Source organism: Apteryx mantelli, chromosome 3 (genome assembly GCF_036417845.1).
Source record: "Apteryx mantelli isolate bAptMan1 chromosome 3, bAptMan1.hap1, whole genome shotgun sequence".
Lineage (NCBI taxonomy): Eukaryota > Metazoa > Chordata > Aves > Apterygiformes > Apterygidae > Apteryx > Apteryx mantelli.
The window spans coordinates 129,584,166-129,656,254 of NC_089980.1; the positions used below are offsets into that span (position 1 = coordinate 129,584,166).

Below are 72,089 nucleotides of genomic sequence, written 5' to 3' on the forward strand. Positions count from 1 at the left end.
CTGCCCATCAGCTTTTTCTGTCTCTCATGGAGGTAACCTGATTTTTGGCAGAGACAACTGAGCAGAGATAGTCCACCTAGGTTCTAGGAGCTGACAGCAATACGCTGATTTCCCCAAGAGATGCATTTGGGTGTCAAAAAATTGGCTCAGCAAACTGAAATTAAAAGGACATAGTATGTGCCTTGGACCACATATTCCCAGTTGGGTTTCTCAGCTTCTGAGTGGTTTTGGGCCACTTAGTTCATTTTCACCTGTTCATGCCTGAGTTTTCTACCTCTAAAATTAAGCTCTATGTGTCTCCTTCATAAAGTGTCTTGAGAGGGATGGAAGAAAACATTATGTGTCATTTTTTATTATAGGGTGTTACATCATCAGAAATTGTGTCAAGCAAGTTTATGTTAATATCTGTTACTGTCCTTAATCTTCTGTCTAGCACTGAATAGTCAAAGAACTTGTGAAGATTTAATTCTAGTCATTGCTTATGCTGACAAGCTAAGGACCTCTCTTTCCCAAATCGGTAAGGAAACAGACACTCTAGTTGCTTCTTCAGCTCCGGTTCATTGCAGCAATTTCAGTATATTTTGCTGGAAAGTGCTTTATCACAGCCAGGTTACCCATGATAACAATATGGAGAGTACACTGTATTCTTTCCCTGCTTCCTCTAGAGCTTAATATATCCTTTGCAGCACTTTCAGCTCTAAATAAAGTGTATGACCTAAAGTCTATAGAATAACATGAATCACTGGACAATATTTATAGGGTCACCTCATAATGACTATTGAGTATAACATAACCCTGTTTCTTGGAACATATATAGAAAGTAAGTTATATTTAATTTTTTTCTTGTTCATCCCAGCCAACATTGCTCTGAAAGGGTTTATTGACAACAGATTAAAAATAATCACTGTCAAAACAACTGGGAAGAAAATTTTTGAAAATGGTAGAATCTTCCTGCTTCTGGAACTTGTATATAGGAAGGGTAAGGAGCCATCGCTAGCTTGTGGCTTTTCTACAAATGGTGATTTTTTTTCATATATAAAGAATGGAGATCTGTTCAGGGATCTGTAATAAGAATGAACTGGACAGATGATAACAAAATATGTTGTATGCTGATGTTCCAGAAAAACATGTTGTATTTGGAAAGAAAGTGGGTTAAAGAAAAGAAGAAGCCAACAACTTAAAGGGAGAAAGTTACGCTTTAGGCTTATTCTGTAAATTCTCAGGTTTCCACATTTACTGCCCTTAAGTTAGAAGTCCCTCGCTCTTCTCAGGAAAGATCAAAGCACTGAACTGTAGAACCATCAGTGTTGTAAAAGCAGTGGTCAAACCAATGCTGGTTTTGGTAGTAAATGTAAAAATCTTTGAGCAAAACATTTCTTCTGCGTTATTTTGATTATTTGGCAAACTTTGAGGATTTGAGGATGAATTTTCTTTTCTGTGATCATACGTGATTTTCAGGGCCACCAAGAGCTCCCTTGAGTCCTGAAAAGACTTAATCCTGGTACTCCCTCCCTCAATACTTCTGGTGTTCAGGCTGGGAAGGAGGAATTTTGATAACCACAAAATTTTCCAGTGCTCAGGACCCTCCCTGGCATGCAATCGAAACTGTCCCCCTCCCACCCTACATCTGACTCAAAGTTCCCAGTTCTGTCACTTGCTGGCAAGGAGGAACATGGGCATGCCACTGGCTCGGGCAGGGAGCATGAGAAACATGCTGGGTGTGGGAGAGGATGTGGGCACCTATTGCTGTTTTTGCCTGGACAACAGCTGCAGTTACAGTAGGGGCTGTGGTGAATATGACCTTGTGTGCTATTAAAGAGCTACGGTAGCTGGCTGAAATGTCTGACTGGTGTCTGAGTAGGACTGTGCGAATACAACCTACTTGGGGAACACATTTTAGGAGGTCTCTAGGAATGACTCTGCATGCAGGCTGGCTGAAGAAAAGACCTCACTTTTCCAGGAGAGGTGTGGTACAAGAAGTCTTTGGTATATATTTGTGGGACCAGAACTACAGACATCGTTACTGAATTCTACCAAGACTTGATGGGTTAAAAGCAACCAGACATCACATCAGAGTAGTGACCACAGAGGACTCTTAAGCAGACAAAATCAAAGCCTGGGCAACAAATATAGTAAGTGTCGTGCTTCAAAAGCCCAACTTGTTGCTCTTCTAGTATTCAGGCTCTCTTTACACCATTGCACATTCCAAATGTGCATTCCAGACTACTCAAGTTCTGAAAGTATGCTTGGCTTGACCAGACGTGGGGGTTTTTATTCCAAGTAGAGATGTATTCATTTGCAGTCATCAAAAAATGTATATTTATGGAGGAAAGCTTGGGTGCAGCATGCCAACACACCGATTAGGAGTGCATATAGTAAAGAGGTACTGTCAGGCTGCATATGTTTTAAATATCTAAATTCAGAGATCCAGATATGCAGGGACAGCAAATAGATTAGCGACACATTCAGAAAATTATGGGTACATCTATCCTAGTAAATTAAACAGTGTCAAGGCATGGGCACAGACACTGGAACTTATTTGTCTACACTATTCAATTGTTAGAACAGTCCTTGGAGTGGTTTTGGCCCAGATCAACTAGTAATCTCCCAAACAATTCCTAGGTATCATTTGTGAGTTAGTACAGGCCAGGGATCATTGCCAGTAGGCAACATGCAGGCAGCTGCCCTGTTCTAGAGGTTAAGAGAGTTTAATATTATGGATGTGATCAGATTGTTCCAGATGGCTTGATGGCCCTGACACTGTTTAGTTTACTAATATACATGTAACCTTTATGTTTTTTTATACTCATCCACTTGGACCTGTGACTCGCATATGCCAAACAAGCAGCTGCAGTGATTTAAGATGTTATTGCACCTGAGCTCTTTGTTACTGGCTCTTGCTGGAGGTTGCTGACCCCACTGTAGAGCTGCCAAAAGTAATGTACTTCAAGTGTTTTAGACCAGTGAAGGTCAAGCCATGATGTGAGGTCTGTGCATTTCCTGAATATGGGGAAAAGACAGGTTTAAGAAAATGCTTCCTCCTCCCATTACATCCATGCATTCATAAGGCCTTAGCTAAGGCTAGGGCATTCACTGGAGCCGTAGCTATCTCTTTCTTTAACATAGAATGTCCTTGATGGTGAGTGACCTTTTGGATAATACTCCTTTCTCAAAGCTACTATTTGGCTTTCATGGACTGCATTGCTTTTTCTTTTATCTGTGCTTTTCTGACTATCTGTATTCCATAAAAGTTTTTCATCCTAAAATCTATATAATGCTAATATTTTCCCTAACTGCAGTCACAGTTGCTTTTAGACACAAGTTAGCTTTAAACAGTTCAGTGTCTGTTCAATTATGCCAGGCAGATTTATTGCTAAAAGAGCCTTAAGGCTAAATACACAAAACAATTCCATGGCACACTCAGTTCTTTAGGTGCCTAAGTCCAAAATTTAACTATCACAGAGATTTAAAGAAAAAAAAAACAAAAAAAATTCTGTTCAGCTGTTGTTTAATGATAGAAGGCATGAAGTCTTAGCAGTATGTCAGGTTCTACTGATAACCTGCCAACATGCCTAATTTTAAGCTCTTATTCCTGTTACCAAAAGAACTCAGGTCATCTACAAGTCTAAATTCCACTGGCTTTCAGTAGATTTCTAAGTCATTCCTGACTGGTCTGAATATTTTAGCCAATTCCAGATATTTATTGTAAAACTATCTTTTTTTGTCTGAACTTTTTGCTGTGGAAACCTACTAGGAACATTCAAAATGTTAAAAAAGTAATTTCTTTTTTCTTCCCAAGTTAACAGCCAAAGGTTGGATGTGCAGACTAAAGTTTGTTCCGGCTGATAAAGCAAGACTGGCTCTCTGTTTCTAGCTCTCCCACTGATCATTGTGCAAACCTGAACTTGTTTCCTCAGCCTCTTTCTCTTCCTGCCTCATTGTCATCCCCAGGTAAAGTTTTGGGGCAGGTTTCACAGTCAGGCTCCAATACAGAATGAACCATTTCTTTCTGAAGGTTAAGTTGTGTGTGCCACTTACAGTGGGCCTTTCTAGTGACAGGAAATCTGTCAGGTGTCACACATGATGTATGAAATGTGCATTTTTTTAACCTGCACCTAATGCCCTCTTGCCCAGCCTCTCTCCCATGCTTGGGAGCCTCATGCAACAGGTACAACCGGTTGGTAGGTTTGTAGGAGGACTTTGGGGGCTGGGAGAGAGACTGCTGGGACACAGTGCACTTAGAAACACTATGGAAACAACTTAGTGTCAAAAGCCTTCTCCTCTGTGGGATAAACCTCCACTTTAAGATGCCTAATTTTTGAAGTTGACTGACTATAGCCCTAATACGACAAGGGCTCCCAGCTTAGGCAAGGTGGATGTAAGACACAGAGATCGCCTAGCGTTAGGGATGTATGGTGGTACTCTAGAAACAGAGTGGAACAAAGGACATACTTTGTTTTATATATATATATATGTATGTATATATATGTGTGTGTGTATATATATATATATATATATATATACATGACCTCTGATAGGAAGGAATGGAAAAAGAAGTCTTAAAAAGGGGGGCTTGCCGTAAGATCAGCCTATGGAATCAATGAAATGTGCATCTCCTAATTGCATCCAACCCAGGGTCACCTAGCAGAGCAGCAGAGTTACATGCCGAAAAGAAGACACTAGACCTGTGAAAACAAAACAAAAAAAACCAAACCACAGCATTCAGAAGAACACACTTGGAGAAAGTATTTAACAAACAAGGGCATGGTTGGACAGTCACTCCCTGCACCTTTTGGCAGCCAGATCAGTGGCCTAGGCAAAGGGTAGAAGATGGAAAAATTCCCACTGGCTTTGTAACAGAGACTTCAAGGGCAGTATCTGGAGGGATGTGGAGAGGACACAGCCAGCTTCAGATGCAAAAGATTCCCAAACAGTGGTATGCGTACTGCAGTAGGGGTGCCTAGTGCAGTTCTATAGACACGCCTTGAAAAAGGTGCAGGAATGCATGAATGCTCTCTTTCTATGTGTTTTTTTCCCAAAGGGCACTATCCAAAGCAAACTTTGTTTCATATCCTGGTCTTAGAAGACAAACTCAGAGATAAAATCGATCGGACATAGGTTGTTTGTCTTGCTCAGAGTTTCTTTGCTTTCTTACAGTGCCTGTTTGGTTGGAGAAACACAAAGCAGTAAATGTAATTTAAAAGGCATTCTCAACATTTCCAACATCCTTAGCATCATAGCACATGCCATTCTTGTCCTTCAGTATATGCGGGGAAAGTGTGGTCATCACAGACAGAGCAAAAGACAGCTGCTGGTTAATGGTTCTGCTAATCACAAGTGCATTCTAATAACAAACAAATTCTACTACTTCTTATTTTAAGCCAAGTTTGTGTGTTTATTTTAAGAACAAAAGCCCAATTGCATAAAGTATCAGTGTTGCTCTAGCCAAAAAAATTGTAGACATCCCAGCCTTCCCTTCCCCAAAAGAAAAAAAGATGCCTTATCTGGTTGACTGCAAGAGCAACATTCTTAGATTAATCTCAAAAAGGCATCTAATGAGTAAGAGGAATGCATTACGTCAAAACAAAAGATCACATTTATTGGCCTATCTTTTCGCGAAAACAGTTTTTACATGTGTTGAAGATAAACAACAGCAGCAAAGCAGCCAGTCTACGACCATAAAATGTCATCTAGGGTCATTTTCTGTGACTTCCGATGTGAGGGGGGAACACACGAGCTTCCTCCACTTCTTTAATGCTAAATAGTTTTAGGAGCACAGGAAGCAGTGAAGCCAGGTTCCATACAGATTTGTGTTGCTTGGTTGATTATGAGTTCCACTAGAAGATTTTTGTGTGTCTGGGGCATTCATATGCTTTCCTTTGGGGAATCTCTTGCATTATGTAAGTGTGAACTCACAGTCTTTCACTTTTTTGGGGGGTGCTTACAGGGTCTAGGTCTTATCACAGACTCAAGAAATTCAGGGAGGAAGGACCTCTGGAGGTCATCTGGTCCAATCGTCTACTCAAAGTAGGGCTGATTTTGAACCTGATCTAACTTCAGCTCTGAAGTTAGATCAGGTTCCTCAGGGCCATGTCCGCTTGGGTTCTGAATATCTCCAAGGAGAGAGATTCCACAACCTCTTTGGGCTCCTGTCCCAGTGTTTGACCACCCACATTGTGATGTTTTTTCTTAATATTGAATTTCTGCAATTTTTATCCAATACTTCTTGTCTTTTCACTGGCAGCCTCTGAGAAGAGTTTGTTTCTGTCCTCTCTATAACCACTAAGTACATAGCAGAAGAGAGCATGTCCCCTCCTCAGTCTTGCCTTCTTAAGACTGAGCAGACCCATTTCCCTCTTGTTCGTACACCCTGTGCTCCAGCCCCCTCACCAGCTTGGTGGCCTCTGCTGCACTCACTCCAGTATGTCCAAATGTCTCTTGTGCCTGGGAGTCCCAGCCTGGACACAAAAAGCAAGATGTGGTCTCACAAATGCCAAATAGAGGGGAAAGATCACTTTGACTTCTAGCTATGACTGCTAACACAGCCTCAGGTGCAGTCTGCCTTCCTGGGCAAAAGAGCACACTGCTGATTCGTGTTCAACTTCTTGTCTGCCAGGACAATAGAGAGAGGTGGATATATAAAAATTATATATTATATATTGCATACTACATATTATATCTATGTATATCCATACTTTTATCTTCCCCAATGGAAAAAGTGTTTTTGAAAAAGTTCTGATGCAACCTTATCCACAACGAAAGAAATGGTGCTATCTGCTAACTACATTATGTGGACATCAGTAATCGCTATGGGAGTACTTGACTTCAGAAATATAGACTGGCTGCACACCACATACAAAACCAAAGTGGAGACAGGGGTGAAGAAGCAGCTGAGTTTAGCATCAGACTTTCCAGTGTATACACACTTTTTGGTGTCAATCATTGCAGGCTATGCTTTTCCACTTTAAACATTTTTTGTTGCAAGCATTTTGTTTTTTAATGGAGAAAAGTAATGTAATTTTATTAAATAAATCATCTTCTCCCTGTAATATCTACTAGTTTGCATGTCTTGCTAAACATTAAACCAGATGAAATGGGGCTTGGTTACATACAGTTAAGTGGTATGCTTTTTGTGAACTGTAAATGAGATAACTATTTGTTATTTTTAAAACAAATGTTCACCCGTAAAAAGAAACATCTCTATTAGACAGAAAAGTGACTTCACAAAGGTGCATTATGTGGCAGCCAAAAACTGAAACGGGTGGCAGATTATTTCCAAAGTTAAAAGTTTATGGCGAAACCACGATATAAATTAACTGCTAGCAGCCGTTGAGTCCATTCCTCGGATCATTTATCTGTATGAGAGTGTTATATGTTTGATGCCTGGTATGTATGATGGTTTTGGGGTGGACTAGAGTGTTTCTGAGTGATTTAGCACATGAAATGTACTCCAAGTTTCTAAAACAATAAACATAATGATGGGAGAAGAAATCAATACATGTTTCTTGATTTCTTGTTGCCTTTATAATGGATCTACCTACTTCATGGCCTTCAGCACCACTGGAGTTATTAGATTATCTACAAGTCATGAACTCATTTTATCCTGACAACTCCATTGAAAAGTAGAGAAGTATAACTCCTGTTTTACTGTTGGGAAACTAATACATGAGAAGTAAAATGATGTGACCAAATCATGCAGTGGATCCAAAGCTGGCCTGAGAACTGACTCCCAATCCAGAATGTTAGCTAATGAAACTAGATCCTGTCTCTGCCCTGGGTAATATGTTGTAAGGGTAGTCAGAGATGGGGTGTGCTTTAAGAAGATTTGCAAAAACCAGAAAGATGGTGACATTCAGTGGAACCTTAAGAGGAAGGACACAGAGATCCAGATGACACATGTACACATGACCACAAAGAAGTCTCTGGCTCCTGAGATCATCCTCTACCAATAAAATATCAGTGCTCATTTTAAAACAAAAGTATGTTTCTAAGAGGGTTGGAAAACTTTCATTTCAAATCTTTTGGAGGAGGAACTGGCAAACATTGAATCAGATCAACCATATCATTTCAAAAAACCGTACATCAAATTCATCAGGTTTGAGCCAAAAGAGGAGAAAAAAATTAAGTCAAGCTGTTTCACTGTAGCATTTTTTAAATGAAACCTCCTGTTTTTTTGTTTAAACAAAAATTGAAGATGATGAACTTGGTGGAACACCATCAATGAAGCTACTGAACTAATGGGAACTGAGTGGGAAGAGTTACCTCAGCTATCTGTTGACAGTCATGTTTGGAAGACTTGGCTGGCTCCGTGTGCTGAAATGAAGGGGATGGCCTAAGGATTAAGGATTAGCTTTAGGCTTTTAATTTGACATTAATGTGCACTCTGCACGTGTGTGTGTGTGTTTGCATGAATGTATACACATATAGACAGAGGTGTCTGAGAGAGACACAAGGTGGGGTTTGTACTGCTGTAACACATTTGATTTCACAGCTCTGTGTAGATGGACTTTGTGTGAGGGATGTGTGTTCTTTCAGACTTGGCTCGTTTTCTGTTCTGCAACCTTAAAACGAAACACTTTTGCATAACTTTCCATATTGTTTGTAAGTAGTCATAAGCCAGTCATTACCACACAGCAAAACAAAAGCTTATTAAAGAAACAAATATAATGAAAACAGAGAAAGAACATTTTGGACAGACAAACAGCCTGTTAACAATGTGAAATGTCTGAAGTGTCGCAGAACACAAATGTGGTAGCTGTTTGTGAGATGATTTTTTTTTTTTATTAATGACTCTTTGAGAACATTCAAAGGTAGTGATCCTGAAGTAAACTAGATGCAGGAAAACATAATTACCACCCATATTCAGCCTCAGAGACCGGGATTACCAAATCGCCACTTTTTTTTCCATTTTTACAACGAGAGTGTTAAGTGCAGGGGGCTGTGAGCATGCATACGAGGAGTGGGAATTTTCAGGCTACATGCAGAAGCTTGATTCAGTTGCCTAAACATAAGGGTCTAATAGCCTCTTGTTACTGGCTTTGGATTTTAACTGCCTTTCAGGCTGGCTGCCAGCTGAAAACTTAAGAGTATTAAAGGCTTCAGAAGATAAAAATGAAATGGCATTTCAGAGTCACTGCTGAGTTCCATGGGGATGATGTTTAGGAGCCTGGTGACAGAACAGCATATTAACAGAGAGAAAAAAAGCAAAGTTGAGGACTAGGAGGGTTTACAGAGGATGTAGTTTATCTAGTTTGACTGAAAACATTCCTTTTCACTGTAGAAAGTTAGGGAGAACATTGATAAGACACTGAACTAGGCAATGGATGAGTGATAATTGCAGCGTGCCCCTTATTTTTTGAATCTCTCCCTTTGCATTGTCTGAGCAGGACAATTAGTCCAAAATCTGAAGCCTAGAGATTTTACTAATCAATGTACCATGGTCTTATACTCCCAAGACTTTTTAACCCTATGATACAGGTGCGATTTGTTTTCTATATCTTATGATTAAGATTTTGAGAGTATGATATCCAATGTGAGTCAGTCCTTTTCTCTGACTTGTCTCCTATTGAACAGACATAACAAGAAGCTCAGGGGATGGAGGGACTTCTGGAAGTCCCAGCATAGAAAACTTTTGTACATTAAAATTGCTGATAGAGCTATAATTACCAGTGCTTTCAGAGCAATGGCATAGTTGAATAGAAGGACATCTGTACAACACTTTCTACAGAAAGTGGTTCAGAATAAAAATTCAAACACTCAAGCATGTTAGAAATAGAGTCCTGTAATCATGGTAAATACTGGAAAAAGGTACTACTGCAAAATAACTAGTAGGTGTATGGAAAGATACTGTATTGAGTGAGAAGATTTAAATTGCTAGAATGCTTCAGGGGCATACAGACAGGATGCTTGCAAAGTGAGTATATGCTAGGTAAAGATTTGAAGATACGGTTGCAGGGAATGATAGGAGTAGCCATGAATAATTTGTCCCACATCATCGCCCATACTACTAGGTTGATTTTTCAAGCTTATCCTGTAGGTAAACATCCAGTTTTACAGGAGTGACTGGTTATGGACACACTTACATATCGACGTACATGGCAAACCTGATATACTTTATGGAAGCTAAAGACAATGGCAGGCCTGGTCCAACCATGTTGTAGACATCTGCTCACCAGGAAGAGAAACATGGAGGCGTTCTCTCTTGCTTCATATGTGAGAGCAGGTGAAAGAAAAGGTTTCCAGCACTGTATGCTAAAGCATGGCTGAAATTACCTGGACTCACAAATTCTGGTGGGCCTCGAACCCAGAAATACTAAAGAAAAAATTAAGGAGCATCTTGGCAAAAGTTGGTCCAGGTTGACACAAGCAAGTATCACAGACACTGAGGGTCAAAGGAGATGACATAGCATACCAAAGAAAAATATTGTCTAGCTCTCAGGTGATACCCTAAGAACTGTGCAGATTCCTAGGAGTTTTGTGTGTTTTACAAAGATGAAGCTATTCCCTGGAGAGAAGACTGTTTGAATAGAAACATGGTGGAAGAGCCATTAAAATAGTTTACTGTCAGTCGAAAAACAGAAGTTCCAGCCTCCTTGGAAACTTGAGATGAAACCCACCTCCAATTTTTTTTAGCCATGACTGGGTAGCAGGTTGTTTGAACTGGAAAAATAAGGATGAATGGACATGAGCCTGTGTGCCTTAATCATACTGTTTCAATAGTTTGGTAGTGAAATATGCCTTAATCGTACTAGTTCAGTCGTCTTCAGAAGTTCTGGCAGTCCTTTGACTTGCTTGGTGAGTGGTGGGTATAAAGATTTTTATCAGAAGTACACTCCTGTGGGTATGTGTGTTGCTGGATGAGGGCAAACAGTGGTATGCTAGTGACAGAAAATGTTCAGATTGGTGGTAGCGTCTAAATGTGGTATTGGGGCCTATGCCTCATAGTTGCATTTAGAATGACAATGCATTTACACATATGGTACAAATTCTCTTTCTTTTTATAACTATATACTAGAATTATGGTGAACTCAATTTCTCATAACCCATTTACCAAAGGGTAAGTATAGTGTTAAGTTTGGTGTTCTAAAGCCATGCCACTTTACTTACATAGAATCACAGAGTAATTCAGGTTGGAAGGGACCTCAGGCGGTCTCTTGTCCCACTTCCTGCCCGAAGCAGGGGCAGCCTTCAACTCAGACCAGGTTGCTCAGGGCTTTGCCCAGTCGGGTCTTACAAACCTCTAACATGCTTACGTAGGCTTTTGTTCTACAAGATCCCAGTTTCATTCAGGGCCTTGGATGGATAGTGAAATGAGGGAGGGGTGGTGAGAGGAATAAGGATGTTTCTGTATTTGAGGCATGGGACCAGAAAGCAGGATTCTTGGCTCTGACACACTTTCTCTGTGATCCTAGGTAAACTGGATAACAGTATGTATGTATAGAGAGGCTCCAGTTAATGCTGCACAGGCAGCCTTCATTCTGGTATTTCTTAAATTTGTTAAGGCTTAATTTTCCAGTCTGTATTTTTTTTTTTATAATAATACATCTTTTTGTCCTACAGGATCCCAAGGTGCTTCTCAAGTTATACATATAACTGGCCAAAGCCTGCTCCTGTTGAGGCCAATAGACATTTTGCCACTGATTTCATCTGGGCTAGGATTCGGCTGTGTAGAAATACAAGCAATTCCGTCCGTCCGTAGGCCTTTAATAAATTCTGGTTTCCCACTTGAGCAATAAATCTGCCAGCAGGAGAGGAGTACAAACTTTGGTGTCACTTACTGAACAACTAAAAGTTTCAATTTAAACTTCATAAGATATCAGTAGGCATAGTGACAGTTGCTGTACAAATATCAATAGCATAATTTAGAGCTGGAGATGGATAACGCACTATATGGTGTGTGGGGGTGTGAATGTGTATGTATAATCCATGTACACACAGCAAATGTATACATATATTTTTAAATCACTTAACAGAAGGTCAGCTCTAGTTAGTTGCATAATCTAAAATTCTGGAACATTTTTGCTGTCCTATGTCTGCAAAAGTTTTTCATTTAGGAACACACACGTTTCTTGTCAATGTTATTTCTACAATCACTTAGCTGAGAGCAGGGCATATTGTTCTCTGAATTTCTTGTTAAAATGTTTCACTTAATTAAACTTTTACAACCAGTTCTGCTCTATGTCTGATACTTGCTGTAAATTATAAAGAAAAGCCCCTCTGGCATTTATGAGAATTCAGATGATGAAGACTATAGCAAAAAAAATGAAGCAATGTCACTGAGTCCCAGATAGCTGCTCATTCCCCATTATCTCCCACACAATTCGATTTAATGAAATATATTATTTCTTATTATATAAACTAGACTGAAAAAGAAGCCAAAATTGAACTACCAATATTTTAAATGATTATGTCTCTAAAGTTTCATAAGTGGCATGAATTGCACTACAATTTGAATAATTGTGGTTTAATCTACATTTCTGTAACACATTACATGGACAAATTGGTTAAAATTTGATGGATTCTTAAAGAAAAATCAGGAGAAAACCATGGAATTTAAAGTTACACTTAGTTGTACACTCTTGTGGCACACACATATGGTACACATGCAAAATACACCCGTTTCTATGTCAAAACATTACAAGAGTTTCTAAAGGGTGCTTGAGATGACATCTCTGGCATGGAGATTTAACAGCAGTTAAGTTACAGCGAATTTAGTTTTTTGAGAGCAATGTTGTGCTTCCAGGCACTCCCAAAACCAACTGCGGAATGACTGCAAATGGCTGTCACAGCGATTACATAATTGTGAGCTTTAATCCAATTGGCGGCAATGCTGCTCTGAGACTTGGAAATCTCCTCTAAACTCTAACCACGGTTCAGCGCATAAACTATTGTGTTCACTCTTGGGCAGCTTCACTTTTGCCAGGGAGAGCCAGTATTTATGCCGTTTGGCACATTTATTATTCAGTTAACCCATTTCTTATAAATCCTTCTTCAGAATTTATAACCCTTCCAAGAGCTAAGGATGATGGACAGAAGTAAATAGCCATGAGGGGGAAAACAAAAGAAAACAAAACTTTAAATCTCTTTCTCTTCTCCCATAACTATAATTTTTTCCATCATCCTTTGTTTCACAGGACTATTTGTCATGATGGAGAGAAGCAAGAGCTGACTGTGTCTGAGAAATCTGGTTATGCTTAAACATTTGTGAAATTCGTGGAAAAGGGTTGTGTAATCTGACATCAAATAAAGATCAGATGACCCATAGGCCTGAGTCTCCTTGTGAATGAAGGTGAAAGGGCTCTGCAGCCAACGTCTTTATCTACTCAGATACTCGGCAGAACATGTAAAAAGGGATTTTTATATCTCTGGTTCCTGGGCAGGGTGACACATGCAGACTAGTTCTATTCAGAATGAAAAAAAAAAACCCTCTCTTTTTTACAGTTCACAGGGGACTAACCCATCTCTTTATCTGAGAACTATTGCTTTACTGAAAGCCCTGAGAACTCTGGATCTAAAGAGAGAACTGATGTTACTATACTTTCTAAGAGATGCCTGCTCCCTCCTGACAGCTAGGTAGGTGTGGGAATATTACTGGGCTTGACCGATTCTGGGTTTTGAGGTTAATTTAGCTCATCAGAAAAAAAAATCACTCATGGTGGACTTTCTCCAGTAATAATACTATCTGACAACAGGCATGTCAAAGTTGCATAGCCCAACTTGTGCCAAGATCTTGCTAGAATCAAACAAGTTAGCTCGGGAACAGGGAGCATTATTGCTGCACAAGCTTAATGCAGCACTGGGGTCTCCTGTTTCCAGGAGCTGAGCTAGCGTCTTTGCATGGTGCTGCTCTGTGCTTGAATAGGTATCTGCTCCCACAAAACTTACTCAGGTATTTGTAAACTCATGCTCCATTGCTTCATGTACTTAGCTAATCATACCATGAGATGAAACTAGACTCCAAAAGATCATGGTTGCACACAAACAGATGAGATAATCACTGTTTTCCCATTAACAAAAAAGCAAAAATCATATTTCAGAGTGCACTGATTGTATCAAAACAAACATGTACAGAAAATTTCTCATTTTGTTTGTTAAAGAGTTTATTGTAAAAGAGGCAACATTATTTCAGCCTCACCAGGCCTTTTTCAATGAATATCTATATTCAGCAGCTGAAAATAAACGTGAACAGCTCCCCAGATTTTCCACTCAAAAGAAGTCCTATTTTGTGAGTGAATTCTGAAACATTATTTAAATTAAGCTTTAAATTTGAGAATTCATTTAAATGAGGTCGAGGCTGTAGCCCAGAGGACCGAGGGGAAAACTCTTTTTGACTCCCATCATATTCAATGATGTCAGCGAAACTTTGACAATTAACTAAACCTATGATAATTAAAAGCTAGACAATTTGATGTGAAACCAGAAATACCACTGGAAAACAGTAGAGAAAATCCTGTATTTCAGAATCACAAATTAGCCAGGAGGAAACAAAGAGTCCATCTAAAGTTCTTGGCACAGTATTCTGAAAACAGATACATGTATAGATTTATCTATTTTTAACAGAACATTGGTATTATCTGTAATTTTCCAGGAGTTGGATTTCCATATAGTGATATTCTTTTTCACTTTTTGATATTATTTCCAGAATTCTTTCTTTTTTCTTCCTTTTTTTTTTGCACGTTCTTCTCTTCTTTCTCTCCCAAACTTATCTATGAAGGTACTTCTATCCCGGGAAATAGCTGTGTTTCCAAGTTCTTCACCTGGCTTAGGAATGTGACCTTTATCTTAGAACCTGTTTATACTGTGTATTCCATAGCTTTTGTGACTATTTACAATATGTATTGCACGTTATTCACTTGATCCAACACACACTGAAATCAATGCAAAGACTTCCATTGACCTTAACAATTGTTGGATTAAGCTGTATGGTCCAAGTAAAACTACCTGTAATAAATGACACAAAAATGTAATAAAGAATTCATTTATTGGCTTATTAAGCTTATTAAAATAACCTACTGTAGATTATTCAGTTTTCATTTACAAATTCAGATTCAACAGTATCTACCTGAAGTTCCAGTATGCTGATTGCTGTTATCTTTAAATACATTGTGGTACAAACTCATTATTTTTCCTCTTTTGCATGTCCATTCAGGTCTTCATGTGCTTCTGTATTTTTTCCACAATCTGCTGAAGACTCAGTTGCTCAGTGGCAAGCTGTTCATCAATAAATCTTTGCATTTCTTCCCATTTCCTGGAGCCTTGCTCAATGCCTTGCTGAATCAGTGTGCGTGTTAGTTCCACTTTTTTTCTGAGTTCCTCTTTGCTTTTTTGGGGCACTTGGTAAATGGACTCCAAATCAAATGGTTTTGGCACATCTATTCTAAGCTCTCCTTGACGAACAGCTACATATGGTTTTATGCTGTTGGCTGTTATTTGCTCAAGCCAATGAAGAAGCTCTGAGATATATTGCAGGAATGCAGAATAATTTTCTATAGTTAGATCAATTAATTTTTTGGCCTCACTAATTAGCTTTTCTTGGGAATGACTAAGTTGCCCATAGATCTCCTCAAGTTTTGCCTTGACTTTCCTGTTATGTTCATCAATTTTCCTTTTAGCAGCTGTAGACCAATATCGGATTTTTTCCTGGGCAGCAGATGAGAGCTCCATGACCTTCTGTTTTCCTTTTCCTTCGACATCAGTAATAAAGTCGTAATATTCCTTACTGTAGTTTTCCATTATTTCTCTTACTTGTTCTGTCAGGCGTGTAGCTGAGTCAGCAAGATCTCCAACATACTTCTTGTGCCAGTCTACCACTGTATCTATTAGATTCTTCAGCCATCCTAGTACTTTGTCTTCCACTTCATAGTATTTAACTGACCATCCAAGTGTAGTTGGATCAAAATATTCCTCCCGCAATGCCTTTACGTAGAGGAGCAGCTGGTGCAACTTTTCTGAAAGCTCCTGGAATGTCTTCTGGCTTAAAACTTTCAACTGAGAAATGTACTTTTTAACATCTTCAGCCAGCGATCTCAGTTTTTGTGCATAGTCTGAAGCCATTGCATCTTTGTACAGCTGTTGTGTTTGGACTTTGATGTCTTCAAAATTTTTGGACTGCAAGCTTCTAATCACTTCTTCTGCCTTCTGGAAAATTTGTTGCACTCTTTGTTTCAGTTGCTTAAGCTTTCCTGCAAAGTCAGCTTCCTGGAGAGTAGCAAACGTCTGCCTGATTTTTTCCTGCAGATGTTTCAGCATTTCTTTAATTTGATCAAGTACAATACGGCCTTTGAGAATTGTTTCAGAAGAAGGAACTTTGACTTCCAGCTCATTGATAGCTGCAATCAAAGCATCAAAGTACTCCTGAAGTTTTGAAAGGCATAAATCAGCAGTTTTTGCCACCTTCTCTGTAGTCATAAGGTACAATTCTTCACCAGTATACTTTTCAGACAGCCCAGGGACCTGGAATTTTGTGATTTTCAGGAATTCAATGGCTGAGTCAATTATGTGTTTTATCCTTTTGTGGTATTCTTCTATTATGTCAATTGTAGCATCCAAAAGCTTTGCTTTTATTCTTTGATAGTCAAACTGCTCAGCTTGATCTGCTGCTTTTCGATATAACTGTTTAGCTTTGACCTTCATCTCTTGATATTTGCCAGAGGCCTCATTGGCAGCTGTGCGAAGCTGAGCATCTATTGCATCTATTTGTTTTACAGCAAATGTATATGCTTTGTCAGCATTGTTCTGCATGACATTCTTCATCTTTAAGGTGGCAGCACTGATTTCCAGTCCCATATGCTCCTTATGATACCGATTAACACAGCTATAGACTGCACTTGTCATTCTAGGTACCTTTTCTTTTAGACCCAAGAGCAAATCTTTGGCAGCATCCTCTTTCCAGTTGAATTTCATTTGAATCAGGTCAGGTTTCTTGAAGGATATCTCACTTTTTAATATGTCAATGTCCTTTTGAGGGGCAGACTGAAAATATAAAATGGGATAATCAAATTCAGCATTATTTATAATGAGTGTATTTCAATATTTGCATTTCACACTCCCTTAATTTTATTATACACTCAGACACATACACTATGAATCATTTTTGTCTACTGTATATTTGCTCCCATACTGAAAGTTTATTTTGGAACAAATGCTATTGTATCAAGCTACTTTGTGCCTCTTTGAACAGCAGGATTGGTACCTAACTTAGTCTGGTCTTTTTTTATTTGAATGCAAAGATTTTTTCCTACTTTGCATTAAAGGTCTATGATGTCTGATAAGGCATGTGAATTACTTGGGAAAATGACCCTTCTCCTTTCATTTGTGACATTGTTTAATGTGAATTTAATAAGCATTTCTTAATATGAAAACATTAGAAGATTTCACTTAGTAATAATTTAAATCAATGAGAATTTAGTGTGAGAGTTACAGTAATTAAGGTTCCTCAAATTAGAACCTATTTACATAAATGAATTTTCCAGTTTTCAGTTGTAAACAATGGATTATGAGTTATTTGTGACACCTAAATTAGTATACCATCTTGGAAGTTAAGCTTTTAATTCTGAAGTTATTGTAGTTTGCCAGTAACAATATAGTTGCCAATAATAAGAATAGCAAATCTAATAAAGGTTTTTCCTCTCATAATGTACTGTGATATATTAATGGGTCAAAAAAAGGCACTCTGTAGATGGTCTGATCTCTTCCAGTGGCTTGATTCCTATAAGGGCCATTTTTGCAGTAACTGTAATTATTCTGATGGGTGTTTAGTGGCTTATCTAAAACTAGTTTTGTACTGTTTCTTCACTTTCAGTGGGTGTGTTTTCTTTATCATAGGAGAGGGCAAAATTAACTGTGTAGAGAAGATGAAATAGCCTCTTCACGGAGATGCTACTTTTAGTACTGGCAAGGCCAGTTTAGGAAACAAAAACTGCAGTTACCCATAATATATTTTTTCTTTGGACAATAGGTGCTTAAATTATTTCATAAAATAAACATATACACATTTTAAAAGGGAACCTATCCTCTGCCCACTCCCAACCTTTTTGCTTTTTATTGCTCATATCAAACTCACCCGAGTTCGGTAGTAAAATTTTGCCTTCAGAATGTCAGTGTCCATTTCAATGAGATAGCCCAAGGTCCCAGCAGAGGGTGAAGATACTGAGGAGGATATCCTGCTGTCAGTGCCTTTATAATGCACATGAACATCAGTAAATGTTGGGCTGGTGATGTCTAGTGATGCAGTGTTGTCCACAATTCTAAAGTAACAACGAATAAACAGCTATTAAGGAATGCACAAAGATAGCACAAGTCCTAAAGAAGTATACAATGCAATATGCCTAAATATAAGACAACTTATGGTTTTTAATATATATATGTAAGCAAATAACGCCTTAGTCATCAAAAGAAAATGCAGGGTTTTACTATTCACATTTCTGAAGATCTAGCCTATCACATTCAAAACTTCAGGTCAATCCAATTTTCCTTTTTTAGGTAAAACTATATTGAGACCTATTGAGAATTTGCATTAAATTAGGATATCAAAACAAAGTCTGTAGCTGCATCACTGTCAGCTTTCTATGGATTTCTACAAGCTGACTTCCATTTCTTCCACGAACAGAAGTATGGGCAGTAATTTGTATCTGCATTTGCCCTTCCTTTCACTGACTTCCGTCCCTTGGATATGGTAACGCAACACTTGCAGATCAAAACAGCCAGTTAGATGCCCATCTCTGTAACCCGTAGTACCAGCATCTGTGAAAAAAAATTATTCCTTAATGACCTGTGTTGATAGAGAGCTCCAGTGAAAACTATGTTGATGGTCAAATCTAGAACCACTCTGATTATAAAATTCTTTGTTTATATCTCAGCAGTTTTATGAAATAAGGCTTCTGAGAAAAGTTATTCTGGAAATGATGAGGGTAAATGGTTTTCCAGCTATTTGGGGAGAGAAAAAGTCCCAGCTAATAATGACAGGGTAGCTACATAGGTTCTTTTTAATTACAGCAAAGTAGTCTGGGGCATTAGAGTTCAAATAAACAATACAGCATTTGCAATTTTGTCAGTGATAAATGATATTATAATGACAAATCTTTACCTAATTCCCCGAGCTGTAAGATCTTCCTTGTAGTTTACACTCATGTCACGATGTGAAAAGCTGCCAACTGTCTTCACAACAAACATGCCTCCTTCATATTTGTAGTTTGAAACAACTATAAAAAAAGATTTCAGCTGTGTATATTTACAGAATTTATCAGCAAACAGTATTAAATACATGTCCAGCTTTATGTTAGCTGGCCAGTTGTGAGGTATTTCAGTAGTATATGAAATTATGCATCAAGAAACTAGCTGCCCATAATGCACAAAATAAAAAGACATGGAAATGTTTGCTCAGTCACAGTATTTTAGTATTCAGTTTTGCACTATATTTAGAATAACATGGATATAACATTTTGCATGCAGACCATAAACGGAGATTCTGATTTCTTGAGAGTTTATACTTGACATATACTTTTACTATACTTCTAAAGTCTAGAACTCAATACCATATGCTGGTGTGGGACTCCTGAGTTTTCTGTGTTGAAATAATTTTCAAAATGAAATATACTTAGTTTATACGGAAAAAGATGGGTATTTCTTTACCTCTAAACTGAATCTATTGCCAGTCAGTCTCTTTTCTCTCCCTCACATGTATCATCATAAGTAATGAGGGAATACTATGATTTCTGTGCAATTTAAAGAAAGAAACAGGTAAACAGAAAAGGGATTTCTTCCATTTTTTTTTAAGAGTATGCCATTAACTATACATATATCTCGCTATTAACCTTCAGGGTGACTGACTGAGACTCTGATTATAACTTTCAAAACAATGCTTTTGATGATAAAAGGAGAAGTTCAATCTAATGTCAGTGCTAAATAGGGAGCAGCATCTTCATAAACAAAGTAAGTCCTAGAAAAAAATTCTGAACAAAACCCCATACAGTATTTCCTCTAAAACTGTGTCATACAGAATTTAAGTTGTCTTACCACTCAAGTCATATTCCAGGAACTGTAATGTTGAGCTGCAGGTAGAGTCAATGGACTGCTGAAAGGAGTCCTTTTTATTTGTTAAGTCTGTTCTCCAGGTGGCATTGTACAACGGTGAAGCAACTTTGAAAGATCCACTTAAGGCACCAAATGATGGGATGTAAATTCCAGCAGGCAAGGACATTTTGAGAGGGGGGATCTCAATTTTCTGTTCAGGAATTGTAATTGTAGGCAGATCAAAATCTGCAATCTTATTAGCTACTTCATCCAGATTTATATGTAGATTGCCAAGAGAAATACTCTTTGGAAGAGTGAATTGAGACACAGTTATTTGGTATTCAGGTACTGTCACCTCAAAATATGGGATTTTATATTCTTCTACTGTAATATAATTGGCTCCTACATTCACTTTGGGGAATCTTAGTCTTGGCAGCGTGGGTAAATTCACATCAAATGGCATTGTGTTTAGTGTCTGTGGAATTTTTATGTTGCGCAAGTCAATAGTATATGATGGGACCTGGAGGGTAGTGAAAGGTACTCTGAATTCTGGAGTGCTGAGAACAGGACTTAGTGACTTTAGGTTTAACTCAGGAATACTGAAAACAATGCCATCTGTCAGCTTATTCACAGGTATGGGGATAAAGTAACCATCTTCACTCTTTGTGTACACCAGGGATGCTGAAGCATTTAAGTACTGTTTTCTGTCAGCGCTGGTAGTGACATCCAACTTCAAGATATCCCATAAGCTCTTCTCAGAAATGGGACACTTCAAGTTTTTGAGGAAGTCTATGTATCCTTCCAAAGACCCAGAAACATCAAACTTTGCTTTTGATTTTTCATTTGATAATTGCATATCATGACTGAGAGATAATGACTGAATTTGGCCTTCACCCTTCCAGCCAACTTTCTGGTTTTCAGTATTGATTTTCATTAAGACAACTTGATTAACTGAAGCTGTGTCCAGGAAGGAATTTGGCTGAGTAGCTTGTATCTGAAGATCTGCTGACATACTCCAAGGAGTCAATTCTAAGGTTGCTTTGCATTTCTGAGTCCCTGTAGTTGTGAAAAGAGGTGTATATCGTGCATAGTTTTTCCCACTGTGCTCCCAGACTGCATAAACACGACGGGTAGATGCTTCAACTGCAAGTATTTCTTTCATTTCATTGTTCCAGAGTCCATCTGCTTTGGAGTTGGTCACAAGCTTGAGAAATGACCGAGCTCCATTAGCATTCAGATAGGTGTTTGCTTCATGGTCTACATTTCCAGAAAATGAATTTCCAGTGTAGAATACTCCATCAATATTCCCTTTTGTTGATGTTTCTACTGATATGTAAGATGTAAGGCTTTCTAAAGCAAATTTGTGAGCAATTCCTCCCTTAGCACCAGTGCCATATTTAGGAGTATTAAAATCATACATTAATTTTAGCCCTGATGAAAGAGTCGGTTTGGATTTAGTATTTCCAGAAAGCTCTTGACTAAAATTCATTTTTAAAATGGGTGTGTTGATATCTGCATTTGTTGTCAATGAAGCTTCCATGTTCCTCTTTGTGAGACTAATAGTGCTGTCATGGTTTCCTCCTAGAAATTTGTTATTACTTAGCGACAATGCTGTGGCCAGCTTCAAACCTCTTTTTCTTGTCAAACTTGTTGAACCATCCAGCTTAAATTGCAGTGCATCAATGACAGAAGAAGATGAGACACTGAGTCGCCCAGCAATATCTGACTGATTGAACAGCCCAGCATTTGCAGTCAAAGTGATCACACTGGATTTAAATGAGAAGTCGTAAGTAATGTTCCCCATGGCAGGAATTAATATGTGATTTGATGGGCTGTTGATTCTGAATCTAGGAAGCTTAAGAGTGCGTAGATCCTGTGGGACATGAAGAACTGGAAGCTCCAGAGAAGGTAAGACTAGTGTGTAAGATGGTACTGAAAAGCCAATAAATGGGACTGTGAATCCTGTTGTGCTTATTTCTTTGGGAAGCATGTAACCAAAGGCTGGCATCTCAGCAGTAAAAGGAGAAACCTCAATATTCACAATGGGAATGGTGTATCCTGGAACTCTGAAGACCCGAGGTAGTTTGTTCAGTGATGTCTGTACTTTGTATTTGTCAAATTTTGTTTTGGCTTCGTTATATGATTTTGTGAGAAAATCTAAAGCAGCGTTTCTTCCTTTCTCAAAATACTTGTTGAAGAAAATGATATATTTATTAAGTACTTCATGCACTGTTGCCAAAGGAAGTGGGATCAAGTGCATGTCTTTGTTTTTTTCATACTGAGCATTCAAATTTAAATCAAATGACTGTCTTGTAGTCTTCAATAAATCCTTCAGACCTACCTGTTCCCACAGGGAATAATCTTTTAGTTGAGGAGTACTGATTCCAGTATACGGAACATGAAGCTGAGGAATGCTTAGAGGAATATTTAGGAAGTCTAGGTTGGCATCTCCACTCATTTCAATGTGGGCTTCAATTCTGTCATCATTATTGCCAGCAGACATGTTATGGGAATATCTGTACTGATTGAATCTGCCAGTAGCTTGCCAGCTGACCTGCTGAATAGAGGAACTGAGCACAAGACCATAGTTATTCAGGAAGTCAATTTTGCCGGTCAGTTTCATTGGGAAGCTGATTTTCAAATTTCCATCATTGTTTGTTAATAGACGAACTTCAAAAGGGTGGGCCAAAAAGGAAATCTCATTATTCACAGTTCCAGTAATCTGTCCATTAAGCCGAGCATTGTGAGAGCCTGTTAATTCTACTTTCATGCCTCCAAGCTGACCTGTGCCTTTTATGTTTAGAACGCTACGTCCCACAGGCTGTGACTCAACTTCAGACTGAATCTGAAGTGTTGCATAATTTAGGAAACCACATTCATATTTCATAGCTTGGTTGACTTTCAAGTACTTATCATTTATTCTGTTGTCAGCAGAAAAAATAATAATGGGGCCCTCAACCCTGAAAGTGACATGTGAATCATGAGTTCCTTCATCAGAGAAATTAGGATAAGCCCATTTCCAGTTTCCTTTACCAGTGGAGGTAAATGATATGTGTCCGGCTTCTAGCTCTGTTGTCATGTTATTGATCAGATTAGCTTGACTGGAGAAGGCAGCTTGTGGAATATTCAGTCTGTGGGAATATGTTGTTCCACTCTGCATCCAAATTTTTCTTTGCAGCTTGACTATTAAATTATTCTGTACTTCAATTGAATTTTTTGTTGTATATAAGTTTGCTCTTGTTTCAGCTTCACCTTCTACGGAAGTCCCAAAAAATATCACTTCATTGGTGTGATCAACTTTAAGGAATCTGTGGTTGACCTTCATGGAATTTTTAAGGTTCAGCTGCTTCATTTTAGGGGCTGAGAGACGTGAATCTGCAATAACACTAAAAACTAGGAAATCTAATTTGGATGTTGTTTGAGCTGAAACAGACGTCACAAATTCTGGACTGTTTGCAGAAGTTGTAGTGTTATGAAATTCAGCTTGTGTAGACAGTGTAAAGAATGGAGATGCAACCCTGAAAGCACCAGACAATTTGCCAAATGTAGGGACAGTTGCAGTATGTGGGATACGTGGAAGTTGGAACTCTGGTATCTTCAAGTTAGGAAACTGGAGCTCATTTAGATTTAGCTTAGGAACCAATAATTCTGGTATTTCAAACTGAGGCATTTGTAGTTCTGGGAAAGAAATGTCAGGAAAAGGCATATCTCTCATCTTCAGATCTTTAAAATACACATCAGTTGCTGGCAGCTGAAATTCACCAGACATGAGTTGGTCTATTATTTGCATAATCTGAAGTTTAATCTCATTCATGTCAATTGTATAGGAAGGAACTTCAATGGTATTTAGAACAGTAAATTTTGGGGTAGCAAATTTCATTGGGATTTTTATGTCCTTTAGTTTCTTAATATTGATCTCATAGGAGGGGATATGCAGATCAGTCAGTGGGACAATGAAATCTGGTGTTTGAAATGTTCCCTCCCGCAGAGCTCGGAGACTAACCTCAAAGGCCGGTATAGTGACTATAGCAGTTCTGATTTCAGGGACTTTAAATCCTAATTCAATAAACTGGTTTAAATTTTCAGCCCAATTTTTGATATCATACTCTTCAGCCAAAGCAACAATCTTCTTAAAAGCAATGTTCCACTGGTCAGAAATGTATATGACAACAGAATTGTAGAACTGGCTTATCTTCTGAAGATACCACTGGAATTCCTTGGAAATATCCATTTCAGAAATCCTCTCTCGCAGATCTTCCAGGTGTTCATTTATCTTGGCTTTTAGATTAGCAAATGTTGTTGAGTTTATGAGGTCCTTGAACCAGTTAATTATTGCAGCAAGCTTGGTGTCCCTGAGTTGTTCTACATATTTTGAAATCACAGCACTAACATCTCTCATATACTGTTTCAGTGCTTCGGCTTTCTGTGGAAGTTCTAGATTTCTGAGTTCCTCATTTATTTTCTGGGTTAGTTCTCGGATTTTGTTATTTGTGTCATCGACAAACTGGTTATAGTCAAAAGACTTGAGACTTTTTATAAGCATGTCAAGGATCGTGTTGATTTCATTTATCATCATTTCATAATCAAATGTTTGCACTTTCTTGACAGCATTATCAATGAAAGTAACAATTTTATCAAAGCATGATTTCACATCAATTTTTTTCAGGTAGGAGGTTAGTTTCTGGACAGTTTCTTTTATTTTGTACTGGTTAAACAGTTCTATCATCCTGTCCATTAAAAAATATACTTGCTTATCAATTTCATATTTTACAATCAGTTTGTGCATGTGACCTCGGAAAGCACTGATCTTCTCAGACACTTCATACTCCTCCATCCAGTTTAGAATAAAGTCTTTGATTTGTTCAAGAACTTCATTCAGTTTTTTAATTGGTAATGAACGCTTCAATTTTTGTAAAACTTCTTTAACATCAATCGTTTTAATCTGCTGTTTCAAATTTTCTACACTACGTCTGACATCAATATTCTGAATTTGAATCTTCAGTTGTTCTAGGTTCTCCTGTATCCAAGCGGTGATCTTGTACTTATCATCTACATTCTTAATCCATGTCAGAGTGCTGCTTCCAATTTCACTAGGGTAATACTGGTGAAAAAAAAATTGTAATTTCTGAATAGTATCAACTACAGTCATTCTTATCTTATACTTGTTATCTAGAGCTGTCACTTTTTCAACTATTTGGTCAAGAAGCTGTGCAATAAGTGCTTTAATGTCATACTGCTCATAATTATCTTTGATGTATTGCTCAAGTTGTATCAGATAGGCCTGCAGTTGAGACAGTATTTCTTGAATATTGACCATGGCTTTTTCTAGTGTAATTTGGAGATCATCAGATGTTATGCTATAGTCCCTTGTGAAAGCAATCAAATTATTTTTCATGCTGCTAACTCTGCCCTTCATATCCAGTTTGTCCATGTAGTCATTAATGTGCTGTGGGAGCTTATCCAAAGTTGCCTTGTATTTACTAATATGTTGATCTATGTTAATGTTTTTCAAGTAACTTTGTATGGCCTGCAGTGTGGATAGAATTGTGCCTCTGATATGTTCAAAGTAAACTGGCAAGTGTTCCAAGAACGGCAGGTTGATAACATGCATGTCTTTATTTTTGTCATACTTCACAGAGCCAGAGATACTGAATTCTTGAGGCTCCGACAAACTGCCCCGGAGGCCTAACACATCAACTAAATTAATTGTTTCAGATGTGAATGGTACTGTGATTGATGAATCCATTACAGAGAGATCTGCCAAAGCTCTTCCACTAAGTTCCACACCGGTCTTTTCCGCATTGTTGTAAGCACTGAGATCTTGTGAATATACATTATTGTTCAGCTGACTTTTCAATTTCCAAGCACTTGACTGCTCTGATGGAGTAAAAAGCATATGGACTTTATTATCAAGCAGTGTAGTATACCTTTCTCTAGACTTCAAGGTATGACTGGTAGATCCTCTGTAATCATGGGAGAAAGTGAAAGCAAGAGGCTCTGCTTTGAACAGGAATTTGCTGTAAAGGTCTCCAGTGTGTTCACCCATAGCAGTCAGCTTTCCATTACCATTGGTATGTACATCAGCAGTGATAGTAAATGGGGCCATGGTGGAACGTACAACATTGCTGAAACGGAGAGATTTGGAATCACAGTTTGTGTTGATAGTAATTGAGGAAGCAAGTCCTGCCACATTCAGATTAACTCTGTGACTCACTGCTGCACCTTGAACATTTGCAACCGTATCTGTTTTAAAGTTTGCAGCTAGATCAGCATACGTAATGGTGTAGGTATGCCTTATTTCATCTGCTCCATAGGCTCCCCTCACATTGCCACCCAAATTCAGCTTCAGAGGCTCAAGGAGTAATTCTGCTTTGTTGGTAACTTCAGTTCTAGTGTATTTAATATTATTGCTCAGCTTAGCTGTAAGTGATCTAGGCTGCAGCTGTAGGTCAAAAACATGCTTGTGGAACTTGTCAAAGCTGAAGCTGTTGTCTAATTTTGAAGCAAATGTTAAGGATAAACCAGGAATATTCAAGTCATTTGTGTACTCCAGCTTAATTTCTTTGAATGATCCTTGCAAGTTATTTGAAAACTTGAGTCCTTCTTTATTAACTCTGAAGTTTAAAACATGTTTGTTGTCCATACCCAGAATTGTACTCTGATACTCACTTCCCAGTGTTATTTCCATTAAGCTCACTCTTCCACCTAGATTGAATTTTGCATTGTTTTTACCATAGCGTCCAGAAGAAGATAGTGACATGGAGCCTCCAGAAGTATCAAGTTTGGCATTCATTTCACTCTGCATTGTCAGTGGACTAAATTGTACATTTGTGGTTGCACTGCTGGCTAGACCATACTGATTAACATTCAGTGATGACTTATGGGCAGCTCGATTCCTTTGATCAGTCACAGAAATATCGGTGTTGAAAACAAGATCCTGGGAATTGAGAGAACCTGCAAACAAGGCATAATACTGGGTTTGCTTGTAAGTGGCTTGGTACTCAGAGCGAAGAGCAGCTGTCTTCTTTGACAAAATTAACTCAAGCTTATTGACACCTGCAAGGTGTCGATATCTCCCATTTGTTTCAGATGTCATTTTCAGCTGACTGTTTTCATATCTCAGTGAAGCTGTGTTCTTTAATAGTCCGCTCTGTACATCAGAGACTGAAGTAATGGAAAATACATCATCACTGTATCTGCCAGATATCTGATTGGTAGCCTGAAGGTAAGAAGAATCCAACTTCAGATTTGATTTCCCTTCTAAAACCCGTCTTTTTTCATTGTACGAGCTTGATAGAGTGTAAATACTTCTTGCAAAGACAGAAGCCACTTCCAGTTGGCCTTCCATCTTGACATTATTGATATTCACATTATTTGTCTTCTCAGAAACAATATCAGTGGAAAATGAAAGCTGAGGACCCAGAGTACTGGATGCCATAAGTGATACCGTGTAGTTTGCAGTGGGACTAGGTTCATAACTCTTTGTCCTGGCCAACTTAAAAACTGATGTTAAGAGTCTGTGTTTCAGATGATTTTCATATGCATAGATAAAGCCATTCCTGCTATAAGAAGCTTCTCCAGAACCTGAAATAGGAAAAAGGAGAAAGACGATAAATATATACATTTTGTCTTTAAGACTGTCAGATGCCACTAAGCTTTTATTTTACTGCTTGAATTTTATTACTGTTACTACACCATTTTGCTTTAAGGGTGAAAAATATCTTGGTAAATCCAGAATATTTCTATAAAAACTGTTATCATTTTGATATTTGGGGCTAAATTTTCAAAATATCAATAAATTAAATCTCTACATTTCTGTATTAAGTATAATTATGTGAGATGATGCAACATTATGCCATTATTTAAACTTAAGTTAACAAGATGGATGCTCAAGAACTACCCAAACTAAAGCATGACTAACATTCCTACATTTAACTCTTGTCTTTATTATATGTCTTTGTTAACTCCAGTCTTTGTTAACTCCATTTATGGTGTGGAGTTTAAAAGAGACTAAATGAGTTTGCTTGTCCTTTCTCTTTGAAATTTGAGAGGAACTACCTTAAAAATACCCATTTTAAGACCTACCCAGTCTGAGTCTGTGATAACTACTATGTAGTTATGGCAGTATATGGCCATTTACAAATTATAAACAAATAGATATTTATATATACAGAGAGAGAGAGAGAAATAAATTGCAGGCGCACACACCCACCCACACCTGATTTTGAAAACACTTGACTTGTCAGGTACACAACTGTTTATAGGATTGGGCCTTCAGTCCTGAAGGACCTTGTCCCCAGTAGGGAGTATTTTGGAATATGGACCTTAAAAGTTTTTACTGAATTATCTGATTTCATCTTTAGTGCCTAAATAAACAGATTCACAAACTATCTTTAAAAAGAGAGAGCGACTTCAGATTATAAAACTTGTTCTTTAAATAAGCAATATGAAAATAGATGTGCTGTATCTGATGCATGTAAAATAAAATCATTAAAATAGTTTTGCCAGCATTACAATAACAACACACATTTTTACCTTTTACATTGTAAGAAAGCAGCTCGAAAACTGAATCAGCATTCATGGTATAAGTAGTTCTTATGCCGGATGCTTTCTCTGTGTTGCTGTTAGCCAAAGTGTATGCTGCTGTCCAGTTGTAATAGTTGCTGTACATATTAGTAGAGACCTCTAAAGTGCCAAGTAAAGGCACATGAAGTGGATAGGATTCTGGAACAGTAAATGGAGGGATTCTGTATTCCTGTGATGGTATATTTATTCCCATTGACTCCATTACCAGAGGAGGTGTTTTAACACTTTGTGGCACCTTTATGTCATGGGATGATCTTCCACCAAATGGTAATGGGACATTTATTAGAAAACTGCTTTTATTCCAAGTGTATCTGATCCGGCCATCACTAGAAAACAAAAGTGACTCCATTAAACAGCCTATAGAAGTCTATAATGCATACAAAGAAATTCCTACTATTCCCAAGATACTAAGCTGATTTATTTACAGACTTATACCAATGTCCTGACTTTAGGTATAGAGAGAAATGTAAAGATGATTTATTTTTATCCCAGCATTTTTGAAGCATTCATCTATCAGAATTTACTGAAAGCGAATACTGGTGAATACTGTCAATGGTTTTTCCCCTTATTTCATAGTCAGGAAGACTGAGAGAGCAAATAATCCAAAAATGGACTATTACAGTTAGACCTTGTATTAGAATTCAAAGCTTCTCAATTCTTTGCCTAGAGTTACTAACCATAACTAGTGGAGAGAGAGCCGTCATCATTTTTCTGCAAGGGGCTAAACACAGGACTCTCATGAATCTTGCACTTGTTTTTTCTACCCTGAGAATACAAATCTGCTTTATGAACACTCATGAAGAGATGTACTGGCATGAAAGTAGTCCTCTAAATTAAGGAAATTAAATGAAAATAGCTGACATATAGGAAAGAATAATTCCTCTGAAAGCACTGCCACAATTCTGCAATGTGTTATACTGAATACCAGAGAAAGGCAATTCTTCTTAATATTAGTATTAAGATAAAATATTAATATTATTATACAATATAATATATGTGTGACCTATAATAAATAATATGTATAAAATACAATATAATTATTTTAAATATTAATATCTTAATGTTCTTCTTAAAAAGTGATGTATTTTTACAGAAATGCATGAAAAGTCTCATTAATATTAGATGCTGTAAGAACCTAAATTATCAAGAATTTCTGATGAGGTATAAGCATTTCAAAAGTTTCATGCAAATATTCAGCACTTAATTTATTCTCAGTAAAAAAAAAAAAAAATCTAACCATTCAACCAGAAGCTAGGACTGGAAAAAATGGATTGCCAACTGAAAAGTTTGCTTGGAAAAAGTGTAATTATGAAAAGACAAAACAGGAGGAAACTCTGTCTTAATTTGTGCAAGAACAATACGCTGGCAAGATGCTTTTGTTGTTTGCCTAACTGGTCTGTATAATACAAAATCTTTTTTACACTTAGAGTTACATTTTAAGATGAAAATTAAGTAAATAGATTTAAAAAATCTGTTCCATTCCATCAAATGGTTTAAAAAAACCCAGAATAGTAGAAGTTATTATTATTATTCTAATGTGCACTGTTGATAAGAACACAGGAGAAAGAAACAGTTGTTTCCCTGCTTATACTTAGCTCAAGAACATGACAAAAGTAAAGGAGATGTGTGTCATTAACATACTGTTTCATATTACCACAGTGAAAGGCAGTACATGGAAAAACAGTGCTAGGAGAGAAAAAATACCAGACTCTTTTCCATCTGTTTTTATAATCCAATCTTTACAAGCTTCTTTACTCCTTTCATTTACATTTATTTCAGTCATCAATATTCCCCTAGTTCATGGGAAAACTATACAAACATGTTTCTGTATACTACCATGGTAGCTGGGGGTGTACTCTAAAGATATTACTGAGCAATAGCTTTTCTTGAATCCGTATGCTTAGGCAGAGCAGCAATGTGATAAGAACACTAGTTAGCAAGAGCACTAAGCTAGGACCTGTAACAAGAGCAACTTCTAGGCAGGTGCTAGAGCATTTTAAAGTATAGATCCACTCTGGCTCATTTATAGTTTAATTTCCTGGAGACAGAAGGAATATACTATTTATCTGCCTCTGTTTCTCTTTTTCTTGGTCAAACCTTATTCCTTATATATTTTTAACATATTGGATGATTTCTACCAAATTTGACAGAAGGGTAAGAGTCTCAAAGGTAATTACATTCATACAAGTTCTGTGAAACTTTGTAGAGGTTAGAGGAGATTGACTCAAACTAATGCAAGTGTCTGGTCCATATGCATACAACTTGTGAGCCAAGCATGACATGTGATGCCTCTGACCAAATGACAGCTGGAGAAGGAAGAGAATGGAGTACTGAAAGTCTGCTGTATTGATGGAGGTTAACCAGTGTGTGGAGAGGAACGGGAAGAACTGTCCAGTAGCATGGTACAAGAAAAAGTGGAAAAGCGGTTAGGGTTATGGCCAAATAAAAAGGTGTCTGTATGGATGCAGGACTCAAATCTACAGGAAATTAAGCTTCATTAGTTCTGTAGCTCATGGAAAGATTGTTGAATGCTGTATTTTTCTTCACTTCTCATTGTATAATGCAGTACTTCAAGATACATTCATATGCTTCAGGAGTGATTTCTGTAGAATCAGTTCTTATCTAGTATCATACGTAATTTCCACTACATAATTCCTCTCTCTGCTCTTAAAATTCTTTGCTATGATTCTAATTTTATGGAACTGTTTACAACAATTTTAGGCTATTTTATAAACCAAAGTCAAATAAAATAATACAAGCACATGAATGTATATCTATTTTCAGTTCCCTGTGTGGCTATGCTCATTTCTCTCCCTACCTTTTCAGGAAAAGTTCTTCGGGAATGGTGATAACAGGCAGGTTCATTTTCTGAATGTTCAGTTCCTGTAGTCCACTTAGTTTGTCTTGTAGAGTCTGAGCATAGGGGACATCTTTTGATGCCTTTTGCAGCCAGGTGTTGGTTGCCTGCAATGAAGAGGTAAGTTTTTCAAAGCGAAAGGACAAATAACAAGCAAAAGTTAAATGACAAGTTTTAGGACTTTCCAACAGTTTTTCAGTTATGTAGCAGTTATCTGAAAGCTAGTTCAACTATCCATATACAGAACACTAGGCATCTGGTAAAGTGGCTGGCTGCATCAAAGTTGAAAATATAAACCATATTAAATCTCACTGCTTTCACACATCAACCCCATAAAGTTCATTTTGGCATCCTTTGGGGGAGAAAAGAATTCATCAGGGCTATGTGGTCAAGCTGTAATATCTACTGTAAGTTGAAACATACCACGATAAATTGTGATACAATATGTCGCAGTGTCATATCTGTATGAGCTACTTTCCGATCCAGCAGTTCATTGGCATGCTTCTCTAAAGTTTTGGGGTAGTCTGAAAAATCAACTGTGAAGCCAGAAGACATTTTTTTCACGGCAGCACTTGTTCCTGAATTCCACTCTAGCTCAACTTTCTCAGAATCTGAAAATCATGAATTTAAAAGAAGAAAATGGTAAAAATTAGAAATATTCTTGTTCTACTTAGAGATATAACATAAACTAATGTAACAAGCTGTTTAAATTTATAGGTTTTACACATGGATCATGTTTTTGCCCCTACCGTATCTGAAAATAACCCTTCCTGAAACTGAGTTCCCATGAGACGTGGCAGCTGAGCTCATCTGAAGATATCCTTTGGTCGGTGAATAATCAACCAGTGCTTCAGTTCTAAGTTCAGTTTGCAGGCGAGGAATAGAAATGGTGCCTCTTAGCATTGCCTCTTCCATTCCAGCATATCTGTGAATGTGAAAAGTCAATGTGCATATAAAGCATTTCATTTTACCCTTTTATTTATGTTTCAGGAGTAATTTCAACATTTAAATCCAAAGTAAGGGCATAATAGGCGGTATAAAAAAATGGAATTAATCAAACTTATAGGATTCCTTCTGATTCAGTGAATGCTTTCAGATCCTGCTGGTTACTTTGGGAAATCTAAGGTAAATTATTATTATAATGCTGCTGTGCAGAATAATACAGGAATAATCCAGTATTAATTCTATAACACTTAAACAGATGGAAATATCTACCTGTCTTAGTACAGTTGTACCTGAATCAAATCCTGATCTCCTTACTCGAACCGCATTCTCTACTAAGAATACAAAGCACGACCACGAATCAAATAGAAACAAAACACTTGACAAAACATACTATGCCATTGGGCCTCATTTTCCTTTATTCACATTTATTTTATATCTCTAACTTTGTTGACTTGAGCAAAATTCTAATATTATGTTAGTGTAAATGAAAGGGAATCGAGGTCCCTGACATCTGTCCAAAAGCTCCCACTGATATCAGAGGCAATTCTGCATGAACAGCAAAGACAAAGACTCCCTGGGGCACCATCAGGATCACAGAATTCCATGGAAGATTGAGGTTTATTAAAGAATGTGATCAGCTCATTTCACCATGGGCTTGTGAGGCAGACAGTTTTAGAAACCCTGGCAGGCTGAACATTTTTGTTAGCTCCCCTGTAGATGTTCCCGGAAATATTCTCATCATGAAGCGTGGGAACTTTTACAGGAAGCTCTCAGTTATTTTTTTTGTTTTGTTGTTTACTGAGTGTCACTAGATTTCTTCATGGGGAGATGTAATAACTTTTTTAGAGCTGAATATATCCAATAAAAGATAATGCCTCTCTGAATAAACCATGCTTTGTTTATATCCTTGGAATATCACACCTGCAATAACACTACTACAATGTAATTCTTGCAGTTATCTATGTACAAACATGGAAGAGCTACCTAAAGGAACTTGTAATACAAATTATACATACACATATAGTAGGGAGGCTCAATTGTTATATATTACATATATTTACTTTAGAATTAATCATTATATGTATCCTTGGCAGATTACAAATAGAATGCTTCAAGTGTTTTTGAAAGAGGATTTGAATGACAAGTTTATATGTGTATGTATATTAAGTGGTTTTCTGGGTTACCTTATTTGGCCAGTAAGAGTAACTTCAGAAATCTTCTTGTTGTTAAAGTCTAAGATTAAGGTATATGCTTTCTTCCCAGAAACAGATTCATCAGTAATTCTGAAGTTTGCACCAAAGTCAACATCAATATCTGGAATACGGACATCACTGGTCAAAATTTTCCTGACTCTGTTGTACCTGAAGGTCAATGTGGCCTCATGCTGCTTCACACCTGGAAAAAAAAAAAATTTTTATTCACAACTATGGTGTCTTTTTGGACTTTTCTAAAAAAGAAACTAAAAAAACCAAATCAATATCATCCTGAAGATATCAAGCAGCCTGTGATGAGTCTGAATCACAAGCTGGCTTATCTTTTTTCTCTTCATTTTCTAAATCATCATGGACTGATCCACCAATTCCCTCACTACTTTTGTTATATAAACTTGCTCTCCCACAGATTCTCCCTTTGAAAACCTTGCTGTTGATGTCATTCTTCTCTGTTGGTATACAGTATTACCATATTTCATCAGAAACACCATTTTTCTCTTGCTTATACAGAACCCATTAATTTCTCCTCTTTATTGATTTCATTCACTGATATCACTGTTTTGTTTAAAACATGGGAAAGCATTTTTGGGATATAAAATCTGCATCTGGTCATGAAGACCTTGCACTGGAATTGCATATATGAAATGAGTGAAAGTGTTGGCAGATTTGGGTGAAATGGTATTCTATTTTATATTATAAATAATTCTATTATGATTTATTCATTAAAAAAAACTTTTTCCACTTCAATGTCATAATTCAAAACTGAGCTAAACCATATTGCTTTTTCAGATTCTTACCTTCTGCCTGGAGAGCAAGCTTTAAGGTGTCTATCAGGTCATTTCCCTCTCTCTGCAGGTCATAGTTAGCACTTGCAGAGTATTCCTTCACTTCCCCTGTGGAAACTATTTCAACTTCAAATCTAGAGAAGGAATAAAGAGATCTCATGTAAATAATTAATTTGGTTATGACTACAAACAGGAGAAATCATACAGTTCTCACTAGTTCTCTTTCTGAGCTGCTCCTGCTAATCTATTACTAGAGTATGTGAGAGGGTACTGTAGATACTAAGCCTTAAAGGGCATAGTAGGTTTCTTAACACAAAATAGACATGGTCGAAGCTGGTATGACTTACCTGGTTTCTCCGGTCAGGGGATAATATGGAGCTGACTCTGTGGCACTGGCATTAGAGTACAATAAGCTGGTGCAGAAACTTAGACCAGTAATGAAAGGCTTGCAAGAAGTCCATGACTCTCTGTTCTCAATCAGAGGTGGAATCTCTTCAGTTTTTGTTGGAGACACCAAATGTAGTGTGTTGCTGGAATAGGAAAGTGAACCTATTATTCCCAGGACAGGTATTTAGATACTACACATAACTTGGTAAGTCCTATTAATGAGGTTACTTTCTGAAAAAAAAAAAATTTACTCTGGTAGGGGCTTAATAAAATAACCTTTAGGGCTTAAATGATCAAATTGTGTATTATTATTATAAGTACTATTATAGATAGAAAATTATAATTCTGTGTATTGAGACATTCATCCTCTCTGAAATTAATGTAAGCAGTTCATTTAAATTCAATCTAAAACATCTATTGCTATGACAATCGTTTTATGCGAGAGAAAATAAAGATGCAGAAATGGTAAATGTCTTGATGAAATTTACAGGAATGAATGATAAATTAAATAATCTGTAAACCCTGACTCTCAGTCACCCCTATTGGGCCATTCACTTATCCTACAAAAGAAGCTATCTCTGTTTTACAATGTCTGGGATTTTTCTGAACTGAAAATCTCTCTATGCCTGCCCCCATCCCTCAATTCCATCACAATAAGAATCAAGAGGAGAAGGGGAGGACAGAGGCTTGGAAGTTCTCTTTCAGATGCATTACCTGATACTGAGGAGCTTTGTTGGAGTCTTTGGAGCAGGAATGCTGAACTTCAGCTGTCCAGCTTTCATACTAACATGTGCTTCAATTCCAGACTCATGGAATATATTGGAATTCATCTCCACGCCACTTTTAGCAAATTCAGGCATGTTTATTCCCAGGTGCGTTACAAACTCTATTGCTACTGAAGGTTTAGCAATGAGTTCTGCTTGCATCTGTTTGGTAAAAACAAAATGATAAATTTATTTGCCCTGTACTTTTCTATTAATTTTATAACAAATATAAAAGCAATGTTTTCATTCTTCTTCACCTAGAGCTGGGTTTTGTGTAATTGATATTGCTATTCAATATATTTGATTCCTAAGTCACACTATATAAATTGAGGGGACACAAAAGCGATAACTGTAATGTAGCAAATACAGCAAGCTGATAACCCTGAGAAATCTTACCTACTTTATTGTAGAAGTACTTCTACTGCAGAAAGATTTTGTACATGGAACTATTTGCATCTATTTTTAAAGCTGAAGACAAGAGCCAGTTTTCCATTGTAGAAAAATGATAGTAATATTCAAAAACAATGACTAAACTATTTGACAAAATAGAAACAGATCCAAGATTTGAATTTCCCTAAACAGAAAACAGCTTATTTTCAAGCTTTTGGTTTGGACATTATAGAAAGAGGGGACAGAATGCTAAATTCTGGAAAAGAATCCAAAATAATTAAAAGGCAGCCAAAACTAAATCTGTGCACATTTTTTTTTTAATTTTTACTGGAAAAGAAAAGGTTAGGTCAGCTGAAACTATTGAGAAATTTATGTTAAATATTGAATAAATTAGCTTAAAATAGTCATTAATAATTTAAAAACAAATGAAAATATTTTATTTATAAATGTTCATTTTAACCTGAGAATTCATTTAATTTCACATACTCTTTAATTTTTTGAGTTTTAAAATAAAGATGTTTCATTTCAGATGCAAAATATTTTCATTTAATTTAATTTTCAATGTTTCTTTTAACTGAAAATTAGTATTTTCATTTTGAGTTGACCACATCAATATTTTTTATTAACTGGTTTGAATGGCAAATTCACATGCTGTAGCTCTTGCACTATTCTCATTTGAGAATAGTGAGAGTGAGAAATACACAAAGATTATTTTTAAAAAATCATTGTTACATTTATTTCATAAATTTAATAATCTCATACTTAATACATGCATTACTTCTTACTTTAATGTGAATGTCATCCACAAATTATCTGGTGATGTTTAATAAGTGTTTTTTTTTTCATTTCAGGAGTATTTCACAGTCTTTAAAATTCTGCTGGTGTTACAGTTTTATTCCTAAATAAGTTTGTAGATTATTAGCAGGAGCACTATTGAGACTTACGCTTTTTTGATGAAGCTTCACAGCTAATTTGGCCCCAGGTGTCACTATTCCAGACAAAGCAAACTTCAGTTGCAAACCTGCTCCAGTTGGGAGCTCAAACTCATTGTCCATAAACATGTAGTGGACAAATAAGTCCCTGTCAGCACCTTTTGAGATGGCTTGTGCAATCTGTGAATCAAAAAAGGAAATGGACATTAACAAATCTACACATTGAAATATGTACATTTTGTACTTTAAAAATTGATCTTGATATGAAGAATCTTTTTTTGGAAATTTTCTTTCAGTTGTAACTGTATAATCCAATAATTAATTTTATACAGAGTACAGAAGTTAATTTCTACAGATTTTTTACTTCAAAAATACAGAAAAAGCAAGTTATTAAAGACTATCAAAATCTCAGCATTAAATGAATACTACACTTTATCATCTACCTTGATACACACATATAATAACATACCAAAGTGAATTGGATTAGATGACATGTGACCTTCTGGCTTTCCCAAAGTCAATGGCAAAACACTTTTTGACTTCAGTGGAAGCAGAGTTTTTCTAAACGCTCCTAAAATGTACTACATCTCCTTTTCTTTTTAACATGATAAGTTATTGCTTAACATTAATATATGATATTTTCATATTTAAAATTATAGTAATATAGCACACTAACAAAAACTGAGATTTTGGGCATTGTTATAGTAGATATCTCAATCATGCAAGAGGATCCAAACCTTTCCTTTTCCCTTCCCCTCACCCATGTTCTGGAAGAATTCCATTTTGATTATGCAGGGGTCTCAATGGGTTTCTTAGAGTCCCTCAGACTAAATTTTGATTTTTCATTTTAAATAATTTTATTTTCATGTGACCAGCACCACCATCAAATATCTGCTCTTTAAATAGTAGATAAATGCAACCTAAACTTTAAAAAAGTCTGATAGAAAACAAAACAAAACAAAATATTCATTGGTACATCAGAAACATACCATTTCTGGAATACCCTGAACAGTTTTAATGCTCTTCAAAATCATGCTTCCCAGCAATTTGAAATCATTGAGTTTCATGTATCCAAGTTCTTCTCCCAGGATTCTCAGATATGCTCTTCCTTCAGGAACTTCCTTGTTGCTCAATTCTTTTATCAGTTTTTCAAGGTTAAGCATTATTCCTTTCATGATATCCTGAAAATTCAGTCAAAAAGTAGCATAAAATGAAACAGATTTATGAGAAATTTGTGTGATCATACATCAAGAACTGTTACTTAGAGAATGTAAGCTAATCCACACATGCACTTCTTGCAGACTTGATGCCCTCAGACAAAGGCCCTTCCCAAATATGGTTACAAATCATTGTATGGTTAAAAATCATTAAGAACTTCTGTTTTAACTTACTAGAAGAGGAGAAGGTTCAGATACAATAAACATTGCAAGTGCTGTAATTAGTGTGTACAGACAATAATGCAGTGCTGTGCAGAGAATATTTTCAAGCTGTACCTGATCCTGTTTGCCATCCTGAGAATAACCAAAATAGTCAAAGAGTGCCTTGGAAACCTGTTCTGGAACTCTGCCGTCAACCCAGTACAAAGCCTTGCTTGCGGTGTCTGGGAAAAATCCCTTCTCTCCGAATAAAGCTTCCAGTGTTGGTTCAAAACCCTTTCCATCCAAGCCAAGCTGAAATGTATAAAGCAATGTCGTAACTCAGACAGCTTCTCCACTTCTTTAGGACTTTACAACAAAAAGACTTGCTGGGAACAAACAATGCATTTAAAGCATATACTACGGTTCTATGATTCTTGATGGAAGATATGCAACAGAACAGAATGCTAGGTTTTATGATTAATTTTATCTCTCTGGAGATGTCCAACATAAAACCTAAATATAAGCTGGATCTCACTTAGAATCTACTATGAGTACTTCAGTGGGCCAGTAATGATTCATTAGCATGAAGTCGATTTGTTACAGGTGGGTTCAGCCCTACCCTAGCTGAGGTCTTTAGTGACTCCAACAAGGTGGTCCATCCATCCAGCAGCAACCGACATCACATAATGGATGGCTTGCTCTAAATCCCATTGAAGATCAAATGAAAGTATCCTTGTAAGCATAGTGATCATTAGATTTTTCTCCAAATCTTGCAAAAATAATATGTTATTTAGAAAAAGTTGTTATAAGTGAACAGAAATGAGAAAGGCAACAGATGAATAATAGCAAAAGTTTTTGTTATACCTCAAAGATATCACTTGGGTGAAATCCATACACATTCAGGGTGGTTTTTAGCATGGTCTCCTTAGGAACATAAGTGTTTGGATCAAATATCACATTTCCTTCTACTTTGGCAGAGATGGGATCAAGTCCAGGTACAGAAACTTTTTTGGAAATCTGATAATTTTGTGAGAATTTTCTGAAATCTTTGGCTGTTGGAACCTGGTTTCCTTTCAGGGCTTCTTCTACTCTGCTTTTCAGACTATGAAAGAAGGCGGTAAAGCAAATAGGATTAGTATACATGCCAAAAAACATTTAGCCCTAGTTCTGAGATATCTTGTGTCACTTGTAGATATTCATACAACTGAGATGATCATAAATGGCTAGCTCTCTACACATCCTGACAGTAAAAATAAGAGTAAAGGCAAGACTGTAAGTGTTCACTGCTCTGACAAAGTCACAGATTTACCCAACTGATGGTTTTTTTTTTAGTCAGGTTACTTCTGTTAATCTTTGTTCAAACAATGAAAATAAGCATGGAAACAAACATAAAAAAGAAAAAAAATGCACTGCTAGACAAAAAAATGCACTACCACTGCAATTAGGATCAGAATTTTGTTCTTCCTATGTGACCAGTATATCATTTAATTTTACTTACTCTTCAATGCCTACTTCTTCAGAGTCTAGGATGTTGGCAATGTGTGAGGCGACAAAGCTTTTCACTTGTTCATTCTTCTCCTTCGTGAGGACTCTTACAATCTTGGTGAGATCACTTTGAGAAGGATTTTTCATCAGTATGAGATAAGCTGCCAGACGTTTGTCAGCAGGTGCATCCCCTTCATTGAATGCTTTCAGAAGTGCTGAACGGTCCTATATTAAACAGAGGAAGGTACATTTTGCACTGATGAGCTGGCTAGTAGATGATATTGCCAAAATCTTTTTGGATTATATTGGAATAATTTCCAGAATGATATTCATGCAAAATTTTCAGGATTGCATAACCACAGGCCTTTATTTCTGTAACTGACTAAAAGTGTTTTGTTGATTCTATTTTGATAAAGCTTTTTTTGAGACGAATTTTCATAGAAATTATGGTTTTATTGAAACTGATTTTTTCATCCTGTATCTACGTCCTGTATCTGCAGGTTAATTTTTTTTTAAAAAAGCTGAATTTTGATTGTTGGGAATAAGAAGTGTTCTGGTCTGCAGAAAAATTCTCAAATTTTGGAAAAAATATCATTCAATTTATGGAAATAAATAGATCAAAATTTTCTGCTGAAGAAAAATGAAAAACACAGTGTGAAATGATAAAAATATTTAATTTTAAAAGGCTTTTGAATGAAACTGAATCTGATGACCTGAACTCCAAGTGTTTGAAGGCTCCCAGGTTCCCCAAGTCTCCCTTGTCTTTTATAGTAGGAACTTGTTGATGTTGAAACTGCCATTTACTATACTAAAGCTGAAGTGTTCTGTGTAATGACACTCATTCTCTACAAAGTATTTTTATGTTACTGTAATGTAAACCTAAATCTAAGTAGTACAATAACAACAATCAACTGCCAATCTAAAATAGGGAACTGATTTTTTTTTCTCTCTATTTAATTAAATCCATATAAATCTAGAGTAATTCCTTAGTTAAAAACACCTTTAAACAGGCAGAACTCCATTTAAGACACTCCTTGACAAGAACAGATCCAAACTTCCCATTTAAACTGAAGCTATGTAAAGCAGCTACATCTCAAAGGAGCAGTATCCACTAAGTCACAAGCCTGTAGAACTTCTCAGATGTATGGATGGAAATTAAATAAACTTATTAAAGGCATTCTAGAAAAGCTGGGGATAGCTAAACAGGAGATAGCAAAAATAAGAATTAATGGGAACATTATTTTCATATTTATTCATATTTATTTCATATTTATTCACTTATTTAGGTGAACAGTTAAGTTAAAGTGAATTGTAAACAGTTTCTGCCAATTTTTGTGATCTAATTTACCTCTTCAGTAATAGTCATTTTCCTGAATGCCTGGATGGCTGCTTTCTGAACTGAAGGTGATGCAGCTTCATTTCTGATACATGTCTTAAGGAAAGATTTCAGGTTGGGTTTAGCTTTCTCCATTACTGTGCCCATGTTTCCAATAGCCTGTCAGTGAGGAAAACACAAAAAGGTGATAAACATTTTTTCTCCACCAACAGGAACACAGTAATATATGAGCAATAATCTATAATAATAGCATGCATAAGGAAAGAAACAAATAAAAATACCCTAAGTGTGAGGTATGTGAGCTCGTCATCCCCAGAGCAATCAGTGCCAAGCAGTGATACCATGAAGTCTGCAACATCTGTTATTTCCTCTGTCACAGTCATCTTCTCATTGTAGAATCTAAGCAAAGAGAGAAACAATTTGGAAACAAAGTGCTTTGGAAACAATTTTTTTTTTTTTTTAATTCCAAAAGAGCAAACTCATAAGAATGACAAAAAATCTCCAAAAGCAACTACTCTTAGTGCTTATTCTGGGGATTTTAGTACCTTGTTGAGATTATTTTGTAAAATTAGGTGCTCTCTTTACTCACTTAGTAACAGAATGACTCAAGCCATAAAAAGAAGCTCTGCTTGGCTGATACTGGGCCATGTTGAGAATTTCCCGTATTCTTTCAGCAGTTGGAGAAGGCAGTAGTCCAAGGGTATATGTGACCAAGTCTACCACAAGGGGATTCACATCTCCAGTTCTCAGTATCTGAAGGACTGCACTATAGCACTCTGGAGTCCCGCACTGAGTCAGGGCCTGGACTGTGAGGGAACTGAAAAGAAAAGAGATGGCTTAGATCAATTCCCTGTTTGCAGTTATCCCTACGTGCTGCACATCTGAAAGAAGCTGAATGTTTGAAAGAAGTATTCAATGCATTTATTAAGGTGTGTTAATGTAAGTGATGTATGTTTATGTATGCTTGGAAGCAAATCACACAACTGTTTATCAAAAAGAAGCTTCTTAGTTTTACAAGTTATGCTAATAACGTGACTAGCTATGGACAATAAGAAAGTATTAACAGTACTATCACTACACAGACATCTTTTTTCTCCAGCCACCTCACACTTTCCCACACCCTTAACTATTATAACATAATGAACCAGACTGAGGCTTTAGTGTCTCTACAGACTGAAGACACAAATTATGTGTAAACTGAATTAAGCCCAGCTAGGACAGGAACAGCAAGCACTGGGAGGTGGAGGACGGGGGAAGATGAAAGAAATATGCCCTCCCGTATCTCCAGAAATCTCACTTTCACAGCTGCATTCTTCAGTATAAGTCAGACTTGGAGTTTGGAATTAACATCGTTGTCCTTCAACAAAACGATGAATTTTCTGCAGGCATTTGGTTGTACTAACATCTTTTCAGGATTGTATCAGGCATACACCCTCAGTTGGGGTGGGGGAAGAAAAATCCACTACTGTCTTGGGTTTTAAGCCTGTGCTATATTCAACTACATTTACTTATGTTGTTCAGCTTCTCCAATTAAATAGAAAGATTTAAGCAACTAATGATCAAAAAAGACTAGCTCTTCATAGAAGTCTAGAACTTTCAGACCTATTTAAATTCTTATATTATTTACATATATTTAATGTTCATGTTGTTATTACCATCTGAGCATTTCTGACAGAAAAATATTAAATTCAAGGTTTTTTTCTTGTCCTTTCCTTGTTTCTCTTTAGAAAATTAGTATGATTTTTACCTTTCTGAAAAGCCAATGTTTACACCTAATTAGCCTATATTTTAAAACCATTTGCAGCAAATCATCAGCTTCAGAATTGATTTGCTATGACACGGACATGCTGGATTTGCACAATGCACTGTTGTAGCATACCTTGAAGTTTCCATCATCTTTGGTACAAGAGACCCAAGAGTGGCATTGTGTAAACTTCTAAGTCCAGAAACAAATCTGTAAAAGAGTCTTGCTCTCTGCTGGTTCTGCTGGGAGGCTGAAAGTTTTTGCAATTCCTGAAGAATTTTCAGAACAGCATCCTCCTGCCTGGGAAATTTTGCATCTGTACTTTCCAGCGCAAGTCCTTTCTCTTCCAGTTCATCTAGCAATTAGAAAAATTACATTTGATATCTCTTTATCAAGGAGGTATGCTTATGTTTACTTTCTGACATACACTTACTATAAATATAAACCCATTGTTTGTTTTAACAAACCCACTTCCAAACAGATTAAAGTTAATTTTCAAGATATATAAAATATTTTAATTATAAAGATTAAATGAAAAAATAACATGAAAAGACTAATTTAATTAAAAATGAAGTATTACAAAACTTTTTATTTTTTTCCCAATTTCCCCCCAATATCTTCTGACTATAGTTATCAAATTTCCTTAAAAATGTGAATTTTTTTGTTCCCCTCATATACATTTTTAATGGATTAATTGTTCAAAAAAATGTTGTCCCTGTATTTTCATTTGACATTTATTCAGAACTGCAGATGTACCTCCATCAAAATTTCTGTTATTGATCTTGGGGGTATCTTCAAGCTTCAGTGTCTGGTTGACTTCTGTCATCACTCCATAGCGATTTCTAGTAAACAAAGAAAAATACAATGCTTTAGTTGAGTCTAAATAGTTTTGAGGGATCTCGTCATGCCTGTTGCCTCCTTAAGAACAAAGGGAATATTTGGGAATTAAGTCAGAATTTGACATATCACTATTCAAAATGAATATGTACAAAGAAAGGGTAATGATAAGTAGCATGCAACCTACTTGTATGAGGAAGGCAAAAACAGGTGTTTTTCACTGCAGACGGCATCTCTTATATGCCTCCTCTTTGCATCAATATTGTAATGACAGAACTGAGTGCTCCTCAGAAGGGTAGATAGTGGGATGTTCTATGAAATAAATAGTTTGGCATTCATTTTGCTGAGTACACGAAACAAACATTTCTAAAGACTGTCATAGTTTTACTTTAATATTAACAATTATAGCATGTTGAAAATGATAGTGCACAACTGGAATCATTCTCATATCCAAATAAAATTGTGCCAATCTTTATTCTTAACTCTCTTCAGAGGCAAAAATCCCGCTGAAACTTTCCCTGTCTTCAGTGAGGTGTTTGCCTTAGTAGTTACTTCATGATTGATCCCTTGCTGTCTACAGGAAAGGATTCAGTCATTTAAATTAATCTGTAATTTTTAGTAGTTCAGGCCCCTCATAATAGCTGATGTTCTTTATAGTTTCACTCTGATTACAGACATTCTAAATATTTCTACAACAAGCTGTAAAAGCAGAAGAAATTACAAAGTGTGGTTTCCAATGGATTTGTGTCTTGTGATTCATTGACTTTGAACTGGGGTAAACTAAGGCTGCAGCTTGTGCTTAGCTCTTACTTGATATTAGAGATCCACATGGAAGATGCACATGCCTTAACTGTAGCAAAAGCATCATTTGAAATCTACACCTTACTAGATGCCAGAGATCTATTGATCCATGGAATCAAGGTTCTTCTCTGTGAGTTCTTTGGTGTCCAATAAAAGTGAAGCACATTGCCTCAGCCCTCCATTTATCTGCCTATTTTCATAAAACTTGCATCAAATAAATATTCTTCTATTAGACTTCTAGAAATGTGGCCAAAAAAGATGTGTGCACTCAAAAGTTGCAGAGTGGAGGTGAATCTCACACGTCACTCACAACAGTCCACCTACAGGCATGGGCACATAACTACAGCATGATTCAAAATCTTGATTTTTTTTTTTCCAGGGAAAACACTCAAAAGCGCAGATGCCATGATACCAGGAACAAATCTACAAACATCCATGCAAGCAACTGCATGTGATCAGTGTAGATGCACAGGTAGCCTGAACATGCCTCAGAAACTGGGACTTGTCAAACCATTTATTTCAGGGCATTTAGAGCCCCTTCCTGTACATTGCATACATATCAGGGTTCTGGTGGACTAAATGGTTTACATAAAATGGGAATGTTGAAAATTTTGACCCATAAAACAAAAAAATTGTATGTAATCTAATACAGTATTGCACAATCAATAGTACCAACTCTGATATAGAAAACTGTCTATGAAAAGCTCTCCTCCAAAAATAACTTATTGAAATCCATAAAAAGAACATGAAAGAAGGTATACTCTTTTTCTCTGCATCTGTTTTTCTCTATTGACTGGCATCAAGACTACATTCCGTTCTTACATAAGGGTGCAGAAAACCTATTGAAGCTTTTACAAGATAAACACAAAATTAGTAATTGTTTATCATTTTAAGTGGATGCTGTAAAGAATGTTATATCATAGAATTTTTACAGGTATACTTACTAGTCCCTTTACAATGGCGATGGGACTGACATAGTCTCTGATGGGACTGAAGTTGTCACAGGCTTTTAGGTCCCTGTTAATTGAAATATCTTCTGCAACATTTCCTTTTCTAGATTTGAATTCAACCTCACTATCGCACTTTCCATATACAGTGTCCTGGAAAGGAGGAAGAAATTAGTATCTTTGTTCATGCTGTCAAGCATTTTCTGATCTAGTTGAAATGCACCCTCTCTCATTTGAATTTCTAAGTCTTTTGAATATGATGTTTGGGAGTAGGTCTACTAGGTAAGGTTTGTTCCATTTGCTAATGAAAGAAGGTGAATGCTTTTAAAAACACTTACCATGGATATTGTTTTTACATTTTCTACTGTTTCTGTTGGCACAAGGAGAGCTGAAATGATCCCTCTCTTGAGATTCAGGACATTCAGAGGTTCATCCTTTTCAGGATACAGCTTGACTTTGGTTCCATCCTGAATGCTAAATTTTAGCTCATGCCTGTCCAAAAAAAGCCCCAGCATTAGTATGAAACCATGTTAAAGTCACCAGTGAAGAACATGATATCAATAAACTGCTGGGCTATAGCTAAAGCATCATGTTTATCTTGGTCTGTCATTATTTACTATTCATTGTTATTACTATTATTAAGTATCACTACTATCGAGTAGTTCTTCTATAAAGTAGGTCCTGCAAAATCCTAGCCAAGGACATTCTGATACCACCGGACTATGTCATCTAGGGCAAGTAAATATCAAGAGCAATGGCTGGAAGTTGGAGTTGCACAAATTCAGAGAGAAGATAAGTAAATTTTTAGAAAGAGGTAATTATTAACTACTGCAATAGACTACAAAAGGATGGGAAGATTCTTGTCTGGTGGAAATCATTAAATAAAACCTTGATTGTTTTCTGAAAAACATATATTAATACTGTCTCAAATTATTTTGAGATTTTATGGCTTGTGAAACACAAGAGGGAGTGGATAGGGAGGCACTGAAACAAGTATAAAGGTGCATGAGTAAAACATGCACAGACAAGGTGGGGGACTAGTTGGGTGGAGGGAGTAGTGGCAGTAAGTTACGAAAGCAGATAAGTAAGGAAAAGATAAGTTGTATAGGTCATTAAAGATCATGATAGGAAATCTGGACTTCAGTCTCAAATGCCTTTCTATTGCACAGTCTTTGTACCATGTCAGCAATGGAAAATAATCTTAAAATGGCCACAGATAGTCATTTGAGAATTTGCTTACATGAAGGAACATTCTATATGCAATAGTCTTTCAGGGGACTATACAACAGTCTCCTGATATAAATGATATAAATGAAAAAGAAATTTAACAGGTGAAAAGTCTGGATGGAAAAAAATTTCCTTGGTAGTAATTGATAGCAGTGCCATGTCAGGCCTAAAATATATTAGGGAGAGCTCTGCTGTGGAACCGGCTTATAAACCTGCCATGTTAACATCAAAATGTGTTCTAAGTCTGGGACAACATAGGCAGGGTAGAATGCAACATTACAACCTGCTTAAAGTTAAGGCTACAGGTATCGATGAAGGCTGCATTGCTTACTTGGACATGGCATTTGCAAAGTCCTCAGAGTTCTTTGACTTTTTTAGCATGGTCCTTCCCTCAGTGTCAACACCAAATGTCTCCCTTAGGGAGCAATGTATTGTCCTCAGGATGAAGTGGCATAGCTGTGGTACCTCCAGTTCAACCTGAAAACAGAAATATGATGTGTTTATTCTTTTCTCATTATCATGTTTCCAGGATCATTCAGTTCCTGTCTTAAAAACAGTCTTCCCTGAGTTTGTTAAGTGTCAGAGCCATGCTGACACCAGCTCTTGGGAAAGATTCCAAAGTTCTCTAAGCAGCTTAAGGTAACTTGAGGGAGACAGCAGGAAAACAGTTATTTGCTTGGCTAAGGGTATGGAGTATACTATATACACTGCAAACAAGGAACCTAGGTTCTGGATCTTCATAGTGCTACAAACCCTGTATGAAAACTTAAGTTATTATGCTGATTGATGTTTAGACTCTGTCAGAATAGTGTGTGCTAAATAAAAAAATAATTTCCCTAGTTACTCCATTTCAGAAAAAAAATGGTGAAAGGAAAGTTTTGGGGAAGTTGGAAGGAGATTGTGATAGGTATGCAACAGACAGCCCTGATCCTGGCTTGACTGTCATCACCAACAGCCTATCAAGAGGTCTTCATGGAATCAATGAGCTGTCTCAGTTCAATCTCTAGAATTGTTTGATGGACATTGCTATTTGGTAGACTCAGTCTGGGAGCCAAGTGAAGCTGAAACACCAGGTCTTCCCTCTCTCTCTCCCTTAAAAGCCAGATAAGTATTAAATGCATTTATTCATGCAGTGGTATGAAGGACTTCTGCCATCTTCAGCGTCTCCTGTTTACAAAAGGAAGGACTTAGTCTTCAGGCTTCTCAAAATTCCAAAGAATGGCCCTGTTGGGGAAAAAACTGAAGAATGCTCCCCACTTGCCAGCTCCAACATTATTAGGTAAACAATCCCAATGGGTTGTATTTACTCCTCTTTCCTTACCTTGCAGGTGATCTTTGAACCACTTCGAGAATCTGCTGTTCCAGTGATTCCATTTGATGTTTCTGCTTCATATAAGTAAATATATTTCTTGAGGTGTTTAAACCTGGTTGCATCTTCTGCGATTAGAAAAACAAGTGTGTTTTAATGACTTCTGTAGGATATGCCTGTGTAGATCCTCACAATACATACTTAGCTAGTGTTGTGAGATTAAAATGAATGCCACATATAAAGGAAGTGTGAGGACTATTCAACTGTTTCTTTTTATATTTGCTATAAAAGAATTTTCAGACAAAGAAGTAATGTCTTCATGTCCACTGGATACTTTCTGAAGTGTAAGTTATAGCTCAGACAGAAGTTTGTGGGCTGAAACAGAAAATTTTGGGTTCGGTGCTCTGTATTAGGAGAAGATCTGACAATATGACCCCATCTGGCCTTAAAATCATGCCTCATTAAAATCAGTGACAAAAACATAAATGAGGAAACATAAGATGTAGATAATCAGTAGAACTGTGTTCAAAATGACCACATTGCTTCTCAATTAAGCCAAGCAAATGTTAGTTTTTAAATTGCAAATAAAATGATTCACTTCCATTCACACTATTGCATCATAATTCAAACAAAATGCAAGGAGATGATTTATCTAAGTCACATGGCTAAAACTGAAAGCAAATAAGCACAGAAAGGGACAGAACATCAAAACTAGCATTCCTCTTTACCATGTCACCCAAATCTACAGAATATCAACCTGCTCCTGACTTTCCTGAAATATCATCTACTCTAATTAATTCACTCATTACATCAGTGAATTTCACTAGAGCTGACTTTTTAGTGGAGAGAAATTTTACATATACAAAGAGCATCCAGAACAAGGTAAAATCACTAAGTTCTAGAGTAAGAATGAGCCAGGAGGAGGTATTTGTGGAGGTGTCTCTCTTAAGATCAAAGGAAGCTTCAAAACCCAAAATGGGTGTTCTCAAAGGAATGAATTTCACCTATGCTTAATCTGTTTCTGTTGCCTTCAGAGGCAATTCAGCTATAATAGTAAATCATACAAGCATGAATGAATGTGGTAACAGAGACACAAAGAAAAATATTTTGGCTCAATACCAAATACAGGAATGTAAGATCTTCTTTTGGTGTCTGGAACGTATAATGTAGAGCAAACAATGTTCTCAGGTACAATTCACTCCCATTATATTTGCAGGCATCATTTTAAACTAAAAACAAGATCAGCATTTTAGGTGATTGTGTTAGAGCAGTTTAGCTGTTTTGCAACTGGAAGTTACTGCCCTCTCTGTCCAGACTGGGCAACTCTCTGGGATTGTGATGCTACTGTGATGCTGAGTGAACAATCACTTTCTTAAGTTGCTCCTGTGCAGTTATTTGTGACTGTCTGAACATATTTGAATCCTGATCCACTTTTACAGAAAACAAAGGTAAAATCATCTTGGTGTAAACCAACGTGGCTACCATCAAATCTGTAAAGTTTTGTTTGCCTATACCTGCCATGAATGCAGCTTACTCGTCCTCTTAACTTTCTGCTATCCTGGACTATACCATTATTTAACTGCACATTCTCAGAAATTTTTGCAACACCAGTATCTACTATACTAAAACTAAAAGGTTAATTATTGATTGATTTCTTGCTTTTTAGCAGAAATCAATGGAAAAGGAATAGGGAAATGGTAAAATTAGAAATGCAAATACCAAAGAATTTATTATATTAAAAATACACAAGAAATTGGCAGAGAAACCCAGAAAAGTCCTCTGAGTTGGTTCAGACAGTTGAAATAAACTTGATTGCCTGGAGATGGTGCTAAAGTATCCAACAAGGAAAAAAACTCTGAAGATCTTAAGGGCCAAAGAACAAAACAACTCATCCAATACTTTGACCCTTATGTAGAACATTATGTGTCTAACCAAGCAAGTCAGGGGCAGTTTATTATAAAGGCAGGGTATAATGTCAGCATTTCCCGAGTCTCGACTTGTTTTAATAAATTGCTGTTGAGTTGATCATTTATTCTACAGATATTTAGATATCCAAGTGCAATTCTGTGGGTTCAGCAGCCACTGTAAAGGCTAAAACAAAAGTGAGACTCAGCCCAAGGTAAAGTGAAATGTACATAACCTCATTGCTCAAGCTTCATATCTGATAAATAGGGATTTCTGCAGTAAGGAATTTGCACCTGAGAGAGCACATAAAGAAATCAATAAAACAATAAAATGCAAAGTTTCTTAAAGGGAGCTTTTTAGAAGTTTCCAACACAATCTCAACTTTTCAAATCTGAAGAAGTTCCTGAAATTCTATGCCATGCCTTATATATTATTAAATATCTGAAATAAATGGCAATAAAGACTTCAGAATACTGTCATCACTTTTGTTTTGGCTATTTTAGAGGAAGAGGTTTATGGAATAGGAAAAATCAAGCTTTGAAACATGTATTCAGTTAATATATAAACATAGATAGCAAAAGCATATGCAACAAATCACTTACTTGAACAGCCTAGGCTTCCACTTTCAGGTATTTCTTCTGTAAAGAATAAAAACAAGAATTAAAAACTGGATAAGCAGTTTATAGCTATAAAGCAAGGACTAAGAAAATACAAATGTGAATACTACATTTTCAGTGTAAGCCCTTGCTAATTCGTACCAGCTTTCGATGCAGTTTGTCACACTGACGTAAATGATGAAGCTCCTATTAACATTGATGGTACAGAGTCAAGACTAAAGGGAGTTACTGTAATTGCCTTGATATTGTGAACTAACAGCTCAGAATAGGATCTTGAGATCATGGAATTAAACTACTTTGATTCAAATTGAGAAGGATCAGTTTCTGGGTTAACAAATATTTTTAAAAACCCTGTGATGTGTGAAATAGAAAGTTTATAAATGATGGGCACAAAATGTAGGGGTAGACAGATGGAATACACTGTACAACACAGCTGGCTTACTTTAAAAGTTTTAATCTATTTGAAAACACAGAAATACTGCATAATGGATGAATGGCTATATTTTGCTTTCTGTGCATTGGTAAAATGACATCTTTGATGAGTAATAAGACAGTTCTCTGCTATTAAATCTTCTCTGAGACTTTTTTCAGGTAGACAAAATAGAAGAAATGGGAATTGGCAAGAGACAGATAAAAAACATTCATCAAGACAAATATTTATTTGTTGAATCTTTTGTTTAAAATAATCAATATGCTATTTCTGGCAATCAGTTTGAATACTGAGAAGTTATACTCTTGAGGAAAAGAACACTGTTTGGAAGCTCATTCCAGTTAAGAGGAATCATTTGCTCCAACAGGTCTTAGGTCCCACGTGATTTTCTATTTTAAATAAAATATAATAATAATCTAGTCAATATGTTGCACTCATCTGATGGTATGTCATTCCTTGGAACATCATACATGAATGCCAGCACTTTTCAAACTGTTCCCTGCAGACTTTCTAAGTTTCCATACTAGGAATTTTAAGGCTGACCCTCAATATAACAACACTAATAAAAAAGGTTAGAAATAAATGCATGCCATAAAATAGTGTAATGTCAGTTCACTCAATAAAAGTACATTAGTTCAACAAAGGTGTATTTATGATGAATTTGATCTGCATATAAAACCAGACATTGATTCAAACCTGCATAATTGGCCCTAGAACAACTTTCCCCCTTAAGGTTCCTTACATAACACTGTAATGTTGTATTCTAAAAAGACACTTCCTGGAAAGCAAGAAGATAGCTCACAATCCACTAAATCATATTGATCCAGGCTACATCTTTTCTGATCTTAAAAAAAAAATCTCTACTGGCCTACTACTTCTACTACTACTGATGACTATCTCCCTTTAATACACGGTTGTATTTCAAATGTCAGTACCACCTGCCAAATAATTTTTATTTTACCACTTCCATTTTTTTACAGTTGCAACAAAATAGATTGGCAACAGCTGAGGTAAGTCTGACTTGTAAGCCACAATATCTCCATGGAGGTGAAAAGGATAACATTATGGAAAAACAATCAGGCAAAAATAAATCATGAGAATGCCTTATAAATTGCAAAATACATTAAATCTAACCCAAAGACACCAGACAACACTTGCGACTTTTCCTGCATTGGGATCCTCCTATGATTGCCCAGTCCTATAAAGAGAAGAGATGACATCTTTCTCACATTTATCCTCTCTGATTGTATAGTCCATTGTCCTGCTCATTTTTGCATTCTTATTGTTTTAATGGGTTCAGTAAACAAAGCATCAACAAGCACTGACATAAAAGCTGGTACTTACGTGTGAGAACACTGCTGAGCAGCAGCAAGAGCAGCAAGAGCTGCACAGGGCCCATGGTGAGCCCCGAACCCTCTTGCTGCTCTCCTCTCCTCTGCTTTTCCTTCCCTCCCTTATTCACCTCTTTGCTAATGCCTCAGAGGCAGAATGAACCTTCTGACTTGGACCTCCACTTATATAGTCTATAGCAAGCAGCTGAGGCAAACGGTTTAGAAAGCTCAGAGCAAATTGCCAAAGGTCCAAAGGTGAGAGTCCCAGATCCTCACTGTGTTCCAGACTGTGCTCTGCTTTGGTTGCTGGGAGTCCCTGAAGGCAAAAGACTGAACATCATATACCAAAGATAAGTTATTCTTCCAGTTCATTTTTTAAAATTTAACAGAGTTTTTAAAAACAAAATGCCTCAGTTAGAGTCTAACAATCTATTCAAATAAATTTCCCACGCTTCCATAGGAAAATTTACAATGTATAAATTATAAATTATGACTGGAAGAAATTATCATTGCAGCATGCTGACAGTTTAGAGGTTGAGAGGCTTGAAGGGTATAAATACCTGAGAAAATGATATTTTTAGATTCCATTTTCTTGCTTGTTAATAACAGCAGAAATAATGAAAGTGAGATGATAAAATTTATCTGAAGAAATGAAGACAAACTTAATGAACAAATGAAAAATCTTTTTATGAATATGTAAATTGGTAAAAAAGGCTGATTTTATGTCATGAAAAATTCCAGTAGTTTGAATTCTCTCTCAACTCATATCTATCAATGGTAATTGCAGTACAAATATTGACTATGGAAATAGTTAAGAACTTTTTTTTCAATAAATTTAATTTTCACATATCTGATCAAAATGAAATGTTATGACATTCCCAAATCAAAGCACTTCTGCTTAGCTTATTGAACCAAACATTAAATTTTGGCATAGCTAAGCAGTAATTTGTGTTCCTTTGAGATGTCAGCATGCATCCTTGGAGCTATCTTTAAAGTATCTTATTTCTTCATTACCCTTTCTCTCTTGGATTTCATGGCCAGGTTACACTTCCCAGGATGCACTACGACCATGTAACTTCTAAGTAGTACAGCATCAGTTCAACCAAATGGAAAGCATTGGTGTAGCATGGGACATATCTCCTTCACTGTAGTTAAGATCTTGTCTGATGGCATTAATAAGAGTATTCCACTTCAGAGAGATTTCTTATAGAATTTTTTTTCTCTTTCCTGGATGCATCAACATTGGGGGCACCGTGAAAAAAGCATTTCTTACATTTTTCCATTTCTGTTTCTGTCCTTGGCTGACACCAATCGCAGATATGATAAATCAATTAATAGGAGATTATTATTTTTTGCTTTCAAAAAGCAATATAGTTTTTAACATTTATGTCCACAACTGCCTCAATATGTGTTGTGATATGTAATAGTGATCTTACTTTGTAATGTGATTCTACCCAATAAAAGACAGTACAATAATGTCCTATTTTTGCTCATGGCATTTGAACTCTCTCTGCATTCAGATATCAAGAGGTTTTGACTATTATTTAAAATCTATTTATTTATTTATTTATGCACCGCAGATATATAAAGCTCTGGAGTGCCCAGCATTCAGAGTTTTGTTAGTTATTTCTAAATTTTGCCTGTGTTCCCTCACTTCCTTCAGGTGATTATCCAGGCTCAAGCTGAGGCTGACTCTGCATTAATATGGCATTGCATAGACATAAATAGATTATAGAAATCATAACTCAGGCCAAAAGCATACAAGTAACAGGGGTGCATTATATTATTGTGACAGATTTCTATCGCTGTATTACCTAGTCAAGGGCCAGTAGTTTTCTTCACAACAGGTGCCACAAAATGCCACACGCTGCTTTATCTATTCAATCACCAAGGAATTCTCATTCTCTCAGTTCACTGGAACATGTCATCATGGAGCTAGACAATATAAAGTTTGTATTTCAGCTATTTCTGTGAAATTGTCAGTATTGACCTCAGAACACAATTCATCTTCCAGATCAGTTTTTAAATCATATCTCAGTGTCATTCTTTGTGTTTCTCCACTTACTTTTTGGCCAAGTCACACCATCCTCTGAGTTCATCTTTTGCAAATGAAACAAGAGTTTGGCAGTGGAGCCATTCTGAAAGCTAGTGACTGGGTGCCACACCTTTTATCTTTTCTCCTCTACTTGCATCTTTTGTACTCTATATGACAAAGAAAGGCAGATGGATATTCATGCAGATCTGAAAAGAGAAAGGACGACAGACACATCAAACTTAAGAAAAAAGAGTTTGATGACAACATAGATGTTACATCATCCCCAAAATGGAAACTATTCCCTGGTGCCCTACACTGAGACTAGTTTCAGTCTTGAATATATACTGTATGTCTCTACTCTGTACAGATCTGATCTAAAATCCATTTACCTCAGTGGGGTTTCTCCAACTGCCTTTGGATCAAGCCATCTGAAGTGAGTGCTGCACTCACTGATTCTTTTCCATTAAGAAAATATCTTTTTTTCTTTAGTCCACAAGACTTGGAAAGAGGGCCAGTTTAGGCCTTGGTGCCCACTACAGTAAGGTAGCAATACTGAAGCACTAGGTACTGCTAGATACCAGTAAGTTTGTTCACCATTCCCTTCAAAAAACTTAACTATTAACGTTAAAAACGATCCAAAAAAATGATGACATTATATTTAGAAAGGAAGTGGTCCTGGACATTTCCCTTCTTTTTTCTTAGGAGAACCCAGTAAGGGGAGAATTCCCTAAAGGAAGTAAAAAAGTCATCAGCATCTGGTAATTAACTGTTATTGAAATGAAGTTTCATGGCTCACTGTGGAACATGAAGGGCATTTATTAATGCTGATGAAATAAGAAAAAAATCCAGTTAGTGCTTTCTGGACCTGTCATATATATATAATGCATTTTCACAGCTGTCAGCCTTTTTTCTTGAAAATCTTGTCATCAGTTTAGGAAGTTCTGCATGTCCATACTTTGGGACCATCTAAAAATGTAGGACATAGGACACTTACAGACTCCTTGTTTAGTACAAAGAGTAAGTGCAGTTCATATACATAAAGAAAGACTGATAAACTGAAGGTGTCACATGCACATGCATGGATCAGATACTCACAGGGTCCAGTACTTCCTGCATTCATCAGAAATACTGTGTATGGACTGAATCAATGGTCTTATGAAATGTAGAAAGTATGAGAATGCTTCAGATATGCTGAATTAATTTTGTATGGACAGATTTGGGCATAGGTGTCATGAATATGGAAAATCCTTGACATGATGTGGAAGCCTAAGCAATCATAAAATCATAGAATCACGGAATAATTTAGGTTAGAAGGGACCTCCAGAGGTCATCTTGTCCAACCCTGTGCTCGGAACAGATCTAATTAGATCAGGTCACTCAGGACCTTGTCCAGTGGAGTTCAACCAAATGCTGAAGGCACGAGCCTTTGATATTCTGTCCTTCATGGACTTCAGTCTAGCTGCAGTATTAACAGGATACAGCTTCCTCACACATGCATGAACAAAAGTTGTAAGTCCTATTCCATAACACTGGCTATCTTGTTTAACGTGGCCTGTATTAATGGTGTATATGGCAGGTCATGATGGCCTCCATAGTATTAATACTCATTGATCCCTTTTTCTTTTCAGTATATATCTCCTTTGTGTGTTTTTTGTGTGTAATGTTTTTTCTGTTGTATTTAGGGATGGTCATTTGAGTACCTTTAAACAGAAAAACCACCTAACACTGAAAATTAAAGTGAGCCTCTTAAACCGATAAAAGGATTTAGGCTTGGCATTTGTTTGTTAGCCATATCGTGCATTAACACATTATTTTTTGTAAGGGCTTATTCTTAACAGCTTTCACAGTCTAGGAACAAGTTATTTTATCAATCTGTAATCTGTCTTCAGACTTTGTTTCACTCTACTTTTGTCCAATGCCCCATGTAGGAAGTCTGCAATACTAAATCACACACTTGAAACTGAACCCCCTCCTTCCTATACTGTTCACTTCCAGAGAGGGTACTGGTTTTATCGGGCCTGTTTTGGCAATGCCAACAATGGCTTATATTCAGTTTTGCTAATGGTGATACAAATACAAATAAAAAAAAATCATTAAGCTTTCTTTAATTACGTATTAATACCATGGCCTTTGATGATATTGACATTTCCTTTTTCTGTCACTGGAGACTGGTCAAATGTTTCCACAGTACTGTTAAGAGAGGGATGTGATAACACCTTCACTGGACACATCTACCAGCAATTTAGTCTGGTGCTTATTGTTGCACTGTTTCAGGACAAGAGACTCTTTAATCAACTCATTCAGATTCTTTATCGAATTTTGCATCTCCTTTTCACTCCATGTCTTTTGCCAGGTAGCAATATAGACCGCTTATGAAAGCAATTAGACTAAGTACTGAATTTCTTATATTCCAAAGAATCCTTGTGGACCTTCCTTTACATTCCTCCCTTCTCTTCCTTCCTTCTTTCCTTCCTTCTTCTTTCTGTCTGTCTCTCTTTCTTTCTGTCTCTTTCTTTTTTTCTTTCTCTTTCTCCTCCCTCCTCCTTCCTTGCCTTGTCTTGCCTTGCCTTGCCTTCCTCTTCTTTTCTTCCAGAACAAATATGCTGGTAATTGTCTCACTCTTACTGAGATCCTTCTGTGTACCTTTATGTGCAAACTTCTTTTTCTGAGAAGTACCCACTACATGGTGTTCACATTTTTTTTTATTCATTCAGGTCAAGGCCAGTACTTCTGGTTCTTTGGGAGCTCCTTGGAAACATTGGCCTTACTCTTCTACTGCATTTCCCAAATCACAGTGTCATCTGTTCAGGTCTTAGCATGTCCCTCATCACAGAAAAATTGTATTTTCTGGCAAAACACCTATGGTGCTAACTATAACCCAATGGCAATTGGAGGAAACCCTGTCTCCCAAAGGAGGTGTTGGAGGTGCATAAACATCTACTCTGTTTGTCTAAGAATAGCTGCCAGAAGCCTGCTGAGGCATCAAGAGTAGAAAAATATTTGGCATAAGCCATCTCCTTCAGAATTTCTCTCCTTGTAGGTAGTGGAAAATGTTTCCGTTTTACATATTTATTTAGTTCTTTTGAGTATATTCCTCAGCAAAGGGTCTGTCTTCTTTTTGCACTAACAAGAAAATGTACCAATTCTGTTGAACCTCTTATTCACACTTTCCTTTCAAAGTATTAAAGCTTCCCAGTTCCTTCATTTTGTTTTTTTTCCATAGGCAAAGAAATGTACTTTTGAACTGTGTGTTGGTTTGGCTCTCTAAATTCAGTTATGAATTCTGCTGACAGATGCCTTGAAAGATGTTGCAAACCTCTACTTTATTCTGTCTCACCAACAAGGTGACATGGTAAAGTGTTTAATGGATTTCTAAAACAGCATTTTTTCCACAGTTTTATTACAGTTTTTCCCCAATTTTTTCTCTATCTATAATTTCCATTCAAATGTTTCCTTCCAATCTCACCACTGGAAGTCTGATCTACTGTATATTTTAGTATTAATAGTGTTTCTGGTACAACTTGTTAGTGCATCTGCAAAAAAGTTAAAACTAGGAAATAACCCATTTACTTTTAGTATGACAATCCAGGGATCTCCTGTAGCAAAATTACATACTGGTGTTGTAATAACTTCTTTCAACCAGTAGCACTATTTTCATTCTTTTTGTCCAGGTTGTAATATTCCAGTATTGCCAGCTCTGCCAAAATGTGATATTCCACTGCTGTGTCATGACATGCGTGGTTCAGGCAACCAGGGTTTTCTGAGAACTCCAACCTGAAGTTCTGTGTACCTTTTTGCTTCATCTCTCTCATGGTCTCAGTCCTCCATCATATTCATATTGTCAGAGTTCATGCTGTCTCCACAGGCTTTTATGTAGACAGGAAGACGTCTCTGCTTTCAAAATTCTGTTTTCCCAAAATGAATTCACACCATCACAGTGCCTTCTATGAAGCTTTTTCTCAACTCTTCATCTGGCCGCTTCTCAGAGACTCAATTCATTCTCTAAAATTACAAGTTGAGTTAATCAACATAGAAACAGCTCCTTTACTTTTTTTATTCTTTCTTTCAAATATTTATCTGTCACACATGTCAATTTTACACAGAGTATCATGTCCCTCAAATATGCACACTACAGCTTAATGTTTAGCCTTCTGCACTTGAATTAAATGAATGTTTTCAAATGTAAAAATTATCAGTTATAGAAGTACTGCCTCACTGTTTTTCTTTTTACTGGCTTCTATTGCTCACAAATACACTGAGGAATAATGTTTAAATCTTTTCCAGTTGTCTTACACATTTCCAGAGAGTTTCTGCTCTCTTGGGAGTTCATTTTTCCACCACTCTGAGCGGTTCACTTTTCTCTGTGCTCTGTGAGCAGTTCAATAATCACTCAAAGTCAGAGGGTCTGACAGGCTGGCTTCATTCAGTGTCTGAGCTGATACATCAGTTTGGCTGTTTTAACTGATTGGTATTGTGCAACATGAATTTCTACAAAACACCACGTTTAATTTTACTGAGATCATTCCAGAACCTTTTCAAGGGACTGTTCTCCTCAGGTATGGAAAAAATTCTCTTTTCACATTATAGATGGGGAATAGAAGCCCAAAGGGACTAACTAACTTGCCTAGCATTGCATAGGAGGCCATAACTACTAGCCTTCTCCTAACATTAGATAATTAATACAGGCATACCCTGGAGAGATCACAGGTTTGGTTCCAGACCACTGCCATAAAGTGAATATCGCAATAAAGCGAGTCACACAAATTTTTTGGTTTCCCAGTGCATATAAAAGTTATGTTTACGCTATACTGTAGTCTATTAAGTGTGCAATAGCATTATATCTAAAAAAAACCAATGTACAAAATGTGACACAGAGACACAAAGTGAGCACATGCTGTTGGAAAAATGGCGCTGATAGACTGGCTTGGCGCAGGGTTGCCACAAACCTTCAATTTGTAACAAAAGCAGTATCTGCGAAGCGCAATAAAGCGAAGCGCAATAAAGCGAGGTATGCCTGTACTGCATAAGTTGCACCCTATGACATACTTTCTGCTAGATAGGCTAGATAGTCCACAAGGAAGGCTTTGTGGACTAAGCTCACACTTGATTGTAGCTAGATTTACCTAGTGTCTCATCTGAGGAAGTATGAGAAAACTTTTTTTCATTTTGCTAAGGTGGTGATGCTTTACAAGGAAGAAGAGAAAGTGAGTCAGTGCTTTCTGCATGATATTGCCAGAAACGACAACAAAATTTATGAAACAATGAGAATGACAGCAGATATGGCTGCCAGGTGGGGACTGAGTTTTAATCTATATATGGACCAGGCTATAAATTTCATTAGTGGATGATGAAGTGTGCCTGCTAGGTTTGAGGCTCTGAAAAGTTAGAAAGGAAGGGGACACGTCACTCAGCTTATTGGTACTGACATCAAAGGCTTTTCACTTTCTGATCACCTTTGTAAATACAGCTTTAATGAGCAGCAGGCTCAGTTTCCTTCCTAGGATAAAAATGTTTTCAGAATTGGAAATCTTATTGTAGTGGTTGTGATTTTAAACTCTGGGGCAGACCAAGAGTCACAGAGATTTGAGAAAAAAACCTGCCTTTTACCCCCCAAAGAGACTTAATACATATGTATTGTACCATGGAAATGGCTTAGGGTTGCCCACACACTTAAACATTTTGCTGATTAAAGAGCACAGTTCTACACATGGTAACCAAAATTATTGATTTTTTAAAAAGTGCTTTGAAAAGAAAGGTCTGCATGGGTTCTTTTCTAAACTTGATACAGCAACTTAGACAATACACAATCAGCAAGAACCACATTCATATTTTAATGACAGATATTGAGATATATTTAATTATTACATTAAAATATTTATATTCTTTCTTATCTGGTCAAAATTGTGGAGAAGGAAATTACTGCACACTCACTCTTCACAGAGACAACTCAACTAAAATGTGCTGCCAAATCTTAGACATTTTTCATGTATTTTTTTAAGTAAAGCATTTGTCTTCATTTATCTTTCAGTTTACTAGCAAATATCCTCTTTTCTGTTCTTAAATCTCTTAATACTTGTCTTATGTCTAGATAAATTGTGGTGGCAAATGTTATCCTTTTCATATATTGTTTTTCTTCCAGCAAGACCTAGTTGAAGCCACTTTATGGTCAGTTCTACTATATTCTCTTCTTAAGGACTTTAAGTCCTTATAGAATACTTTCAGCTTATACATGAGCTCTTATTTCTTTCTGAGTTCTCCTTCATTCTTTTCATTCATTCAAGAATGCTGCTATTCAATACTAGATACTTCTCTACTTGATAATAAGCCACTAATACAAGTAATGATAGAAATACAGTATCAATAAGCAAAACAAAGAAGAAAGGAAGAAAGGAAGGCAGGCTATTTTTATTATCTTCACTTTCTGTTGTGGGTCTGTGGTGGGTCAAGGGAAGTCTACATTCCTAAATTCACCCTTGCCAGGGGCTATAATCAAAACAAATTCACTGTTCTCAGAAGAATGAGTTCAACGTCCTGCACTGGATACATGGAAGAATCAGTTTGAATCAAAAAAGGAAAAAGTAGCAGTCTTCTAATTAAGATGAGCCAATTTTTTTTTAATTATTTGGAATGCAGAAGAAGGAAATGTGTCTCTTAAAATCAACATTAGTAAGAGTTATATCATTGCAATTGAAATTCAGTTTTGTATGGAATATGGCCTTGATGGAATATAAATCAGCATAAGAAAAGTATATTTACTCAGAATACTAAAACTTATCCCTACTATTTCACATAGAAACCATTTCTGGAATTCTGCTGTGCTCTACTGTGTTCTGCTGTGTATATTCTACATCTTGCATCTGGAATTGTTATTTTCTCACTTGACTGTAGGTACATGCATGTACTTATGAATATAGACTGCCACCAAAATTGAGGGGTTTCCAAACAGGAAGTTTTGTTTGAAACCTATTTCCAATATTAGTACATTCTTATTAGTAAAAACATGCTATTTTTATTAACTCCATCATACAGTCTGAAAGAATGATGATAGCAATAACCAGGCTGTCCCCTACTGGCTTTGACTACATATTTAATGGGCTAGATTGACTACAAACCATGATTACAGTTTAAGGATCAAAGTATGTGGCCAGATTCCTACATTGGGCACTGAGTTCTTTCTGTATCTGGCTTCTGTTTTGGGGTCTGAGGGCTTGAAAACCTGTCCAGAAAGTCTTTGGAAGATGTGTTCCTTTCTGGATCATAATGGATTGCAATCAGTTGCCATTTAAGCTAAAACTTCTTTACGTAAAGGCTTCAGTGAAGATGTAGCATTAGGTTTTATGTTTGTGTATTACTTTATCCAATTCTCTCTGCTATCACCAAGATAGTGATTCATTATGCTGATCATTCAAATGAACCAATCTTTATTTAACACTGAGATAAAGTGCAAAAATAGGTTAAAGTTCATCTTTCAATAGCAGCTGGGGCTCAGAAAAGAAAAGGGAACATCCTGTTGTTCAGATGTTATTTAGTTCAGATGTTATTTAGTAACAAGAGGAAAACTTCCAGAAGTTAATTTTTTTTAAGTTCTTTGAAAACATGTTTAATCAAGTTAAATAAAACATCTAAATATTTATTCAGCAGGCAAGAATGAATATTTGTGAATTATGCTTTTTGGCATTTGAATTTTGGAAAAAAAAATCAAATCAGGATGTGTCTTACCAATTATGACATAATTTTTTGAAAAAAGAGGATTTTTAGAGGAATGTAACACTAAGAGTCATTTTATCTGCAGGAATGAATTGGCTGGTAATGATGGAGTTACGTTACTCTATCTGATATGAGGATTTGGCTCAATTTTTAAACTGCCTCTTCGACTGTTCTTATTTGATCCTGTGGTCTCAGCAGCCCTTCTCTGCTGACAGCTCCAAAATTTACCTTTCTATTCCTTGACCCTTCACCATCTTCACCCTTCCATCTGGTATCTCTGATTTTTTCAGTGACATAGTTGCGTTAAAATTAGAGTTTTATCTTCTAATGTTATACGCTCTTTCATTTATTTTCCTAATATTTTTCTCTGTTTCAGCACATCACCCATACCCCATCACCCTATCTCAGTGGCCCTTCTATTTTGCCCTCCTTGTAGTTTGCATTTTGCTAACTCTTGCTTTGGTATCAGATTGCTGAAATCTCCTCTTTATCTTCCTGTTTACTAAGGCCTTGTAATTCACTATCCTATCCAGAATTCCTCTGCGAGAACAGCCTAGCAGATTCTCATCACATACCACTTCAGCTCCTTAAAATGCCTACTTTTCTTGCATGAAAATATGCATAACCTCAAAGTGTTTTACTGTGTGGCTTCCTGCTATAACCTGCTGCCCATTTCCTAAGCTTATGATGAAATGCTTGTGCAATGGCATTATATCCAGCAGGTATATGCACTGTTTCCTATTCTAGCACCATTTTGAGTGTCAGTGTAGACTTCAGGCCTACAGTGTTCAGATGGTAAGTTTGGGTGAGAAGAATTCCATTACCCAGATTCTGGGCAAAAGTATGCACATAGCTGTCAGCAGTTCAGAATTGTGGTCAACATGTAGAGGCAGGCAAAAAAGCAAACCAGTAACATAACTAAGGAAGAGAATGGAAAACAGTGTCAAAATATTTTAACAGTATCATAATAATATATACAATGGTTTGTTCTCAACAGGAACAATAATAGTAATAGAAGCAAGCAGAGCTATTATTTAGTTCCTGTGGTTCCAGTTCAAAGAACATATAGCAGAAATTGAGAAGGGTAAGAGACAGGTAGATGAGAGCCTTGGAAAATATTCTGAATAGACTGAAGAGACTGTAATTGTTTGCTTTGAAGAGGAGATAAGAAGAGATAAGATAAAGGCATGCAAAACAATTAAGAAAGAGGAGAAGCACTGTGTTTCTCCTTTTCTCATAGTACAAGAAGACATTTGGAGTGTGTGTGAGTGTGTGTGTGGGGAATCAGCTGCTAAAACATAGCCATCCAATTTTATTTTCTCTACGATATTCAGGACATCTGTATGATGCTTGGAGATATGACATAGACCTTACAGGATTTTCATAGCCTTCTTGGTTAGCTACTGAAGATCAGAGAGGAGATTCCACTGGGTCAAAAATGATGCAGGATGCCCGTGTTCACTTAATTTTGCTTTCAGTGCATTTGAAAGTTGACAATAAATCTGAATGCAAAACCTAAATTAAATAAATAAAATCAACAACTAAACACAATCCACAGGTAGCTTTGGAAACCTCTGTCTTAAGTCTATTCATTTACAATCCCTTGGTTTAGTATATCTACTGGATATTTCCTTCTGGCTGGACTGGGACCTTATCACAGTAGGCATTTTACAAATACAAAAAAGGATACTTCTTTCCTCCACTGAACTGGTGCTCCTAATATAAGCCCAAGAAACTGAATCAGGCAGACAGGACAGTACAAGGATACGCGAAGGATGTAATTGCTGTATTTGCCATACTTGTGCATCTAATGTCAATGTCTAATGCATGTCAATTGCGCATCTAATGTCTAATGTCTAATGGCATCTAATGTCTCTTCATACCCTAGAGTATCTTGTTTGGTCTTCAGTTGCCTCTCCAAAAGGGCATGAACATCTTAGGTATCACACCTGACATTACTGATGGGAGGCCTTCAGTAACATAGGGAATCTCAAAAGCACCATATGCCCATGTTTAGACAACTGAACACAGTTGTAGAAAAAAGTTGTAGATCTCCACTGACTGTAATAGGAGCTTTAGTATTTAGGTTACCTGCAAACACCTACATTATAGACAACATAGTTTTGAAATGATTCTAACCTTCATGTTTAAGCACACGAGCATTACTAAGTATTTTCCTTCAGAGAAAAGCAATTCTATAACTCCTTCTGACAGGTTCCAGCATTTCTCTGTGAATCATCTGGCATTGTGGGGACAGAGCATCACTGTTCCGTACACCTGCTTTATACTCTATTAATATATATCTTTCAGTCTGAATAACTAGTTCATGAGGCATGATTCTAGTAGGGTTTGAGTTTTCTTGTTTGTTTACTGGAGTAAATACAAAATATTCTTCAGTGATTCAGTTATGTTCTCACATAAAAATTGTTCTCACCAGGCACGTTGTTACACCAGACAGATATTTGTTTTCCAGTATCTTAAATTATTCCTGATACATCGCAGTAAGAGTGTAGAATCAGCTCTTTTGGTGAAGGATGATAGAGTCAGAAACAGGTATAGCTGAGAATGTAAAAAGCTTCTCCAATCCTTTGGAATAGCAGTTGTGCTTAGAAATTCAGTTATTAGCATTTTAATTATGCATTTTCATGGGATTCATATTAAGCCTAATTTTGAATTGTAGTTATTGTAGCTATATGTTGGGAAAGTGTTTGCTGAAGTTTTCCCATGACTTTACAGTTTGGTAGAAAATTATTCTGAAATGAAATTACACATGGGCTTAACATTTTCACCTGAGCTTAGCTGAGCCTGTTTTGGAAGCTTTCTGCCTTTGATCACTGCTGATGGACATTTAACTCACCCACAGCACAGAAGGAGGGTTTAATCAGGCAATAGATTGAAACACCAAATGGGTAGCAGTCAAATAGACCATAAACAGGAGACTTTGGATAGGATTTTTTCCCTATTTCTTTAGTTAGAGTCCAGAGACAGAAGATGATGATGATTAGTAGAGAGGAGTACGTCCAGAAAACTAGAATGTATATTATCTTTGGATGGGGATCTGAATGAAGCTATATACTTAAAAAACAGAATATATGGAAAAAAAATCTCAGGACTAGGAAAGGCAGTTTTCAGACAGGGATGGAAGAGAGAAGTCAGTAGAAAGAACAGGCAACTCAAATATTTTGACACCTAAACAAGAGGCCCAGAAATGCAGATTGCAACTATCATCAAGAAAAAGGAAAAGAAGAAACCCCTTACTAGAGTAAGACTGGTTTGAGAAACAGACTTGCTGTAGCGGAGAATAAGAAAGAGAAGCAGACAGAAAATGGTTGGCAAAGAAGAACAGAGGAAATTAGTTCCAGGGGAAAAGGATGATGGAGACAATCAGGTTTGTTGATACTAATAATTTAAAATGGGCCAAGGATCACACTCTGGCTCTAACGCCAAAGGGCATGGTATACGGCCTGTCCCTCAGATTAATTTCTCCTATGTCCCCAAACAAGGTGATAACATTCAAACTGCTTATTGGGAATGGTTACTGACTTGAGCTAAGTCTGAAGCTGTGCCTGGTCATTATCTGGGCTTACTGGACTGAGCTAAAAATGTGTCATGGACTGTGCTTTTTAGCTGTAAGAAAAAGTAAGGTCCATTGCCCTGGCTCTGTTTAGTTTACTAGTATAGGTATAGTCTGAGAGACTAGAGTCCAAGGAGACATGAAGATAATATACAAAGAACTGCAAGATTAAATAGAATGCAAAGATCTGAAAATAGAATAAAAGTACAAAGGAGAAACCCTGGGATTCATATTAACTCCTGGAGAAGTGAGGTCTAAAAAACTGGGAAATATCTTACCAGGAAGTATGTGATAAGCCTGTCATCAAAGGAAAACCAGAGAACAGAAGGATGCAGCGTTTGCCAAAAGCAAGGATATGAGATGTGGAGAGATCTGAGGAAGAATGAGAAAATCTCTGCTCATTGTTAGGTGTGCTGGGAAGCAATGATACTGCTATTTTCCTACTGGAACAGATCTAGGTCAGTCAGTTTGGGGAGAACACTCAAGGAAGTGATGTTATTTCCAGTGATTCTTCCAGTGGAATTTCAGAGTTTTTTTTTTTTTTCCCCAAAAAGGAAGATGAAGATTTGACAAGAGAAGTGAAGTAGGTAGATTACTGATTAGTACTGTGAGGAAAATGTAGAAATGTTCAACCACTGACAAGCATTTATGAAAAGAGAATTGTTCTCAGGGGAGATACTCAGCCCAAGAGCATGATCTTAAGTATGCAGAGGAAGACTCTAATTTCTTTAGTGCAACACCACTTTGGAATTTCCATATTAAACACGGGGAAAAAGCTTGTAAGGAAGAACTCCAAGCCTAAATGAATAAATAACCTTGTCAGAAAATACTATTAAAATAAGCAGAACATTAACAATGAATAAGAAAAAGCAGATCAGCAAAAAAAAAGTTAGATCTTGGAAGGGTTAAGGGAGAACTGCCAAAACTCCAGAAGGAAAGTATGACCACTGTAAAAAAAGCAAGCAAAGAAAAAGAGGTGAGGCCACTAGGTAGGAAGAAAAGGGCTGATATAAAGATACTGTAGGTTTTGTCTAAATATTAATTTGACATCAACCTCAATTCTCAATAAACAAGCTTGGGAGAGGCACAGGAACACAACTGAAGATATTTATGGAACTTTCTAGTGAAGAAGGGAGATACTTCAGCAATGACAATGCCACCAGAGTTAGTGAGCTACTGAGCAAAAATCGCTGACCTAAAAACCTGACTAAATCCTGCTATATCTTTCCTTGGATCTAGTCTACAGTCAACACATAAGAGATTAGAAGATTACCCAGGAAGGAACTAAATGATCTTCAGAACTAGAACAATGGCATGAATGGCATGAAATTCTGCAGGACAAAGTGAAGGGTCATTCATTTAAGGACAGATAGGAGGAGTTTCTGGTTTAAGCTAGAAAACTGTATATTGGGAAAAAGAGAGGAAGAGAAGGATTTAGATATATTAGTTATGTGTAGGTTAAATGTGAACAGCCAGCTGTGGCGTAACTGTGGAGAGTAGCTGCAACCTTAGGCTTTATCAGTGAAAGCATTTGCACTAGTGATAGGGATGTATTATTAGTTCATAACTGTAATGACCAATTATTTTCCACTGTACTGCTGAGACCTCACGTAGAATGTAATAAGCACTTCTTTTTAGTCATATTCAGCAAACATGAGTTCAAACTAGACAAGCATGGAAGGACTATTCGAATCAATAAGGAAATAAAAAACTTTTTTTTTTTTCAACAGGGGACAAAGCAGCCTGGCACTTTTATCCCAGGGAAATCTGAGAGGGCTATGATTGATCCCTCTAAATTCCCAGGAAGAGAGAAGAACCTTATAAGCTAAAGCATAATGTTGTTACAGGCCCAAAATAAAGCAGTCAAAGGTACATCTAGGCTGAAGACTGAAAATTATGCATCAGAATACTAGCCTCTGAAGAAGAATGGTGGGATCTAAGGGGTCAAAACCAAACTACTTCTAGAGCATAGTTTAATACATTTATGAATGGCATATGAAAATAGTTGCTTGTGATGGTAGGACTCTGGTCCTGATGAAGTCAATGGTCCTTTCCAGTTTTATGCTCCAAAAATGTGGGCAGATATGCAGAACTTCGCTAAGTAGAAATGAATTAAGAGACTGATGATACTACACAGTGGTTATTTCTTTGACTACATCAGTAGATGAGTTTTGCAGAGCTCTTGCAGGGAGACCTTTCTGTTTGACTAGTTACTAGTGTACCTTTACTAAGGTTAAATATTAGCCTGAAAGGTGAAGCCCCTCATTGCAACATCACATGGTATTTTTCCTCAAACAGTAATGGGTCTTTAAAAACAAAATGACAAAAAATCCCACTAAAAACCTACACCAAAGATTTCAGGAATGTTGTGTCTAAAATAAGAACTGTGTCTAATTTCAAAGACTGACAACTATGCAGAAAAACACAGATTATTCGATTGATACGATATTCAAATATTCAGGCTCAGTCTTGCACGTATGTTTTATTATTAGATGCATGATTATGTCAGGGAATGTATAAATACCGAGGAAGACAAAAAGCACCATTTTCAAAGGTACCAAGAACAGTTAGTTAATCAATGGAAATTAGGTGCCTGAGGGGTACTATACCTCTGTAAATAGATTCCACAATCTCTGCAATTAATGTGGCATATAAGGCTACCAGTATTATGCAAAATGCATATAATCACAGTAATAAATCTAGGAGTTCTGCCAGAGCAACTGTGGTAGCGTTGAACCATTCTGCCTCCACTTTGTTTTTGTTTGGATTACTAATATACAGGTATTTTCCATTACATAAAAATAAGTACCTTTTAATCTGGCTATACAAGGACAATTAAACTTTTGCAACACGAATATAGAAACCTGTAAGAAATGACCTACAACTGGACACATTTTAAGAGAGATTTTCTCTCTCAAAATCCTTAAAGTCAATTTTGGCTTCACTAAAGAAACTGGCATCATTGCACCTAATAATAAATATCCACTTATTTATGATGTAAAGAAATATTAATACTGACTTGCTTTTCTACAATGAGTAGGATTGGTAGTAAACATCAGTTTTCATAGAGACATCTGGTTTAGTGTGACACAACTGTTCCAATAAACTGCTTAATAAACCCAAGCTACTCAGTATGCTTCCAAGAACTCTACCTGCATAACACATTGATTTTATTAAAATAATCTGTATTAATTAATATAGAAGAATGAAATTTAAAATAATTTCCTCTAAATTACATAATAATGTTTGGAGTAAGTGGTGAACGGGATTTCAACATGGTAAGAAGCTACCTCTGGATCATTCTAACTTTCTTCTGCAGGAAGTTTAGCCACCTCTGTTGACAGCCACACCTTCCCACCAGGTCCTATTTTTCCCTTCATTGGCTTTTCTCCAAAATGCTTGCAAAGAAGTTTTCTTACAATGGGGCCATTTACTAGGAAAACCAACATTTTAGATCACAGTTTATTAGACTATGATAATGATAATTTCTATTATTCTGTGGGAAGAACAGAATTACTAGGAATAGAAGGCATTTTAATAGAACTGCTGAATTATAGCAGAAATTATCAAGCTCTCTTTAGACTTTAAGTTATCTTTCTGTTATAATTGAGGCAATGTGATAGTCATACACAGCTTCATAAAGCACTTAATGTTGTAAATTAATGCTGACACTTTATTGGTAGACTGTAGGAACTAATAACTCTTAGAAATGTTTTAAAGATTTCTTTCCATCAGTGTATAGTTAGTTACTTGAGTCAGCCAAGGAATAAATTCAAGTGGTGTGGGGGGTAACATGTACCTGTTTTCACTCATACACAAACATAAATTCAACAATGAAAAATTCACAATGTTATGAACATAGTTAAAAGAGAGAAGTTCTTCAGTTAGATATTTATTGGTGGTTGACATAGATAGAGTCATAAAAATTAATGATGGAAAAGACCAAAGCCAAGATTTTGAAAAATGGCAATAATTAAAATAAGGCTGCTAACTACGCTAAATATGAGTGTATATTTAACCCATTAAAATGAACAACATTTTCTCAGAACTTAGTAGCCTCCATTACATTTTAACATTACATTTACTTGATTAAAAAGCGAATAGCTATGAAAATCAGATCACTTGTTTTGAATACTAAATGCAAACTTGGGACCCTAACTTTCAAAAAACACTTGGCTTCGTTAGACTAACAACTTTTTGCCGATTGTAAACTCTTTAGTACCTTTCAGTCTATTTTGTGGTGGACTTTAAAAGGCACTAGTGACATGCTTTGTGCTCACTAATGTATTTATAAAACTGCAGCATAAATGAGTTCTCACTGAGTTCTTGACTATAATGGTGAAATTTCCTCAAGTATCTGAAATTGCTGAAATTGAAAAGGTAATTCTTGACAAACCACTTCATCGCAGACTTCAGTGTACCCTGTGTTTGACTGGGAATTTATGTGAAACCCTGGAGAGCACAGAGGCTCACAACAATTGCTTCTTAGACAAAGCAGTAGCTCCATCCATGGAATATCTCCAAGAAAGAAAGCAGTGTCATCATTAATGCTCTGTTTTTGAATTTGAACTTGGTTTAGTACAATGTGTTTCTGCAATTACAGACACTAAGAAAATGCACAATATCAATTATTTCTGCATCAGTAAAGCTGCTATGATAATTATTTCACAGTGTCTTTTTACAATCAGAGTAGCAATTTTGATTTTTAACAGCAAAATAAAGGTAATGGCAATTTTAGCTTTCTGTTATGAGAAAGACTGTTCTTATTCTGAGTCATGCCCATAGCTTGTATACATTTTACTAAACAAGCTTAAACTGGCTAACTTGTTCACTGCTGTAGTCATAATTACGACAAAGCTCAGAGAAAGCAGCAAAACCCACCTGAGAAGCTGGGTGAATTCTTGGGAAGTTATGCTGCACTGAGCTCTGCCCTGCTCTGGCTCTGATTGACAGCAGAATTCCTGTTACCAGGTTCAAGATTATCTCCATGCACTGCAGTTCTTGCCATACAGATATATGCCAAATTGAGCTCAGTGTAATTGAGGAAGGGGTCAAGGAGCAAAGTGCTTGGGATAAAAAGAAGAAAGATCAAAGTAAAGAAACTTTACATAAACCTGTTGAGCTAACAGATAATGAAGGCATTAAAAATATATGTATTTTGATAAGCAGGAGTTTGTCAGGATATTGTAATTGGTAAAATTTATTTTACTAGGTAAGAAAGAGCCTGATGGGAGGAAATTTGAGGGATGCCATGGCAGGCTTCATTACAGCTACCATGGTCTCACCATCTGTTGCAATACATGGTATCATCAGTACGTTCCATGGAAGTGGACAAGGATGTTTTTTGTCCTAGAAAAATTGGCTAACTAAATGTCTCATTACAGTTCTTCCTGTACTCGTTGTCACTGTGGAAATGCATTGTAACTATTACTGAAGCCTCTGGACATTGTTTTCTTTCAAGACATTTAATAAATTGTTGTCATTTGACAAAAAAATAAACTGAGGACATGATCAAATCAAAGCCAACAAGTGAGACCACTCCCTCCGTGTTGACTCATTGTTTGGTAGCCCAGCTGAAGACAGCAGATGCCTTGCTTCCAGAGCTGAGGAGTAAGCAAATAGTCATTTGAGGAAATGATGCACAGCATCTTGAAAAATGAGGGTAGGTACACGAAAAATGAATACTGCACAATTATAGATGGTTTTTAGAAGCACGTGTGGTGTGGGAGAGGCTGCACTGCACCCACAGTGAGATGGCCTGACATGGAACACAAGTGTTTTTACTCTTTTGTTCATTTCTGTGAATCCTGTGAAAGTCTTCCTTACCGCACCTTTTCTATCAGGACAAGATTTACAAGAGGTGTTCTGTCAAATTTTCCTTTTTTTTTTGTTCTTTTTATTCTTTCCTCATTTTTAATGTATGTCTTTTTAGCTTCCTCAGTGCCATGAATCCAAGAGGTCTTCTGATTAGGGTAAAAGTAGATCTTTCCAGAGTTGCAATTAGAGCTAGAGTTCATTCATGGATAACTGTTACTGGCAGATGATTCACATTAGGCATCACATTAGGCATTCATATTAGGCCAGAAAAAATTCTGAATTATTAGAGGAACTTCAGATAAAAGGAAATAAATGGAAAATTCTCATTTTCAAATTACCCTCTTCCTCACAGTGAGCATGCAGAATGGAACAGCTGCAAATGAAAGGATTAAAACAGATGTGCTTCTTAAGGCTGTTGGTTCATCTGAGATGTGGTGATATGAATTTATATCATTTTGTGTGAAGAAGGGAATTGAATGTATATCTCCAACCAGCCTCAATGGATGCTCTAACCACAGAGCTACAAGTAGAAAAAGAAGTAAAGCAAAGGAAAGAATTGCCCCTTTTTTTATGAAATCTACTCCTGTTTAACCTGGGAAGGTATTTTGCTATGTATTGTACTGATGCATGAGTATTTCAATTTCAATCACTTGAACCTTCCTAGGCTTGTAGAGGGAGACTCTACACCAGATGATTCCATTTGATAGCAAGGCACTTGATGTTTCAACGTCTCAGTTCTGTTGGTGTTTTGCTTTTCTTCTT

The 72,089-nt window shown here is 36.7% G+C and overlaps 1 protein-coding gene across 1 annotated transcript; it reads right to left on the reverse strand.

Moving 5' to 3' along the window:
• Window positions 1-14,074: 14,074 nt before the first annotated feature.
• On the reverse strand, window positions 14,075-52,262 carry APOB (apolipoprotein B). The gene is made up of 29 exons (XM_013952055.2): window positions 52,208-52,262; window positions 50,419-50,454; window positions 47,924-48,039; window positions 46,934-47,079; window positions 45,714-45,867; window positions 45,373-45,528; window positions 43,815-43,939; window positions 43,547-43,632; window positions 42,926-43,145; window positions 41,636-41,863; window positions 41,328-41,445; window positions 41,059-41,205; window positions 39,724-39,935; window positions 39,090-39,327; window positions 38,361-38,537; window positions 37,857-38,048; window positions 36,880-37,047; window positions 35,496-35,707; window positions 34,742-34,924; window positions 34,407-34,528; window positions 33,583-33,793; window positions 32,203-32,378; window positions 31,877-32,064; window positions 31,415-31,560; window positions 28,546-28,922; window positions 20,014-27,594; window positions 19,085-19,199; window positions 18,062-18,245; window positions 14,075-16,971 (listed from the first exon to the last, which is right to left on the reverse strand). The coding sequence occupies exons 1-29, from the start codon at window positions 52,260-52,262 to the stop codon at window positions 15,145-15,147; spliced, it is 13,896 nt and encodes a 4,631-aa protein (XP_013807509.2). The 3' UTR covers window positions 14,075-15,144.
• Window positions 52,263-72,089: the final 19,827 nt, after the last annotated feature.

Coding starts and splice junctions, on each gene's coding strand:
- APOB (XM_013952055.2), bottom strand. CDS start 52,262: ATGGGCCCTGTGCAGCTCTTGCTGCTCTTGCTGCTGCTCAGCAGTGTT. Junction 43,633..43,814: donor TTTTTGCCTTCCTCATACAA/GTAGGTTGCATG, acceptor TTTGTTTACTAG/AAATCGCTATGGAGTGATGA. Junction 38,538..39,089: donor ACCCAAGTGATATCTTTGAG/GTATAACAAAAA, acceptor TATACATTTCAG/CTTGGCTTGGATGGAAAGGG.